This window comes from Podarcis pityusensis (assembly GCF_964106645.2).
Source record: "Podarcis pityusensis genome assembly, chromosome: 1".
Classification (NCBI taxonomy): Eukaryota; Metazoa; Chordata; class Lepidosauria; order Squamata; family Lacertidae; genus Podarcis; species Podarcis pityusensis.
Window position 1 is genome coordinate 108,487,825 of NC_138028.1, and position 54,311 is coordinate 108,542,135.

Sequence of the window (54,311 nt, forward strand, 5' to 3'; positions counted from 1 at the left end):
GCTATGTATTAGTATCAAGTTTGACAGAGTTTTAAATGTGTGGTCTTTATTATGTCTGCCAGCTAAAGCCTAGGGATGTTTATTCGCTGGCCACTGAAGATAGCATTCCCCACCCCTGCCCCCAAGCGATCATTGATTTTGTATGTCCCAATATTATGGGTCTTCTAAAACGGCTTTAAAAATGGTGTTGGAAATCACCATCACTGACTGTTATATAGGAAAGGCGAGTGTTGGTGAACAGGAGTCCCAATTCATTCTTATTTCATGCATGGCTTCCTTCTCCGTGCGAATTGTTTACAGACCAATCGAATGTCCCCCATATGCCCCCATATGTTTGCCATGGTGTTATCGTTTTATTATAAAATAGACACTTTTTTAGAAATAATGTTTTGTTTTTCCAATATGCTGCACTGTTTGACTGGCTGAAGTTTTATTTCTTCAGTTGATGAATAAATAAACTTCTCTCATCCAGTAATTTGAAAATGGTTGGCATTCTATTTGGTATAATTGGGAGATGGAAGCAAAATAATTATGTTTTTGTAATATAACTGATACATTCAACATAAGGCTTCTGATTTAATAGCCAACATGTTCTCTTTACATGGCTCCTGAAGGGAAGAATAGGCTAAAAGAAAATAATAATAATGATAATGATAATGATAATAATAATAATAATAATAATAATGAAAGGACCTATAATGGTGTTTTTATTTCCTTGGATATTCCCCAGCTATTGTGAAGACCATTTCTTTGCAATATGCATTAAATATTGTACAGCCTGCCTGGGATGAGAATAGATAATAGAGGGTGGGGGAGTGAGAAATAAGTTATTTCTGTTGACGTTTTTGTTGTTGTTCTTAAATAAATTAAGGTTAATTGAAATGGAACACAGGTATGCATTTTATTACACTTCTGGGTATACAATCCAAGGACTGTTTCATAGTCAAGGCTAATGCAAAATTCTTCTTAATTAGCAATGCTGCCCTGATTTTTATTCTCTCCCTCGCCCCCCCCCCCCAGAGAAGAATGTGATGCATCTCAGTTTTAAAATGTTCAGATATATGATGGAGGTGAAAAAGTGATCTGGTAACTGAATGACTTTCCTGGCAGGAGCGAATCTGACAGGATGGCATTTTACTAATTAAGAAGAGTGCTGGACTAACCAGATGGGCGGAATACAGATTGGAACTTTTTAAAAAAGACTCGAATGAAAGGGGGGGGGGGGACACACCACCAAAATAAAAATATTCAAACAATTATAATGTAGGCACTTGTGATATATCGGAAAGAGGTCATCAAACTGCTAGAATAATCAAAAGCTATGGAAAGAGCTCAATTACATACGACACAAAATTAGGTAAGGAGAAGCAGCAGAAGCTTGCAACCTGCCCGGAAGAGGGATATGCAGAAAGATGCAGACTTCTGGTCACAGATCCCCTTGCTGGATGGGGTTCTATTTGTGGAAAAAACTGCTGCATGAGTTAAAGCATTCTATCCAGCATGTTGAACTGCATGAAGAGCTAAGAGTTTGGTGCAGTCATCTTTGGGAAAGCCAACTTCCAGTTTGGGGAAAGATTGAATCCAGGCCTCTCCTGTTCCCAGCCCTGTCCTAGTCAGTGCTTTGTGTGTCAACCAGGTAGATTCCTCAAAAGCTGTGAATGCTGGCATGCTGGTGAGACTGAAGACAGAAGTTGTACAATCTGGTCCACCCTTCTCTCTCCTTTTGACACCCCTTTTCTCTCTTTCTGATGCCTGCTTTCTCTTGTTGTGTCTCTCTCTTCCCCCCTTCACCCCAGTGCCGGATTTACATATAAGCTAAACAAACTACAGGGGGACACGGATGGCGCTGTGGTCTAAACCACTGAGCCTAGGGCTTACCGATTGGAAGGTTGGCTGTTCAAATCCCCGCAACGGGGTGAGCTTCCGTTGCTCGGTCCCAGCTCCTGCCAACCTAGCAGTTTGAAAGCACATCAAAGTGCAAGTAGATAAATAGGTACCGCCCTGGCGGGAAGGTAAACGGCGTTTCTGTGCATTGCTCTGGTTTCGACAGAAGCGGCTTAGTCATGCTGGCCACATGACCTGGAAAAACTGTCTGCGGACAAACGTCGGTTCCCTCGGCCAGTAAAGAGAGATGAGCGCCACAACCCCAGAGTCATTCGTGACTGGACTTAACAGTCAGGGGTCCTTTACCTTTTAAAACAAGCTATAGCTTAGGGCCCCACTCTCTTGGGAGCCCCCAAAGAATTCTTAATTGTACAGTGGTACCTCGGGTTAAGTACTTAATTTGTTCCAGAGGTCCGTACTTAACCTGAAACTGTTCTTAACCTGAAGCACCACTTTAGCTAATGAGGTCTCCCGCTGCCGCCGGAACACAATTTCTGTTCTCATCCTGAAGCAAAGCTCTTAACCTGAAGCACTATTTCTGGCTTAGCGGAGTCTGTAACCTGAAGCGTATGTAACCTGAAGCGTATGTAACCCGAGGTACCACTGTGTTTCACTATTAATATACCTCTTCTTAATTGTATTTCAGTTCAACAATTACTTTGATAAAATACATATTTTGTTATGTGCAAATAGTTTTAGATACCTATTAGGTCCATAAATTACCATATAGCATATATTCAACACAAAAAACTGCGACAATTTGTTGACAAAGGACAGCTGGACATATAAAGGGCCCCACTACCTTCAGTAGCTTAGGGCCTCATCAAACCTAAATCCGGTCCTCTTCCTTCCATCCAGTGGGCTGCCAGGAGAGAGACAGATTGCTCTCGCCAAAAGTCCAATTTGACTGCTTGAAGAGGGCTTTTGAAATTAATCCACAGATTACCCATCCCTGTTCGAACCCAAGCTCAACCCTCTAAAAGAAGTACTGTGACCTCATTGGTGCTTCACTCACCACCACCACCTCTTTCCATTATTTTGCCCATTGCTATAAAAATGCTCATAAAGGGCAACAGGTCTAAATGAAGAAATATTCCCAAACATCTACACACAGATAGAAGGCTGAGTAATCAAATCCCCTGTTGTTTCATAGCAATACAGTGAAATGCGAGTGAGTATTTGGCAGTAATTGCTGCATTTCCGTTCTGAGTTTTCTGATTTTACAGGGTGAAAGATGAATTAATATTGCACTGATAGCTTTTTTTAAGAAAAATACTACAGCTACTCGTATCTACTATCTATTTTGGAACGTTGTTCGTCCGTCTGTTCACTATGCATTTGCACACCTCTAAAGATATCATAACCAAATTGGGCATGATGGTTCCTGATATGAAAGAACATGTTTTCATCTATGTTTGGATACTATTGGACACCATTTTGAATCAAGATGGCGGACCAGACCTTTCCAAACTGGCCTTAACTGACATTCCCCTATTGGAGGAAATCTTTTCAGAGGACCTGACACAAGAGGTAGATTTGGGGCTGTGGGGTGAGATCAGGGTTGGGCTTTAACTTATTGTTGTGATGTGGCTGTGTACGAACTCTGCGTGTGTTTCTGTCAAACATTTCTTCAGCACTGTGCAGCTTTCCCAGCTGCCTGCACTTCCTGATCTGAATAAAGTCCTCTGGGAGAAATTACCTCAAGTTGACTTCCCCTGAGCTTTTATTTGAGGTGGAGGAAAACCAGGCTACTGTGTGCCTGAAACTGATGTTTTCACTGGTTTTGCTTTTAAGCATGGGCAGAGCCAGGGTTTTTGTTAAGGGGAGGCAGAACCTCAGATTTGTATTAATTTGGGGGGGGGGACAACTGCCCCCTCCCCGCTACGCCAGTCAAGGGAAACCCAGTCAGATGGGCAGGGTATAAATAATAAAAGTATTGTTGTTGTTGTTGTAATTATTATTATTATTATTATTATTATTATTATTAGGAAGTGCAGACCACTGGCGCTGACAGATCACCAAAGAGATGATTTGTGGAACAAAATAAATGGCATCACGAACACATCTGAAGGCAGCCCTGTTTAGAGAAGCTTTTAATGTTTAACAGATTATTGTATTTTAATATTCTGTTGGAAGCTGCCCAGAGTGGCTGGGGAAACCCAGCCAGATGGGCGGGGTATAAATAATATATTATTATTATTATTATTATTATTACTACTACTACCCTGGACCACCTTGAAAGAAAGGTAAGCCCAACAAAAGCCCTGCACCTGTAAGAATTTTTCTGAAATTTTATCTCCTCATTCATAATTTTCAGATGCAATTTCTTTTCTCATAAATTGGTGAAGAATGCTTGAGGTGGGCAGCGGCGGGAGGGAACGCAGGGGAAATGTTTGGCACAGCAGTAATAAGGGAGCATTCATTCTTATCTGCTGTCAGTGTGTGAACCTCCAGTCTCTGAAGAATACAAGCTACAGCGGATACACCCTCCTTCCTTTCCATTCTTCTCATTTCATTTCCTAGCTCTTTTGAATAAGAAAAATAAGAAAATCAGACGATCCGTTCTGTGTGCCTCACATAAAGATGCCCTTGCATCTCTTGCATGTAGGCAGCCAACAGAAAATGAGTACTGCGTTAGAATAACAGGTGTGTTTTCACTTGGAAGAAAGCAGCAAGAGATATGAAAATGACTTTAACAGCTGGCGAGGAAAAGATATTGAACTTGTGCCAGGCAAACGTTTGTGTGTGTGTGTGTGTGTGTGTGTGTGATTTTCCTTTGCGAAGGGCTTGCCCAGATGGCATCTTCCCCTATGTCTGGTTTAAACCGGAAATGGGGACGGGGAAATAACTGCAAGAAATAGGTAGCAAGCAGCTCATTGTTTTGTGGCTCATTCCTTCTTTTGGATTCCGCAACCTGTGTGGATCCTAGCAAACCTGGTTCTATCATTGGGGGTCAGCACAGTCCCAGTTCCTTGCAGGTGACCCATGCAATGATGGAATTATTCACCACTGAAAGCCAAAGATCCCAGTTAAGACAGTCACAATTTCAAACCATTGTGAAATCCTAAAAGATCATAAAATATAAATGACCGTGCTGCAAAATTATCATGCCATAAGCAATCATGTAACAAAACAGTGACACTCTGATATTTGCTAGCTTTGTAATATCTTGGGTGCTTAAGCTAGGTTTATTAAAGTAGGTTTATTAAATATGTAGGGCCTATACCACTTCCCAGTAAAAAGTCCCAGAGTGATTTACAAGCAAGTAAAATATGCAATAATACAATGATTAAGAAAAGACAGCTGCATGTATAAAACACAGTCATCAATCGCGGGAGTTGGGGCAGGCAGGAGTATTCTCATGACACAAAATACTGTACTCCCTTCACCCCAAGGGTTGCAAGAGACACACAGGTTAGGACTTGTAGCTGTGAACATACACTTGAAAGCAATGGATCTAGATCATGACTACTTCTAGCATTTTTTTTGCAAACGTCAAGGAAGGTAAAAGTCTTTAGAGCATATCCACCACAATTGCCCTTCCCGCAATTGCGGTGACACAAATCACAGCTGATTTTACAGTATTTGCCCTAGAGAGCTGCAGCTGGTATGGTTTGCAATTTCAAAGCCGTGGCAGCTCTCTGCTGCTGAGAGCATGAAGCACACTTGCTTGTCACTTGCAAAACCTTCTGTCCAGAATCAAGTAATTATAGGAAATCTCTAATTCCACTGATTGTTGTTTTCTCCTCACTTAGTCTGGGAATGAAATATGGAAATTGCATGATGACTGCTTGAGAAATTAAGTGATTAACTTTTTATGTTGATGAAACTGATCTGACTGGAAGGCTGCTTGTGAAGAAACTCTCTATTCTCTATTCTCCGCCACAGCTCCCCCACCCCACCCCCGAACTGTGCAGCTGTGTGAAAGTCACTAAGCCTAGTGAAATTTCTGCATAGCATTTATCTAGAATATATTTTGAAGATCTATGGATGGCTAAGCAGCTGGCTGCCTAGCACCAAACAAAACACACTCAAACCCCTTAAACAAAGAAGACATTTACTCAACAAATGTGTTGAGGCATGTTCACAATTCTTCCTCTTTTGCAGACCTTTATGCAAATACTGTATGTAAAAAAACAAATTACCTTGGGCAGGGATCTCATGTTTATGAATAATCCATAGTTGAATCAGCGAGACACCTTTATTTATATAGTGAAATCTCTATTTATTATACTGCATTTGCCATTCTAACAATTTTTACAGTTCAGAATCTCAACTGGCCTGGATGGCTGCTGTTGTGCTAATGGAGATCCTTGTACAGTACAGTGGTACCTCGGGTTAAGTACTTAATTCATTCCGGAGGTCCGTTCTTAACCTGAAACTGTTCTTAACCTGAAGCACCACTTTAGCTAATGGGGCCTCCTGCTGCTGCCGCGCCTCCAGAGCACGATTTCTGTTCTCATCCTGAAGCAAAGTTCTTAACCCGAGGTACTGTTTCCGGGTTAGCAGAGTCTGTAACATGAAGCGTATGTAACCTGAAGCGTATGTAACCCAAGGTACCACTGTATGGGCTTCTGCTAGTGTGACTCATCAGCCCCATTGTTTCACATTTACCACTGGAAACGGGTACATCCTTATGGGGATTGGCACTAGCTACCCTCCAGGTAAGTAGGTCAGTCTTCAGAAGCTCATTCTGGCAAAGATGGAGATGTTCTAGATAACTTTGTCTATAGTCTGCTTAGATATACTGTAGAAGACAGCTACTAAAGAATGCTGCTCATAAGCAGCTGCACAATACTTGTCCCAGCAAAAAGCTCTTAAAGCCTTCCAGACGAACAATTTAGCATCTGTTAAAGGGCTGTTGCATTTCATCAGCACACAATAAACCTGAAATGCGTTTTTTCTTGCATCCTACCTGTGGCAGGGGACAGAGTAGTTTTGGTTGGGTTGCCATTTTTCATAAAAATATGTGAAAATCCAGACACAAAAGTTGTTGAGCTTTTGCTCTCTTTTTTTCCCCTTTCTTTTTTTGCAAAATCTCCAAACAGGAAATTCATTTCCACTGTGGGTTGCCACGTACCCAGCTATGCTATTGTAGTTCAGAAACAACAAAGTTTCCCAACAGAGCTTCCAGGTAAAGTGGCGATACTGAGGGTGCCAGTAAAGTGGCGATACTGAGGTTGCCAGTGGCGATACTGAGGGCCCCTAAAATCTTGGAGCTAGCACTGTTCATACCCATACCCATTTTATTTTTTTAATCCCCTAGCGTTCTACATGTGAGCACTCATTTAGGCCTTTAAAAAAATCAGCAAGGCTTTACACCAACACACTGCACCATGACTTCTTCACCAATCAATTATATTTTCATTTGTTTTAGATTAGCCCGTGATTTTATGATATTATTGTTTTAGACATGTTGTTAGCCACCACCAGAATCTCATACCCTCCAACATTTCTCCAATGAAAATTGGGGCATCCTATTCAATACTACTACAGTGGTACCTTGGTTTAAGAACAGCTTACGGTAGTTTAGGAACAACTTGGATTAAGAACGCTGCAAACCCGGAAGTAGGTGTTTTGGTTTGTGAACTTTGTTTTGGAAGCAGAACATGTTCCGCTTCCGCTGCTATGGGAAAGCACGCCTTGTTTTAAGTAAGCTTTGATTTAAGAACGGACTTCCAGAACGGATTAAGTTCGTAAACCAAGGTACCACTGTACTAATCATCACCATCAGCATCTCAACATTTATAACCCAGCCGTCTGCTTGGGTTGCCAATATATATATTTGGCTGACAAAACAATACAGTATATAACCATTCAAATGTTGTGTGCATTCAAATGATGTGTGTACTGCAATATCCATTGTCAGCTAAAAGTGGCCTCTTGGTGATTTCCTCCAGGACTAATTCTGAACCATGGCGACATATAAGGCATCTTCTGTGCCCTGGAAGGGGCCAAGCATTAGTACCTTCTGGAAGCAATATAGGGCTTATTCAAAGTGTGCTCCACCTTATTACTGGTTCCCCACCCCCACTTTTTTAAAAAAAAACCAAAACAAAACACAGAGGAGGTTTTAATGGCTTTTTCATTTCCCAGAACTGTAATGTAAATTTGAAGTCTATATTGGCCAGGATGCATATTAGATTTTTAAATGGCTTTCCTCCACATGGACATTTAAATGCACAAATCATGCAAGAGAGGCTTTTAATGTGCGAAAACATCTTCGGCAGAGGAGACAGGAGAGGCAAGGGGAAAATTACCATATCCTGGAGACCCACCACTGAAGAGCCAAACAGTTGCTATTTTCCAAACCCTAAATCTTCAAAAGAATTGCAATGTTGGGCTGCCTGCCAATTTAAACAATTGCCAGTAGGCCCGATGATCCGGTTGCAATCAAATAGACAGAAAAAAGCAGTAACCACTCAAAAATCTCAAAGAAACAGATTTTACATGTTTAAACAATTCCAAAGGAAGACTCCTTCTATACCCAACAATATAAAGAGCAGGAGCATTGTCTGACTTTGAAATGCCACCAAGAATGTCTAACAAATCCAAATGCACTATATATCTGAACTGACCAATTTGGGAGTTGCATCCAGGTGCTCAGATTGAAGGGTTGGTAAAAAAGAAAAAATGCAAAGTGTGGACTTTGTTTTCATTTACAGTCTCTTTCCCCCCACCCTGAGATATCATAGAGTTGTAGAGTTGGAAGGGACCCTGAGGATCATCTAGTCCAACCCCCTGCAAGGCAGGACTATGCAGCTATCCCATATGGCAGTGGTTTTCAACCAGCGTGTCATGGCACCCTGGCCTATGTCCCTCTTTCTTTCCTTATGCCCTCTCACATCTCTGCCTCCCAAAGGCTTGCACGACTGTTTGTTGCAGCAGCCCTGGCTACAAGCTCCCCAGGCGAGTGGTGCCTCTGGGGCTGGCCAGGGGGTGCTGGTTGCAGGAGCTGATGCGGCCTAAGAGTAAGCAAGCGGGCGAAAAAGCCCAGCCAGCCAGTCTACCAGCCCTTGCTGTTGGGAATGGACACATCCCATGTCCCTATGGGGCAGTGTGAGGAGGCACCTCTCTTTGGGGCGGGGGGTCGAGCTCAGAGATCAAGGGCAGCAGCAGCTGCTGCCCAGAGGACTCCCAAGGAGAAGGAAGAGGAGAGAAGGCCAAGGGAATACTCCACAAGGGAGGGTGTTCAAAAAAAGGCGAGAGGCTGCCAGCTCTGCAGGCAAAGGGTGACATAACTGGGCTCCTGAGCCCCACAGGGTGCCACAGAAAGAATGTCGTTGGTCAAGGGAGCTGTGGACTCAAAAAGCCTGAAATTTCTGCCATTCAGGGCTCAAACTTGCAGCCTTGGTGTTATCAGCACCACACACTAACCAACTGAGCTATACAGGATATCCAACTGAGCTATTCTCACTATGTTAATTTAGAACACCTTCACCGTCTTACATGTGCTAAAGGAAAGGTGCCATTTCCCACGAAATGTAATTCACACATTCATGTTCATCACTTGCTGGCAGTAACATCAAATGAAGACTTGCATGTGTGAATGAACCCTTGGCAAACGTAGCACTGCAGAAATAAAGTTTGCATCGAGGTTTTTAGTATCACATATTCCAAAATGCCGTCTACAAGTACTTGCAGGTTTTAACATGTAATATGTGAATCTGACCTTAATATATAATTATTATTTCCCTGTTGTCTGATTTGGAGAGCATTGTGATTACTTTGATAATACATATATTTAGGGGGTGGGGTAATTCCTCTGTACTACTGCACTGCTGTTATGTGTGGCCTTTCTGAAGTGCATGAGATTCTTTCCTGGTCTAGAGTTGTCTACTTACAGCTTGTTTTCACTTTAAATTCTCATTTAGAGAGAACATGTTTCATAATGATTGGCTGTCTGTGGCTACATACAAGGAAGTTCTCAAGTGGGGGATTTCCCAGTGGAAGTTCCCATCTAACGTCAGTCATAAACCAAACAGGACACTGCATGAGTTGTACTTTTCTTAAGTTACTGGGGAGAAAGCTTTCAGATTCTGTGAACATTATCTACTTTGTTATTATTAGGAACGGAGGCAAAATTAAAAGGTTCATCAAGAGATTACGTACAAGGTAATCAAAATATTTCTTTGTATATAAACAAAGACTGTTTGGTGCTGCTGAAATATACGGTGTGAAGCTGCCTTGTATCAAATCGCTATTTTGAAGAAAGGGCATGGGATCTATAATTCTAATATTAATTTTAACTGATCTGGTGCTTCTGTTTAAGTAATTAAAGTTGGGCTCGTCTTTTGATTCTTAACCTTTGTGCCCACCCATAGGCTATGAAAATGAGGTTGCAGTCTTAAACACATTTGACTCGGAAGGAAGTCCCATTGAATTTAGTGGATTTACTTTTCAGTAAACACAGCTGGGGCTGTGCATTGACAGCAGCCTCACAAATATAGCATGTTAAAATTCAATAGGTTGCCTGGGTAAATCCATTCTCTGCTTTAAACAAGTTATAATGATTTTTGTTAAGACTGCATATATCCCTTCTCCTCCTAACATGAACTTCCTGTGGGTCTCCATTGGAATCAAATTTTACTCATCCTCTAGCACTGAGACTTATATATGTGTTCTGCTCAGTCATCACAATTCTGGTACAATCATGCATAACACTGTGGACATGATTTGTGTGCTGTTTTTATGGTGGTGCCTTATGGTAGTTTAGTACTAGAGCACAGGGGTCTTGCTAGGTACTTAAAAAACTAGAGGACCAGGCCCGTGACACAAATGTACATAAAACTATCACATGATAATTTATACATAGAGATACCCCTGGAAAATTAAGGTGGTTGGTGGTTGAGGTCTCACTAACACCTGACGTGTGCACAGCTGTCCTATAAATTGCTTCTGCTCAAGAAACACTTTTTAAAAACACACACATTTTAACAGTGATGGAGAAGTACAACCCATCCCATAATAACAGCACATCCCTGGACTAGGATTAGTAACGATATTTTACAGTGATTTAGTACTAGGGGAACATCTATAATAATACTGAGCTTTTAATGCAGATGTAACGAATCCCAGCGACGGGGTGAGCTCCCATTGCTCGGTCCCTGTTCCTGCCAGGGAAAGCACGTCAAAGTGCAAGTAGATAAATAGGTACCGCTCTGGCGGGAAGGTAAACGGCGTTTCCGTGCGCTGCTCTGGTTCGCCAGAAGTGGCTTAGTCATGCTGGCCAATAAAGCGAGATGCGCGCCGCAACCCCAGAGTCGGTCACGACTGGACCTAATGGTCAGGGGTCCCCTTTACCCTTTACTAACATTATACTAGGCACAACCCATCAGGAAGCACTGTCAGATTTATTGTACTACTCCCAATTGTTACAAGGGGGCTGGCACAAGAGAACTTGCCAATGGATTATGCTCAATCGTTGGTGGGAAGAAGCAAGTTAGAGATTTGTCCTACCACTCTCCCTAAGGCAGGGATTGAGGAGCCTTTTTGGCCCAGAGCACCGGATCTTTATCTCCTATGGGCTAAGTCTGACAGCTAGGCAGAAACACCAACCTGTCAATCATCTGGCATCATAAGGGCCTAAATTATACCATTCCAACCATTTTTGTTATATAACTACCGTGGTGGACAGGTACAGATGAGTGCAAAAAATCATCACTTTACTCACATTCATCATACTAAAGTAAGACTGTACTCCTATGCATACTTCACCCGAAACTAAGCCCCCACTGTTTTGGTACTTACTTCTAAGTCAACATGTACCATATTTTTCCATGTAGAAGACTTGGGTTTTTTCCTAAAAAATAATGTCAAAAATTAGGGGGCGTCTTATACACAGAGCCATCTCCCCCCATTTTCTTAAAGCTGAGTCCCCAAAAATAGGGGGCTTCTTATACATGGGGGCATCTTATAGATGGAAAAATACTGTGACTATGGATGCCACCTAGTTAAAGCTGCACTGTATCTTGGACTCCCATTGATCTTGATAAGAGAGACAACACATGCCTAAACCTCTGTATCTGAATTATGAATGTTTATATTAGGACCTGGATTTTACTAGATAGAATGTTGGACATTATTTTATTTTTGCTTCACGTAAGATGGATGATGTTACCATTATTAGACAGAAGAGTTTTTGTGGGGTAGGAGACATTTATCCACTTGATGTGGGCCATCTAGTGTTTGAAAATGTGGATAGAGGATGGGCTATTAATGAGTTCCATCCCAAATGTATTTTTTTATATATATACAGTGGTACCTCGGGTTACAGACGCTTCAGGTTACAGATGCCGCTAACCCAGAAATAGTACCTCGGGTTAAGGACTTTACTTCAGGATGAGAACAGAAATTGTGCTCCGGCGGCGTGGTTGCAACAGGACGCCCCATTAGCTAAAGTGGTACCTCAGGTTAAGAACAGTTTCAGGTTAAGAACGGACCTCCGGAACGAATTAAGTTCTTAACCCGAGGTACCACTATACAGAAAGCACCATGTGCTACTGTCAAGACACCAAGAAGGAAATGTCTTAAAACTTTTCTCAAACAACTAGAGAAACTATGCCAATTATGGCGGATTGTGCATGCATTTGGGAACCCATTAATTAATTTTTTTAAACCATCTGTTGGTAGTGCTAATGTTCCAACCCATTTTCGATTATGATGTAACCCAGTAATGGGTCCCAACCCACCTGCTGAAGTCTAGTGCAGTAGTGTCACTGGGCCGTATGAGCTCTGATGAGCTCTCTGTTGCAATGAGGCAAATCAAGACTCATCTGGCTGGCCAAACAGTTGCAAGGATGGTGGGGGAGCAACAACTGAGCAGGAAGCAAGCAAGTAACCCCGTTTCAAATCCCACCAGGGCATAATTACATCTCTGCACTACATAGCAGGGGTGGGTATGTGTGGCCTCCAGATGTTGGTTCCCCAACCCACATCTCCCTTCTTTTTTCTTCTTCTTCTCTGTTCCCTTTTGGACGGTGCATCAGTTAGGACTGAGCCTAGCAGGCTCTCCTCTGCACAGCACTGCAGGGGAACTTCCAGACACCTGGGCCTTCCAGACGTCAATGAACTCAGACTCTCATCTGCCCCAGCCAGAAGGGCCAACAGCCAAGGACGAAGCGCCTGGGCTGCATCCAGCCCTGACTCAAGAGCAAGGGGGCAAACAAAGCACTTTCGCCTCCACGCTTTCCAGGCGGGCTTGGATCGGGTCCGACTAACTTGGCTAGAAGGAAGGAGACGCAGGGAAAGGACTGGAAAGCAGCCAGCGGTGTGCGGACTGCGGCCAGGAGCAGCCAGGCAGTCGCCCTCTTCTTTTTCTTGGGCGAAGGCAGCAGCAGCGGGGGATCTGGCCCGTGGAAAGGGGCAAGGGGTGTAGAGGAGGCGGCCCTAGATGGGCGGGGACCGGCTCTGGGACCTCACCCCGCTGACCCCGCTTGAGCAAGGCGATCTCGGAGGCGCCGCGCGCAATTTTACGCGCCCAGTCACATGGCCCGCGGAAGGCAGCAGGAAGTGGATTGTGGTTCCTGGGTTGCGCGTCAGGGCCGCCGCTTTGCGCCCGGGCGCTTGGAGAGGCGAGCAGAGCGGAGGTGGCTGCGAAATCCGTGAGTTTCCTTGCCTTTGTAAGTAGCCCGCTGTATCCCAGGCTAAGCAAACGAGGGCGATCGCCCTTCTCCTCTCTGTTACCAGCTATTGCTAGATACTTCACTTTCTTTTTGTAGTTGTCCCTTGCCCTCCTTTAACCCTCTGCGAGCATTTCCGCAGCAAAAAAAGTGTGGTGCTCAGCCGCATCTCAGAAAAGCTCGCGTGTGTTTCTCAAAACGGCGCGATCATAAACTTGTTTACTTCTCTTTCCCCTTTTCTTTTTGTAAGCCTGGATTTAGTCGGAGGGATCTGCTCCCAAACTCAGTGTGCATGGGATGCCGCCTAACTAGTGTTGATTTTTCTTCTCCGCGCGCCACCCCCCCAAATAAAAACTTCCCGGCGTCTTTCTGCTCACTAACTCGGCCTGAAGAAGTTTGAAGGGCTACTTTCAGTGCGTCTGTCGCTCATGCATTTCCTTAGAAGGGCGGAAGTGCCTAGGGAGGAAGAAAACACACGCATGCAAACAGAGGGATAGGGAGGCGTTTAGGTGGCTGTTTCTGTCCAGAGCCAGCTGCACCTGGAACAAGAAAGGACTGGGTGGGTTCTGGGTTGGCCCCTTAAGTAAGAGAAAAGGAATTGGGTGTTTTAATGTGTGTGTGCCCTTCACAGGAACAGAAGGGCAAGGGACAGGGAAAGCTTCCTGTTGGTTGTTTTCGAGGCTGTTTTGTGCAAAAGCCCTGTGAGAAAATCACGTTCATCTCTTGTGAGCTCAGATGACATCAAGTGTGCCTCCCATCCCCCTTTCTCCTTCACCTTATCGCTCACAACTGGAACTAGAATCCGGAGTGGAAGACTGTAAAAGTGGACAGGTCCACTGACAAGACGAAAGACAAACACTTAGAATGGAAGAATTCTGAATTCGTCCTGAGTATCTTTCATTTGAAGTTGGCTCCCCTGATGTCATGGTAATGATTGACAAGTGGGGGGGGTCTGCCGACTGCATTGTAGTCCCCAACTCTGTCCGGTTGGGACCTGGAAGGCCAGGTTTCCAATCATGACTCGTCCACAAAGCTCTCTAGGTGATCTTGGGCCAGTTGCTACCTTTCAACCTAACCCTACCTCACAGGGGTGTTGTGAGGATGAAATGGGGAGGAAGTGAAGCGTGTACACCACCGTGAATTCCTTGGAGGAAAGATGTGACATAAATGGAGTAAATAACCTAAAATATTAAATACAGTGGTACCTCGGGTTACATACGCTTCAGGTTATATACGCTTCAGGTTACAGACTCTGCTAACCCAGATATATTACCTCGGGTTAAGAACTTTGCTTCAGGATGAGACCAGAAATCGTGCTCCGGCGGCGCGGCAGCAGTGGGAGGCCCCATTAGCTAAAGTGGTGCTTCAGGTTAAGAACAGTTTCAGGTTAAGAACAGACCTCCAGAACTAATTAAGTTCTTAACCCGAGGTACCACTGTACATAGTTTAAGGTGTGAAAGAAGGAAACTTTTTTTTTTTTTTTTTTTTTTGCTACTATTGTGAACAACTTGAGGTCATCAGTCCTTGCTTATCACCCAGAGATTATTTAGTAGATAAGTTCTACCTTCTGCCTACCCCTGATTTAGTTTGGGGGCTAACTGGTCACTATAATTAAGATCAGATTAGAAGTGCTTTTGTTTCCCTTATATTGAGTGGGTTGGCCTGCTTCAATCATTGCTTTCTCTTTTTTGCCCTATGTCCACTTTTTGATGTATCCCACTGGCCTGGATTGCTGATGGCTACATGGCCTTGCTTTGGGAAGGGGGTGAGGTTGACTGTAGTGAGATGTAGTAGGCCTCATTTTCCACAGTGAGGTACAAAAACAGCAGCATGGGTCTCTTTAACTTTTCCATTCTTCGCACAAGCTCTGGTGTCCGGAGTCTTCCTAAGGATGCAGTCTGTGCAGAGTAGTTTGGGGTTAAGTCCTATTGAAATCAGTGGGGCTGCATGCCTTACTCTATATTGGAGGGGGTTTTTGTTTGTTTTTTCACTAGCTGAGGACAGGAAAAACATGCTATGGAAACATTTACAGTGATGTTGATGGAAAGCTGTAAGTAGAAGATCAAGCTTGAACTTCTGTGTTCAGCTGACAGGTTTGCAATCCTAAATGCACATTCCAGGGAGCAAGACAGTGGGATTGACTTAGAGGAGACAGGCACAGGTTTGCTCTCTCGGGCTGCAACCCTGTGCACATTTACGGAGCAGTCCTAACATGGGACTGAGGAGGAGTGATGTAGCAGGATCCATCGTTGCTGGCTAGGGCAGAAGGTGGTTGTGGTGGTGGGTGAGGCAGTTCTTCCACTTCTCTAAACTTTCTCCAGGTTGGCATAGCTAAGTGGCCTGAGGATTGTGCCTCTCAGGGGGTGGGATGGGGGGTATTAAAGTTGTTCTATGGCGTCCCACTTGGTGCCATTGGCGGAGAGACCTGTTGACAGTGGCTTTCCTCCTGACAGGGGCCTCCAGCCAGAGTGGAGAGAGAAACAGGCCCATTGTCCCAGTGGTACTCCTCTGTTCTGGAAGAGACCGGCATCCTCATCCAAACCCCATTCCTGACTCCATGTAAGGCAGCTTCCTATGGAGAATCTGAACCTGTGGCACTTCTTTCTTGCAGGACCAAAAGCTTAATTCCAGGGGAACTATGAAAAAACTTCACTGAGAGAAGATGACATGGTTCAAGATCACTTTTGCTATTCCTGCCAGAGCATTTGCAAATGGTCTCTATCAATTTGATGCTTTAAGAAATGCAGACTTGTCTGCCTAAAGCTTTGTTTGTATATCCTTGTGTTGCAAGAAATCTAATTTCTTGCAACACAGTCCATCTCAGAAACATCTCTAACCCTAACAGAGTTTTAGAAAATGTTTTTAAAAGAACGTTAAGGATCGTCCTGAGGTTGACTATCCCACTGAATGCTGTCCTTGGAATAAGTAAACAAAAAAATATTGTTTTTCAATCCAGACATTAGATGCATGCATTTGGGCCACCCACTGGTTTCTCTGTTTTTCCTTGTAAGTGAGGTTGGAAAAGCAGGTTCTAAACTTCACTGTAGCCAATCATGACACTTGGTTTTATTTTAAAAAAAATTCTGCAAGACATAACTTGCAACAGTTTGCTAAACAGTGCGTAGGCATCTTCAGTGTAATTGCAGAAAAGGTGAAAAAGTAAGCTTCAAAGTATATTATGTAAGTATGCAAACAACACAGCACACTTATCAAGATACTTGAGATTGTGAAATTATGCTTTTTACATGTATAGAGCTGACCCAAACTGTTCACTTCCAGAAAGAAAGAAAGAACCTCGGGTTAAGAACTTAATTCGTTCCGGAGGTCCGTTCTTAACCTGAAACTGTTCTTAACCTGAGGTATCACTTTAGCTAATGGGGCCTCCCGCTGCTGCTGCCACGCCACCAGATCACGATTTCTGTTCTCATCCTGAAGCAAAGTTCTTAACCCGAGGTAATATTTCTGGGTTAGCAAAGTCTGTAACCTGAAGTGTATGTAACCTGAGGTACCACTGTAAAGGAAAGCTCCAGTTGGGCGTTCTAATGTGTCGACTAAATGCACGAGGTGGGTGGGGAGTGTAGGAATGAGAACTCTAGCTCCGCCCACTCCTGTCTTTGTTTTCATCACCTTCCTCCCTAGGGTCCCTGTGCACTTAAGAACTGTGGAAAATCATGGTTCCAAAACATGAAGAAAATATAGTTAGAGTATATGAAGATGAGTTAGCTGGGTTGTCCTCACAGCGCCCCCCGCCCATGTGCTTCGTCAAAACTTTATTAGAACACCTGAGATAGGGCTAAACTTCTAAGCCCACCTGTAGTTTTTAAAACCATATCCTCCGTTGCTGCTCCTGGATTGAGGATTCTCTCCCCCCCCCCCCCCCACTCCCAAATGATTTCCTAAAATTTAACTTTCTAATAATACCGAAAGAATGCTAGGAATGAGCAAGGCTGGTCCTACCTGATATGGTGATGTTCTCACCACCAAGGGGGCCCTGTTTATATTTTTGAACTCCAGACATCAAAACGTCTTGGGACATCGCCACTGTTTTGTGTGCAGAAGCTTTCAGGGAGAAACAATATGTAGTGACTTGAGTGATGAGTAAAGAACGGTGTTTTCTCTTTCTTCTGAAATTTTTAAATCTTTCGTTGGAAGAGCGTGCTTTCAGGGCATGCATTAACGTCAAAACTCTTGGTGTTCAGTGATGGTACAGTGATTACAGTGGTACCTCGGGTTACAGACGCTTCAGGTTACAGACTCTGCTAACCCAGAAATAGTACCTCAGGTTAAGAACTTTGCTTCAGGATGAGAACAGAAATCGTGCTCCGGCAATGGGAGGCCCCATTAGCTAAAGTGGTGCTTCAGGTTAAGAACAGTTTCAGGTTAAGAACGGACCTCCAGAATGAATTAAGTTCTTAACCCGAGGTACCACTGTAATTCTGTCTCAAGCCTAGGCGGTTTTGTAACCTTCCTTACCTGAGTAACCTGTATGCCATGCCTTGGTCTGCATTTGTGTTAGGAGAGGATGAGCTCTCACCCCTGTGTTAAAGGCAACAAACATGGACACAGTAGCCTAAGCATTCGGATTCTGCCTTACTTGAATGCTCAGAGTTTGCAGGAAAAAAGCACCATGACAACAATGGCCACATATGTGAAACAAATAGCTGCCCTCAAACATTGCCTGGTCAGGTTCCTGCATTGCAGGGGGTTGAACTGGATGACCCTTGGGGTGCCTTCTATCTCTACAGTTCTATGATTCGAAGCTGCGAAATCTGACCAGAGTGTGGAAACTGGCTGCTAGAGCATCAGGAGAGAATGGTAGCAAGATAAAATGAAGCATGCCTTCCTCAATCCAGGGGTAGTGGTGCTGTAAGATTAACATGGTCTGCCCTGGGTGTGGTACCCAGAGTAGTGTGGTACAATTGGGGTGAAGTAATTCAGCAGGTCTCCGTGCAAATTGCTAGTTGACTTTTGACAAGTCACTGGGGATGTGTTTGGACAATCGCACCAGCAACTGGATCCTAGGATCATGCCAAGGCTGCATATTTGGCATTGATAGGAAGAAGAGCTTCTGACCATCATCTCCCTTCATGCTAAATCCACAAACACATGGCAGAGGAGGGAGGGGTTAACATTCTTGCCAACATCGGGTTCTATCTCATTCCCCCTCTTGATTTACTAATGTGGCTGAGTTGCCCCGAGTTCCTTGGTAGGAAAGGTAGGATGCTATAATAATGTTTGCTAACCACAGCCTTTGCCCCCATCCCAGACTGTGGAATGGCCTCACCAGGAAGTCTTGCCTGGCACAGACTTTGTTTCTGTCTGGTGCCAGGCAAATGTGTTTTTATTCTGCCAGGCATTTGGACAGTAAAAATGGCCTGACTTTGGGGTGTTTTACTTTTGTTGTTCAGATGTACATGTGGGCATGTGGTTTATTTTATCATGTCGGGTAGGCAGTTACAGTATACCTGTCTCATTATAATGGATATTTTTTTTGCTGTACAGTGGTACCTCAGGTAACATACACTTCAGGTTACATACGCTTCAGGTTACAGGCTCCGCTAACCCAGAAATAGTACCTCAGGTTAAGAACTTTGCTTCAGGATGAGAACAGAAATCGTGCTCTGGTGGCGCGGCGGCAGCTGGAGGCCCCATTAGCTAAAGTGGTGCTTCAGGTTAAGAACAGTTTCAGGTTAAAAATGGACCTCCGGAACGAATTAAGTACTTAACCCGAGGTACCACTGTAGATGTTTTGTTTAATATATGAATAGCTTCACACAAGAGGAGACCCAACATAATTTACAGAGATAATATCCAATCCAACCTAACCCCCATCTTCACCTTCTAGGGCAGGCAGCTTTAGAGTTGAGGAAATATCACTCTGCCTGTGTGGGTGTTTGTTTGTTTGGCTGGTTCCTTGCATTTAACTGGCACGTGCTCCTCAGGAAGAGCGAAACTGACTTGTCCTCTGTCTCCCTTCAGCAACAGAAGCTCACTTCGCCAAGAACAGCTTAAGGGAGGTTTTATCCCTGGCCAATTTCCTAAGCTAGGCTTTTAGTTATGAGATACACATATCAACTCCAGCCAGGCAAGGAAGTCTGCAAGATTTACAGGTCCACAAGATTTGAGTAGCCATTTGCCATCTTGTACATAAGAAAAATTACTTTGGTTTAAATGGCAGGGGGTGTTTCTGGGTTTGGTTATTTTTTTGTAAAATAATTCATTGCCTGGAGGCAGGTCTTATATGGCCCAGGAACCCTGATTGCAAGCCATTTCTAAACCTTTTAAAGTACTAATAGGTTAATTACACGTGAAATAATCTGCTTGCTACGCAGAGCATTTACAGGGCAATCCTATAGATGCCTACTCAAAAATAAGTCACACGGAGTTCAGCGGAATATACTCCCAGTTAATAGTGTAGCCTTGACATCATTCTGAACTTGTCTTTCTTTGGCTCCATCTGCACAGTACATTTTAAGCAGCGTCATACCGCTTTTAACAGTCATGGCTTCCCCCAAAGAATCCTGGGAATGGTAGTTTGTTAGGTTTTCAGAGTTCCCTAGGGAGATTGTTAAACCCCTCTGGGTATTGTAGCTCTGTGAAAGGAATAGGGGTCTCCTAACAACTCTCAGTTGCCTGGACAAAATTCATTTCCCAGGATTCTTTGGGGGAAAGCCATGACTGTTTAAAGTGGTATAGCACTGCTTTAAATGTACAGTGGTACCTTGGGTTAAGTACTTAATTCGTTCCAGAGGTCCGTTCTTAACCTGAAACTGTTCTTAACCTGAAGCACCACTTTAGCTAATGGGGCCTCCTGCTGCCGCCGCGCCTCCAGAGCACGATTTCTGTTCTCATCTTGAAGCAAAGTTCTTCACCTGAAGCACTATTTGTGGGTTAGTGGCGTCTGTAACCTGAAGCGCATGTAACCTGAAGCGTATGTAACCTGAGGTACCAGTGTATAGTGCAGCTGGGGATTTATTTATTTATTTTAAGAAAAGAAAAGGTAGTTAAAAGATGGCAAGATGGCGGAGCAGACATCCAGTTCCAAGCATGTCTCCCACTAACAGCTTGCCCACCTAGCACTGGAATCATTGCAGCTTATCAGGACCAGGCTGGGTAGGGGCATTGGTGAGGTTGGGGTGGGTAGGTGCCCCAGACTGACTTTGCAAGTGTGCCCACACAGCCCCTGACCTCACTGCCAACTCTGCCCCTCCACAGAGATGCCAGTGTTGGAAAGGCAACTCTGCCCTCTCACACCAGCCACTACTGAGGCCTACTCAGAAATAAGTCTCACTGAACTCAGTAGGGCTTACTTCCAGGTAAACGTGCCTGGAATCGCAGCCTAAATCTCTTCGACTAGCAGAAATCCTTATTTTTAGTAACCCGTTTTTAATTGGAAAAAAAAATGCAGTCTCAGCAGAAGGGAATGTGTCTGCCTCCGAAGGATCCGAGCTTCTGTAGCTTGTAGAAATTGGTAAAGGTTCCTTAAATAATCATAATGGTTTGCCTTAGATGATAAATAGAAAAGTGGGGGGGGGGGGGAGCAGAAGCCTGCTAGTGCCAAAGTTGACTCTGTTTAAATTAGAAATTTGTCACATTTAATTAATTATGTTCTGGAAGCTGTTCTTGTTTGTTTGGTATTAGATCTGAGGAAAGATAATTGGATTTGGTTTCGCAGCTAGCAATAGTCTGTGGCTACGGCAAACTGCAAAGTTTTGGTCAATAACTGGTGCAACCTAGTAGTAGCTTTTACCGATGACTGTTGTGTTGGCGTCTCTCTATATTTGTGGAGAAAGTATTGTGGACACTGGAGGACTTAATGCTGCGTTTCGGGTGTACATTGGGTCACAGCTGAGTGTTGGGTTGGAGTAGTTTGAGGGAAAGTCCTCCTTGCCCTGGGCCAAACTGCTGTGTAGGCAACCAATGCTTCCCTTTCCTTTTTCAGTAACGCAGCCAGGTCTGTTGCATTTGTAACTTCTTCAGTGATGAGACACTGCTGGAAGGAAGCATGGATAAGAATATTGCGGAGCAGCTCAATAAGGCGTACGAAGCCTTCAGACAGGCGTGCATGGATAGAGACTCTGCTGTGAAAGAGCTAAAGCAAAAGGTACGTGGCTGTTTTATGTCCAGCGCTACAGGCTAAGATTACGTTTCTGATGGCTCCCAAAGAAAAGTCGACTCCCGATTTCACACACAAAGAGGAATGGTCAACACAGTTGGATAATGCCAGGGAAATTCTGTTAATTATCTGGGGTGATCTGTTCCTTGCAGGTGTGAAATTGTGCCATGCGGCTTGTTTACTCTTGTCCATAACATTGAGGTTTTTGCAGCTGTCTGGGGTGCAGGTTGTTACAAGCTTTTAACTGTGGAGAGGGCTTGAAATGCATATTATAGATACTGCTTCTCTGGATGCCCTCCCCAAAGCAGGCAGTGCCTGTCCGGAAGCAAAGCAAAGCAGGGTCCCTCCTTTTTGCAAGAGGAAGTGCGAAAAGAAGCAGTCGTTTGGAACTTCCCCACTTTCGTGTTAAATATAGCTGGTGCGTTATTTCAAAAAAGAAAAATTGCTTGGATGCCATGCACCCTGTGAACTAACCCCATTTGTTTCCATGGGGGACAGTTAAGCATGGGCTTAATTTCTCCAGTAATAAGATTTACTCTGGCTGGATTGTTCTGTTGGGTAGTTAACCAGCCGGCAACCCCAAATTCCAAGCAGCTTGAAAAATTCTTACTTAAAACAAAAACCAGACCAGCTCTTCCTAACTATCAGAAACAGCGTTTTCTGATAAAATTCAGAATTTAAAAGGCTTTTAAAAAGCACCAGCATTTATTGTTAAAAAGAGCCAGATTTATTTTTTCCCCAGACTGTCTTCATGTAAGGCACTTTGGGCTAGGAAGCCATTTGTGGCTTCCGGATGCTTGGAACTGACTGCACTTTTAGACCCTGTCTGAATAATTAAGGCGACAAGAGGAGGAATGTGCTGGCGAGCCTTTTGTAACAACCCCAGCAAGCATTTTCAAGACGCACGGCACTAATGCTCTGCGTCCCTTCCAGGAATCCTCAGAGATGAATCGGCCCGGCACTTAGATTGAAAAACCTAAGGACTTGAAACGGCTGAGAGCTACGGCAGTGGACCGTGTGACTGCTTGCTGCACCAGAAGCAGAGAGTGTCATGGCTGAGGAGATGGCAACTCTTGCCGCTTCTGGGATTGGCTGAGCTCCGATTGGCTGAGCCTGCTAAGGCAGGGATGCGGGGGCACATTCCCTTCTGGGCAACCTTCCCCTCACTGAGAGCCAGTGTGGTGTAGTGGTTAAGAGTGGTAGATTCGTAATCCGGGGAACTGGGTTCTTGTCTCCACTCCTCCACATGCAGCTGCTGGGTGACCTTGGGCTAGTCACACTTCTCTGAAGTCTCTCAGCCTCACTCACCCCACAGAGTGTTTGTTGTGGGGGAGGAAGGGAAAGGAGAAGGTTAGCCGCTTTGAGACTCCCTAGGGTAGTGATAAAGCGGGATATCAAATCCAAACTCTTCTTCCTCTTCTTCTTCAATGTGTGCCAGTGGTGGGTGGGGCCAGAGGCTAAAGTGGGCAGAGCAGCAAATGCAACAATTTACCTTTGTCCAATAGGCTATCTTCTATGTATGGCCCTCTCCATCCTCTCCCGGCAATCAAGAGGCATCATCCCAAGACACATCCCAGCCAGACAAAGGCACTTGAAACAGGGCCAGAGAGGGCTGTGGCCCCGGGGAGAGTTCTGAGAGCCAAATTGAGAGGCTGCATTTAGTCTCTGGACCTGAGGTTCCCCACCCTTGTACTAAGGGAAATCAGATCTGCACTCTGTCCTCTACACATATTTGTTCCCTTAAAACAAGGTTGGGGACCTGTGGCCCTCCAGATGTTGCTGAACTCCAATTCTCATCTCCCTAACCATTGGCCATGCTGACTGGAACTGGTGGGAGTCGAGACCATTTGGAGTGTGGCCACAGACTTCCCCTTGAAATGTGGCTGTCGTCGTTTTGCTTTGCAACTTTTAACCTTTATAGCACATTTAACAGCTTTCATTTACACCCTCCTTCCCATCACTAGGCTGGTGAATGGCCTAAGGACGGGCAGGAGGATAGTGTAATTCACTCTTAGGTGCTGTCTCTCTCTCCCTATTGGACCCCTAAAACAACCTTCAAGGTAGTGACTGGCCCAAGGTCACCCAGCATGGACTTGAACCCAGGTCTCCTTTGCCTTGAAGGCTAAGTGCTTGCAGTAGTTAAAGCACATTTGCGATCTTCATCACTTGATGGCTTAAATGGAGAAGAGTGCTGACACTTTCCTCCCAATTGCAAGCTTCCCTGTTGGGTTTTGTACAAACTCTGCTTACTCACAGTGTTGGAGTCTTGGAGGTGAGGCCCTGCCAGGATAGTTCACACTCCCCCCTAAATTTTCAGTTTTCATTTTTCAAAAAATGGGATAGGGCCACCTCTGTGGTTGCATTCCTTTTTATTTTAAAAAAAAACACCTTAAAATTGATCTCTTCTCCTCATGGAGATAAAAGGGATAAAAGTTTGCCTCAGTATCCCACTTTTTTCACCTATACAAGTGAATAACCTTAAATTTATTTGGCCACCTTTTTTTTAATGCTCTGGTTATTCTATAATGATTCACAGCTCCACCATAAAAAATCCTGTCAAATCCTACTCAACACAGTCTTACCAGGTTTATTCTCAAGGCAGGGAGCCTGCTTCTTTGGCAATTGGCCTCCGGAATTGGGTACAGAACCATAAACACTATGGAACAAACCATAGAAAACTTGGAATTCAGATGACCCATGCAAGTTGACTTTGCTCTGATTCTTATTCTCTCCCCCAACAAACACACACACACACACACCTTTACTCCATGTTCTCGATTCTGTGTTGGCATACCCTCCAGCTTGTGGCCAATAGCTGATTCCGCAAGTAGCTGATTGGCTGCTTGTTTTGCTACTCTTTTGACGATTGGAACTGTGTCATGCATAGAAGCCGGAGTCATCTCAGCCAGATGGCGCTTGGTGTAGAGGGATGTTTGGTTGTCAAGTATATCTTCTAGTCGGTAACTTGTTGCTGCCATCTGACTCTAAAAGAATTATTTGTGCACGCTGGCTGTCAAAAGCATCTTCTCTTCTGTCTGTTTTAGCTGTCATGCCTGTGCTCTGTACAGAAGTGTTGACAAGACATTGCTGTTGTACATTTTCAATTTGGGTCTTGGTGACTTTTTCTTCTTCTTCTGTTTCCTGAGGTCTCCTTGGCTGCTGGAAAATGCTGACCTCTTTGGCTTTTTAATGGGTTGGTGAAGCAACAGCTGTTTGGTGCTTTATTTTGAATCAGGCTGTAGGGAGACTCTTGGGTGTATTGGGGGTTTGAAAGGGTATTTTTCTCCCCCTCTGAAGAATGAAAGTGGCTAAATAAATCATGGGGTTTCCATTATCCAGCTTTTGGAGAAGGGCTAGGGCTGGGGCATTTAATTCAAAGTAGAGCTGGGAGATAACTCAGTCAGGAATCCTGGAGAGCCACTACCAATCAGTGTAGTTAAATACTGAGCTATATGGACCAATGGTCTATTTCAGTGTAAGACAAACTTCCTATGTCCCAAGCAAATATTTTTGATCATGCAAGAGGGCAGACTTTTTACTTGGCAATAACTTGGCATGACAGTATACCCCTGTGATGGCACAGGGCTTAACTTCTAAACGAGAGCTGGATAATTGTGAAGACAGGCCTCCATTCAGCCAACGAGCCTCTCTGGGTGAACCTTGGCCAGTCTATATCTGTTGGCCTACGTCGCTGTGTTGTGGTGAGGAGAATATGTTGGTGGAATGAAATCCTTGATCCTGTCCTTGAAGAAAGGGCGGGATAAAAATGCAGTAAATAAATAAAGAGGCAGAGGGAGGGAAATAGGAATTTCTACAGAGGGAGAGCCAGAGCAATGCCACAGGTGATAACTTTTTTTATAGGCATAGCTGCTCTGACAAAGCCAGGTGTTGTACTTCCCTGTGTTAGCCTGTTGTCGTCACAAAATGACTACTTCAAATTAAATTATCTTTACAGACAGACAGCTATGAAAAGCAGATATGTGAACAACAAAACCAAATTGTATTTCTTACAAGCACTGTCACAAAACTCAACTCACAGTTGGCTTCTTTGAGCTGCAACAAAGGTAGGTAATTTTCAAATCTATATCTATCTATCTATCTATCTATCTATCTATCTATCTATCTATCTACACCACCACAATCCACTGGGTTTCCCCAACACAAACTGCTTTTTTTATCATGTATCTGGACTAAGGGGCCAGTGAATGGTTGCTGATTGTGATTACTCAGTAGTGAAGGGCTGAGGAGAACAATGTCTAGGTCACTTCATACCTTCAAGCACCTGCTTCTGCAACCATGCCTTAGGGTGTCCTGGCAAAGTCCTGCTTCTGGAGAAGGAAGCTATAAGGGAGAGAGGAGTGGGCAGTTGTATGAAAAGAGAAAATGGGAGTATAAAAAGCTAAATAATAAAGAGGGAGAGAAAAAAGAAAGAAAAAGCATTCCATAGGAAAAAAGGAATGGGGGATGAAGGGTTTGAATAGTTTTAAGAGGAGCAGGTTGAAAATAAACATGGCATTCTTCAGTTCCTAGAAGGCATCATTTTAAGAAGATTGCAGTGCTATACTGTGTTAAGCATGCTCAAGTCTCAAAACTGCTGCCTTGTCTATCTAAGGAGGAAACTGCACTGTACTTCAAATGTTAGTGTGCACTTATTTTCCTATATAGAGATTATCTGCGTGTACCGAAAACAATCCCAACCTGATTTTGTGGAAGTTGCATTATTTGATTCCCTGTTGTATGCCATGTGTGAAACGCCATGTATGATATACCATTATGTTTGGGGTTTTTTCATGTGTGCATGACCACCTACCAGAAGACAGCGAAACCAGAAGAAATGGTACGTTACTGAACTTGAATGCTGATCAGCTGTATGAAAAGCTGCAGTTGGCAATGCAAAGAGAGAAGCTTTTAAAGGTAGGATGCTTTTCACAAGATAATTCTAAAATAAAAATAATAATGGCATGATAAGCATCACATTTGAACTAGACAAACTGTGATGAATCATAATTATGGTTTGTTAGAAATAAGCCAACTTCAAACCATGAGCTTGCTTCGACAGATCGCACAGCTTAGGGTATGGATGGCACACAAACTATGGTTAATTAAAAAGGAAGTGAAAACTTCCAACCTCCTTGCAGTCATGTCAGGATGGGGGACTTATTGCAACATCCACATTTGTGCCTGTTATTGTTCCTTTATCATCGATTAAGCCTGGTAAATTTCTGCACTTACGGTGAAGTTGCCCAAGTTATGCCAACGTGGAAGAGTTGATGATCTGGTTCTGTGACTCTTTCCAGTGTTCTTTTTACATATCTGAATGGCATTGAAGTCTCCAGCTTGTTCAGCAGATGAGAAATCTTGTTGCTACAGATAATGCAGAATTGGCAATGGAGGGAACTGGAACGAGGTTTTCTTCTGCAGAAAAGGCTTCCAGTTCTCTTTGCCTTCTCTGGGCACTTGAAAATTTCTTTGGAATTTGAGGTGGTGCACTGTTTTCAGCTGAGCTTGTCATTTTGAGCTGGCCAAGGGGTGGTGTGCGTGCATTGTTCTTTCCCGTAAACATTTCTCCAATGTGCTGCAGCCTCCCTGGCTGCCTGCAACTTCCACGTTTGAAAAAGTCCCACGGGAACATTTCTTGGGCTTTAATTGACACTTGGGAAGCTGGGGAGACTTCAGAATACAGGCTGTTAGTGAGATGATGTAGAATGAAAGAGAAGATGCTCACAAACGCCCCTCTGTCACCCCAAAGATAAGGTAAGCACCCCACCCACGAGATTTTTCACCAACGTTTTTATCTCCTTTGATAATTTTCAAATGCAACTTTTCTTCTCATTGATTGATAAAGAGTGAAAAATCAGGAGAGACGCTTGGCACAGCACTCATACAGATATGGATAGCGTGTTGTTTTATAAGTGTATTTTTCTTACCCTTGTTTTGCTGAAGACACTTGTCATTTGACTCACTCTGCTATGAAGTCTAGTTATCAGTTTGCCCTCCTAAAAACCTTTGAATAGCCAGCAATATGAGTTGAGAACAGAGTAGTTACGTGGGTAACAGCGGGGAGCAACATAGTTCTTTAATAGTTGCCTACATAGTTGCACTATTTCAAATGGCAAGCTGCCAACTGGTTTTGGACGTGCATAGAATGCTCTGTGAAAATGCAAAGTCTATTCATGAACGCATATACAGTGGTACCTCGGTTTGCGAACTAAATCCGTTCCTGAAGTCCGTTCTTAAACCAAATCCGTTCTTAAACCAAGGTGTGCTTTCCCTAATGAGGCCTCCTGCCACTGGTGCCCTTCCACCGTTCAGCTTCCGTTCGTAGACCAAGGTAAAGTTCGCAAACTGGAACACTACTTCCGGTTTTGCAGAGTTTGTAAACAGAATTGTTCGTAAACAGGACTGTTCGTAAACCGAGGTACCAGTGATATTTACAGTTCCTCACACTCTCTCTCTGTGGCAGTGTGTCCTATAGCCAGCATTCTGTCTTTTTTTATTCTCACTGGGTACTCATTTCTTGCTTTTTAGTGCTACCTGCTAAATTTTTATTGACTTGACTTACTATAGCTAGTTCATTTTTTTCCCCTTTTCCCCCTACACACACAATTCTCTTATGACACCAGATCAGGAAGTGAAGTTCTTCTTTCCAATGTGTTTTTTTTTTTAAAATTAAGACCTGTTGTGCTAAGATTGGGTTGCAAGGCATAATGTTTGAACACTCCAGTGCCAAAATCTTCCTTTCACTTCTGATTCTGTTTTTGTTTGCTTATCTTTGGACTGTTCTTCAGTCTTTTACACAGTTACAAATCAGCGATACTATAAATATGTTGGAAGGGTCACGTGTTCACCCCCTGGTCACACACATGGTGTGACATCTGTACAGGCTTAAATATGGATATCTGTGCACCCAGTTTAGAAAAGGTAGAAAGGATGGAAGACAAGGATGGAAGATATGTGCATCCACCTTACTTTGTATGCACATGGGCCCACACAATCCAATATTCGGAAAATGGTGCTTAGTTGCTAGATCCATGTCTGAATCCAGTCTTGGTGTCCATTTTCAATTTCACAAAAGCTTTCAAAGACTAATAGTAGGAGACAAGGATTAAGTTCTACCTTTGATAGCAGACTTTGCATTTTCTCTTTCTTTTTTTTGGTTTTGGTTTTATTTAGATTTTTGGGGTTTTTATATGTATAATGAAAACAATTCAATGAAGTTTAATGGGGGTGAGAAAGGCTAACGTGGTCACAGCTTTCTTGCTAAATATGATTGATAAAACTGGAGTTACAATGACTTGAATCCAGAAGGAGTTGCTGCCCACCTCCATCACGTGGTAGCCCATAAAACCTGAACTGAGATAGGAAGAGTTGCCGCAAAAGGCATGTCTTAGAGCAGGCACATCTACCTATCTGGAGACTGTGATCTACTCCCGGTATAATAAAACTGGCAGTGATCTACCCATTGTCATTGCCCAGCTTTTTTTAGGAGAGAACAGAGTTGTTAAGCTGGGGGGGGGGGGGGCTGGTGATCGCTAAGGATCCCAAGATCAACCAGGATTGACCAGGAACATCCTACAATCGACCAGTAGGTCGCAATTGACCGGTTGGACATGCCTGCCTTAGAGCAATCCGTTTAAGTCTGCCTGGTCGGACTACAATTTGCCACGATGGCCAAAGGCTCTTTGAAGAGAAGAAGAGGAGTTTGGATTTGATATCCTGCTTTATCACTGCCCGAAGGAGTCTCAAAGCGGCTAACATTCTCCTTTCCCTTCCTCCCCCACAACAAACGCTCTGTGAGGTGAGTGAGGCTGCGAGACTTCAGAGAAGTGTGACTGGCCCAAGGTCACCCAGCAGCTGCATGTGGAGGAGCGAAGACACGAACCCGGTTCACCAGATTACGAGACTACTGCTCTTAACCACTACACCACATTTTGGAGATGGAAGTGTGATCTTGTAACATCTCAATACAGTCATACCTTGGTTGTTCAACAGATGCAAACCAAGGTGCGGCTTATGATTGGCTGATTTGTCCCCGAAACAATGACAACAAGCGAAACGGATGTTCGGCTTCCAAAAAACGTTCGTAAACTGGAACACTTACTTCCGGGTTTGCGGCGTTTGGGAGGCAAAACATCCAAGTGCCAAGGCGTTCAACAACCAAGGTCCGACTGTGCTCACATTAATGGAACACGGGTGGTGCTTTGATGCCACACTTCTAGACCTCCAGCTGAAAATTGCTTGGGTGATCAAACCTCTGGGAGGAAGAGGGCAGCCACAGGGGACTGTAGAGAAAAGCCCCTTTCATCTATTGCATCAAACCAAGTCTGTCCCGAGTAACCTTACTGAGTTTCTTTTCGTCTGACACTGAGTCATTGAAGGTAATTGCCTTAGGATTACTTCGCACATTGCGTTTTTAAAGAGCGCACCTAAAATATAAATTGTGAATGCAGCCAACAGGTGTTTAGAAACAGCTACACTTGTCAGAGAGATGGCACCGAGAGAGAGAGATGAGATTGCCGAGGCTTCCTGTTGAGAGTACGCTTTTGTTTTGTTTTGTCGCTGTTAGAATTGGCTGAGCACCAGACCCGTTCTGACTGCCAGGGCTGTGCATGGAGCAACAGGCCTGAGAAGCAATGGCTTGGGGCAGTGGGGCTCTGGGTGCATGGGCAGGGCTTAGCTACCGTATTTTCCCGTGTATAAGACTCCCCCTATTTTTGGAGACTCAGAATTAAGAAACTGAGGGGAGATTGCCCAGAGTTGTTGAGCTTTTGGGGGGGAGAATTGCCCAGAGTTCTTGACCCGCCTGACCAACACTTCCGATAGCATGCGACACAGAAGACACCAATCGTCTGACCGCTCGCTGTCAGCCACCGCCAATCACCCACACAATTGCCTCAGCAGCAGCCACTGCCGCAGCCACCAATCACCCGCACTATCACCGCTTACAATCTCCTGGTCGCGGTAGCAAACAATCCCTTGTCCCCCCTCTTCTGCACTACCCATATATATGACAACCCCAATTTTTTCACATTATTTTAACATGAAAAAACCTCGTCTTATACACGGAAATGTACAGTATTTCTCTGCAATGTCCTTTTCTCCTGGAGTGGGGTGTGGGATGCGCCAAGCTCGGCTGGCTCCGTGGAGTCGCTTTTCCTGCCTCAGGTGCCATCCTAACACTGGGTAGACACGCTGGCGGCCTTCATTTCTGTGAAGTGTTTGAATTGGCCCCTTAGCCCAGTAGAAGTCACAAAAGGAAAAGGAGTTCGTGAGGCAGAAGGTGGCGCTAGCCTTCTTTTTCTCTTGCTTGCAAGAACCTTTACGTTTGGTCCTGCTTTACACTTAAAGAGCAAATCTCTCATGAGGCTTCTGTTATTTTTGCCATTGGCATGGAGTGCAGCAATAACGAAAGGACGGTATTTAGCGTGGTGTGACTGAGAGCCAAAACTCCTGCAAGGAATCTTTCCCTCAGCTCTCAGTGGAGGGACTTACCAGCATTGTGGGATGAACTGTAAGCGGTGTTGGCCAAATAACACACTCTGGATCAAGGGCCATTATGGTCAGATGAACCTTTTTATTTTAACCAAATATAAATGTCTGGTGAAGGACGTTGCTTACTTTGATAATATTGTTTTATTTTTCAGAGTTTGAGCAGTAGCAAATTTATTTCAGATATTTTAGTCGTCGTCGTATAAACAGACAAAATCCTATGGGAGCACAAGGCCTCTCAAGTTTCCTTTGCAGCATCAGCTCCCTGATTTTGTGTCATTTTTAAAAATCTAGGGCGCTCTTTATTTCCTCGTTTCTGACTATGCCTTGCATGTGCCTTTCTTTCCCACTTACCCTGCAAAAAAAAAAAAAATTGAGTTTACACACACATGCTGAGTGAATTATGGTTCTGTTTCCCTTTTGTAAAAAACAAAAAAACAACAACTGACAAATGTCATACACCCTTGAGAGCTGGAAAATTCAGCCTTTTAAAAAAAGACAATTTTGCTGCTGCTATAACTTCATGGTTTTTCTCTTCCCAACTCCTTGCTGAGTCCCCCCCCCCCGGCTTTTTGTATAGAATGTCATCCTATATCGAAAATTAATGGTTTAACATTGCAGGAGCCGACTTTTTAAAAGCCCTAATTTCTCCCCTTTTGAAGTTTTATAGCTTGAGTCTTGCAAAAATCCTAAGTCATTAAGTGCTAAATAGCTACATTCCAACTGTTCCAGAAATTACAACCCTTGAAGACTATTGTCACCTTCTTTAAATGTACTTTATCTTGATTCCAGCACATCCTAAAACTAATTAAATATTAGTGAGCAGAGTGTATAAATGGAATGAGACAACATTTCCCACATTTATAGGCACTAATATGGTGACTATTTTCAGTATTCAAAATAACGCACAATTGTTTTGAATAATTGTCCACAATGAGATGTAACTTCATGCTGCCATAAATGGTTATTAATTATTTCAGCCTAACCTGATGGGGTAGTGCGTACAGGGCTGAATTCATTTTAAAGATATATAAAGGAAGGACCAGCTTGATCAGACTAAAGACCATGCTGGTCCAGCATCTCATTTGCTACGGTAGCCAACCAGGTGTCTGTAGGAAGCCCCCAAATGCATTCACTCCTCTCCCATTGTGGCTCCACAGGAACTAGTATTCAGAGGCATGCTGAACCCCAAAGAGAGTCTTATCATACACAAATTTGTCTAATCCTGTTTTAAAGGCATCTTAAATAGGTGGCCATCATGATAGCAAATTCCATAGCTCAATTGTGTGTTTCACACAAAGGCATCTGCAACAAAACAGTTATTTAAACAAAAGGATTCTATGAGGAAGCACATTTTGTCTGTCCTAAATCTCCCAGCGTTCACCTCTGTTGGATGGCCTCCTCGTTCTTGTATTATGAAAGAGACAGAAAGACTTCTCTTTGTCTTACTTTCTCCATAGTATTTATTTTTTAGCAAACTATTAGACTTCTTCGATTCAGAAATCCCGTCCCCCTGCTCCAGTGAATATTTAAGATTTTTTGCTTTTGGAGGGTATCTATCGGGAAAGAGCATTTTCCTCCACCACACGAGATGGAAATTTGCTAAAATGCCAAGGGGATCCGAATGTGTGGATCAGGCTGTATTTTGAGTATGACAACTAATTATATGTCTGAGGTGGGTGCTGTTTTCACCCATGTGTAACATCTACAGACCACACTGGTTGGAAATTTCCCATAGAAACGATATGCTTTTGTAAACCACTTTGAGGTTCTTCATAAGCAAGCAGCATGTAAGTCAAACGAAATAAATAAATTTATACACCTCACTTGCCTTTCCCCCCCCTGCCCCCCATACTTTGAATTCCCAAATATTGTAACCTTTCCTCATAAGGGAGCTGCTTTAGCTACCTGATCATTTTGCTTGCCCCTTTCTGAACCTTTCCCAGATCTGCAATATCCTTTTGGAAGTGCACTAGCCAGAACTGTATGCCAGATTCCAAGTAATGTACTGGGTGGGACCAGTGGCGTAGCGTGGGGGGTGCAGGGGGGGCCGGCCGCACCGGGCGCAACATGGGGGGGGGGCGCTCGCACTCGCAGCTCTCTGCCCCTACCTGGCTCACTCACTCTCTCTCACTGCAGTGCTGGCTGTGCGAATCCGATCCGAGCCGCTGGGTCGCCGCCCACTGTGGAGGGGGTGGGTGCCAGGCGTGCGGTGCGGAGAGAGAGCGAGGGACTATCTGGGGGAGGGACAGTGCAGCGGCCGCCCAGCACAGCGCTGAGCGCGGGAGAGAACCACACCAGACCAGACCAGGCAGCAGCAAGAAGAAGCTGGCAGCGGCGGCAGGTTAGGGGTTAGGGGGTGCAAATTACTTGCCTTGCCCCGGCTTAGGGGGCGCAAATTACTTGCCTTGCCCCGGGTGCTGACAACCCACGCTACGCCGCTGGGTGGGGCCATACATCTGCACAAAGGTGTTAGCGATTTTGGCAGCTTTTGTTTTCGATCCTTTCCCTAATGATCCCTGACATGGAATTTGCCTTTTTCACAAATTGCTAAGACTTAATTTAGCCTGTAGTAGTCTATTCTGCCGCGGCATTCCTCAAAAGACTGAGAAATTAGCCAACTGTGCTGTATGTGCTTCTTTCTGTTTCAGGAACAATTGGACGGTGAGAGTGTAAAGTTAAAAGAAACCGAAGAGGAAAGCAATTTAAAAGAAAAGAAATTTGAATCTATTATCGCCATCAAAGAAGATGAAATACGGCTTCTGAAGAAACAGCTGAAAGAAATAAGTGAGGCACAAAATTCCATGCCAGGACCAAGAAACGAGAAAGAGGTAAGATTATCAAGGGGAGGGAGGCCCAAATCTCTGCCTATAAATAACACTGTATGCATATGGAAATTGTTCATGCAGATGATCCTTGTAGAATGAGGATTAGGCCATGTATTTGGGCTCTTTGGCGCATGTGTATTATGCACATGCTCTATTCCCTCCCCCTTTTTGCATATAATTTGGAAGCAGTCGTTTTTCAAATGCTTTTCTACCTGTTGCGGAGTATGGTTTTGGAAAGCCAGTGCACATTCAGCCTTGCCTTTTGTGTTTGTGCTTCAGAGACAAATACGTTAGCTTCATTTTGCCAGACAACCTTTCAAAGTTTCTGAAAGCCATATAAAAGACGGATTATCGTAATAACTTGAGTTTCAGGCTTTTGAATAAAACGCCCATGTAATACTGTGCTAACCCACAAGGTGGTAGTCAAATATAATAACTTCTCTTCATGCATGATAAAACACACGGTCTCAGCCCTGGCCCAGCTTATTGAAGGTATGTAGTAGAGTCTCTGCTGATAGTTTTCTGGCTATATATATATATATATATATAGCTATGATCTGATGTGTAGAATATGTGGCTCTCTGTCCCAGTTTTATCATTTGTTTGAAGAGGATTGGATCAAATACGAGAAAACATTGAAGCAAAAATATTCCATAAAAGGGGGGGGGGGTGAATAATGACAAAATCTTCTAATGAAAAGGAAATGAAGCTCAGAGAATTAACTATTGGAGCTGCAGATTAACTATGTCCTCTGTGTAAGCTCTGTATCAGTGTATATAGCCTCTCCCACTCATCTCAACATCCACCCAAATACTTTGGGAATCTTCTGGTGCCTTCATGTAAATGAGGATGTGGACATGTTCAATTTCCATCTAAGACATTTTCCAAGCCATTATTTAGAACGATTGCATTTTACTTTTTTATATTAAAAGGGGAGGGGAAGGCTAGTGCCATTGTTAAGCTGCTACTGTACGCGCCTGTTTAATGTGTTGATTCATTTTGTTAGGCTGTTATAAATGCAAGCTTCTTCCTTTGTTTATACTTACGATCTTTTTTAAAAGGCAAGGAATGGAAAACATGCTTCATCTAGGCAGGAATTATCTCCGGGGGCCTTCGGTACAGCTGCCTGTGAAAGGTACATCACACTTATCCCTCCCCCCTTATTTTTTTATTTATTTAAGGAACCTGTTTTCTTTTTAGTAATCATCTCATGTTTACCCTCGTTCTCTGATTTTTAAAAAGTCAGGAGTGCTCCTGTTCTCCCTTGCCACCACTAAATATTGAAAAAAGGTAACTAGAGCCACTTTTGAGCATCGGCAGGTTTGGTCAAAGGAGTGGTTGCAACCTGTGCCCTCGCTTGCCCCCTTTAGTGTTCATGAACCTGTTTTCACCTGGGCATTCTAGCCCTGAAACAAGGAGGGACTCGGGAGCTGAGCTGGAGCTCCCCATTTCAGAGCTTCTATCACTCTGGAGGGGGAACGGGCAAATTCTGCCACTACCTTCCCTACTAGGGCCTCTTGTGCTATGTACCACAGCAGCCCTGCTCAGGGTTTGCCTGTTTCCATCCATGGCAGAGACTGCTTTGTGAAAGGTGCACACAGCCGTTCTTGGAGCACTCTGTGGTGGTGGTGGTGTTGTTGTTAATCAGAGCAACGGTGCTTGCGATTTTAGTACACATCTATCTGCACCGTTTCCCTAGTATAAACTGGCTCCCAGTCACTGGTATTAAGGCCTACTGGAGAAAGAGAAAGAGAGAAAAAGACGAGTGCAGTACCTATGCCATGCCTATATGTTTGTTTTCCCCAGAGGGGGTCATAGCAGCCATTTAGATCGAGGAGACTGTGCAGGGGGAAATGGTTAAATGCAGTCAAAATGGGAGACGACAACACACACGCCAGCTGCTTTACAGATTATTGTTTTTCTAAAAAAAAAAAAACAACGCTGCAATATCAGGTCGCAGATCTCGTACATCACGTCTCTTTCCATTCCCTGAGTCTGGCTTTCAGGTATAGCGGGTGCCAAAATTTCCCATGGTTAGGCTTGATAAAGACAAAAGAGTGGAACAGAACGTGGTGCTTTATATCTGAAATAATGTATTTTTATTTATTTTATTTTTGGAAGGGACGAACTTGAGGCTGTTTTCTGGGGCATGAAGGAAGAATTTCATCACATACGCGCACTAGCTAAAGCACAGACGGACCAGCTGAGTAAATTTAAACTACGGAGAGAACCTGTAACTGGTATCGCTTTACTGCAGCTCTTACTGTGATTCAGCTGTTTCAGTTGGGGGGGGGGGAAACATGCTTCGTTTTTGGAATATGATGTATATGATGCATGCGCTTTCCAACGCTACCCGGGACTTGCCCTGACTTTTGTGTGGCACTCTATAATTGATGAAATGGTCCTACATTGCAATAACCCTGGTGACCGAAATATAAAAAGAAATGTGTGTGTGTTTGATAGAAAAAGAGAGAGAGTGCACACACAGACACACACACACACACACACACACACACACACATGTCACTTGTGCAGTGTGATGTGGCTGTTCATTTTGCTGCAAGTGCATGTCTTGAGAAGCTGCCTGTTGCCTTGTTTTTCTTGACCTATCTGCTTGCAACACAGTGAACGCTCTTTCTTCCCTTTGCCAGTGAAGGCTGCCCCTGTTTTCTCTCTCCCACACACCTATCTGCCGTACAGAGATCATCTCCGTTCGATAACAACATGATCAGTGACGCTGCCTTTAGTTATCTGGCTGGGAGCAAAAATATAGATAGGAATTTATACGGCAGGTTTTTGGCCTGTTGTGTGGAAAGGCGAGGATGCAGATACCTACCGGAGTGCATTTTAATATCTGCTTTGTGTATGCCTCGCTGTGGTTTGCCGCACAACCTTAGATGCTCAATTTCTGTTGAAGCAGGAGAGCAGAGCACCTGTCTGTAACGTAAACTGATTTCGGCAGGGCTTGTGCAGCAATGCTCTGAGCTTATTGCTTGCACTTTGAATTAATGCATTTTGTTTTGGAGATTAAGGCATGCAGTGCTAGGCATGTCTGCTTAGAATGAATCCCCACTGAGTTCAGTGAGGCTTGCTCCCAGGTAACTGGGTATTGGATTGCAGCCTAATTCTGTTTACTGTCTTTATTTTATAAACATTTTTCAATCCTTCTCATAAGAAACCAATAGCAGCACTCCCAACAATGACTGGTTAGATGCTTCTGGGGAGCATCTTTGATCTAAACCACTGGTTTTGTTGCTGCTCAAAACCTTGTATACCACACTTTTGTCATCTAACAGTAACTGCACCTAATTTCTAGTACTGGCATTTACAGCTAACTTCATTGCACAGCATCCATAGGAGAAGGCCAGCATGTGCTGAGCTGGTGATAGCCATGTACCGCTCAGTTCAGTTCAGGTTTGCCTTTTTGGTGCGCCACAGTTAACCTGCATTTAAGTTGCTTTTTTTGTAGCTTGCCAAAAGTGGACTGAAGGCAGCCTGTGGCAAATGGATGTGAATGGCTAGGCACTAGGCGTGTGTTGAAACGGTTGCATAAGCCACAGTTTGTTAAGAAACACACACACACACCAATCCAGTCACCTGTCATTCCTCAGCTAGAGACAAATTATCTGTGACACAACCCAATTCTTGCCAAAATGAAATCGCAATAATAGGTAGAGTTATTCATAGTATCTAGAAAATGCTTTCTGTATAACATGGAATATAAATATCATCATTATATTCTATCTTAAGTAGTGAGAGAGACCCAGCCACCCCCCTGAAAAACAAGCCTGGCGAATGGATTTTATTTTGAGAAGTTTTAGCCTAACTTGTTTTTAAACATCTAATATTATCGAATAGTTTATGGAAATTAAATATAGTATATCTAATATTTAAATCACAACATTTTAGGGAAACTGCTTAGAAGTTTTGTTGGTTAAGCGGTATATAAATCTTGTTAGTGGAGAGCATTGGGCATGGCAAGGCACAAGGGCAATTGCAGGGCCTGAAATTTTGGCCCCAAACAAGAGTTCTGGCAAATTTTATTCTTGTATAGGGGAGTCAATGGGTTGGCATGGAGGAGTCACAGTATCAGTCTGTGGTGTGTCAAGCTGATAAATTGACCATGCTGGTCTTTGGGGAAATTAAATTTGTCAGGCAGTTGAAGTTACGTGCTTTAAACCTGAGACTTAGGTACTGTTTAATCATTTCCTTTTCACCTGTCTTTACAGAAATTCCATTCTCCACACCTATCCAGTGCACCGATGAACAAGCAGATGACCTCTGTAATCCTTGGGTTAAAAAGGATCTAAACAGAGGTGCCCCACACTTCCCATCCACCACTCCAAACGGGATGGGGCAGGACGAGGAAGAAAACTCTGTGGAGTCCCTTTCTCAGTTTAATGTCAAGTTCCCGCCCATAGACAACGATGCTGCTTTCTTGGAGAGCACCCCAGATGCTCCAGGAATCCCCTGTCTTGTGATGACTGAGAACATGCTTCCAGATCAGCCGTTTCATAGGGACCTTGGAGACCAGGACAGCTACAGCGAGGTGAAGCGCAACATGTTTGAGGGCCATGGCATTGACTCAAGCACTTCAGCCGCACATAACCTGCCAGCCAAATCGTCAGCCGCCCACACAAACGCACTCGTACAGAGTCCTTTGGACAACCCTCTGTGTTTTCAAGTGCCTTATGCATACAACTTTGGAGCCACTGTCTTTCCAGATGAAGATATCCGTGAAATAAAACTTCCGTCTTTAGAAGATAACAAGAGCCCTGTTGGAGTCCCTCAGCAGGTATCTGCTGTTTTCTATTTCCTTTTGTGTTTACATATGATGGTGATGATTCTGTAAAGCTGTAAAACTGAGCAGGTAGCTGAACTTGCTCAACCTAATGCGTACCCGGTGCAACATTTATTATCCCATCTGCCCACTGCTCTGATTCAAAACGTTTGCATTAGCACAACGGCCTGATATCATTGTGCCACCACTGTAATGTCATAATTTGTGATATTGTGTTTAGACCAGCAGCCGGTATTCCCTATTCTAAGCCTTCCATCTGCTGATGCAGCATGCTTTGAAACTAGGCTGCAAGTTAATCTTTTTGGGCCTTCTAGCTAGGGATATTTGAATGACTGAAGAGTATATTTAAGCTCGTTTCTTGTATGTAGACCCCAGGCCAAATGCCCACACAGGCAGTCTGTTGTACACACCTCTCTTCCAGTCAGTGCAGGTTTTCTTCCAGGCATTTCTGTGTGCACATTGTAGGTGCGTGTGCATAGTCATCTCTGGAATTGTAGAAAACAGGGAAGCTCTTTTTGTTTGTTTTTTATTACATTTTTATTCTGCCTTTTCTCTATTTGTGCCTATATGTTTTTCTCCCACCCCTTTTATCATCTCATAGCTCAGTGCATGCAGGAGTTTGCAGATTTAGTCCCTGGCACCTCCCATTAAAAGAAAGTGATGGGAAAGACACATCTCTGCCTGGCAAACTGCTGCTGCCAGTCTGAGTGGACAGTACAGGGCTATTTGGACAAATAGTCTGATCTAGTAGGAGCCTGATTCCTATGTTCCTAACCCATTGTGGTAGCTTAGGCTGAGAAAGTGACCGAGAGTCAAGGCTGAATGGAGGCTTGAACTCAATGTCTTCTCAGGCTATAACCTGTCGCTCTAACCATTGCACACTGCTTCTTCTCATCCATGCTTTGGGAGTCTGCTCTGGATTATGTGCACAGAGGATTATTTTTTTTCAAAAGCCCCTGCACATATCGCACAACCGCTTTTTTAATATGGAGCGAGAAGCTGATGAAAGACACGTGCATGCACTTTTCCGTGTTCCAGGGTCAGTTCTAAGTTGATAACTGTTCCTGCTTCATATGTACAAAACCAATGTTCATTTATTTTAGCTTCCTGCTGAATTTTTGTGTGCATGTAATCCTTCCACATTAGGCAGTTTTGTGAGCAGGCAACATGTATGGCTTCAATTCGGAAGTGACTCCAGTTTGGCTTCCTCAAACCTCACCCAAAAAAGTTATTTGGCTACTTGCCATTCTCCCATCCTTTTGTCTGCTCCTTTCTTTCCACCCCTCACTGCAGGCTGCTTCTCCCCCTACCCCCAGTTTTCTTATTTTCTTTCTCTCCTCTCTCATGGCGCTGCCTCTCCAATGTTTAAGAAAAAGGGAGGTGGCCTCTCAAGATGTGTTGCTAGTGGCAGATTGGACCTCCTTTGGTTTATTTTAGGCTGAAATCCTATACACACTTATAGGGAGTTAACCTCTTGGAACTTGGCAGGTTTAAACCCATGTGCTACATCTGGTTTAAACCCATGTGATGATGATCTGCCATTTTCGGCAGTCACAGAATGAGAGGATATAGTTTGATCTGAAATGATCCATATTAAAACTGATAAGCATGCCCGTCATTTTTTGCAAATACCTCTTAAAAACTCTGCTGTGATCTGTTTAACATACTTACCGTGGCGTTACTGTCATCTAAATCGACTAACCCTGTTGAAAGCAGATGAATTAAAGTGCAAGCGTGCGCAGGTTTTAAGAGGCATATTGATCACACTGCGTAGTGTTAATGTAGTCATGAATTACAGTCACCACTTTTATGAGTAATGGATCCTCGCTACAAATTATTGAAGATTTAATGAGCTACACCTCTTACTTTTTCCCAAGTTCATTGTAGCACTCTTAATTTTAGACACATATGCCCAAATTCCTGAGTGTGCCTTCAATCTATTACATCCTAAAATAATAATAATAATTAGCAGTTTGCTAATGCACTATTTATTATATATTCATACTAGTTTCCTTTTTCATCCTATATTAGGGGTTTAGATTTTGCATTTGAATTATTTGATGCCTGGATAGTTTTTGCTTTTGTCTTTACCGCACCAAATTCTGAGTTGGGCTGAATCAAAGCAAATGAAACTATTTCTTCTGTTACCACTGAGATTCCTGTGGTTTGTAAATCATCTGTTCGTTCTTCTTCCTCTTTTTCTCCATCATGTCTCCTGCTTGTTTTTTTAACTATTCATTTCTCAGTAGATGGCACTCTGCATTGTATATTAAAGCATGTGAAACAGCTGGTATGTGATTGCAAGTTGATAGAGAAGCATGCAGCTTTAAAAGTGCATAAGAATTGGTGTTGAACTGTCAGAATGTGCAGGGCGTGAGACTATAAAAATTCATATACTTGAAAAATAAGGAAAAGCTTACATTTTAAAATATAAGTGGCCTGTGCTGTAATTTAGTAGTAGCCAGGAAGCCTTGATATTTTATGTGTCTACATTTGGAGAGACAACTGGTGACAGAAAATACTTCCGATATTTGTTTGTTGAATACAGGAAGGTCTTTGATTAAAGTTGTGCATTTTCTCTAATCACCTAGGCAAATAAAAGCCACCGTTCCTTTAAAATCTTCTAAATTGACAGCTGCATAGATTTGCTAAACATTTTGTTACCTTTCTTGTTGCTTCCTCAATGTTTTCGTATCTTTTTAGTTTAAGGGTGATTTTTTTTTAACAGATGCAAAATCTCATCACTTTGAGTCCAGTTAACAATAGGTTGCATAAAGTTTCCATCATTTTAAAATGTGTGCTTAGCCCCCCCCCCTTTCTTTTTAGCGGCAGTAGGGAAAATGTGAAAAATGGAGTCACAAAATACTTGCTGAAAATAAGGGTCCCAATTTACAAGGCATGTTAAAAGGGCTCTGTCCCTGTTACTGAGAGAGCTGCGATGATAGCCTCATGCTTGCCCATACGAACTATAGAGCTGGCCTGGAAACCTTTGCAGGGTCTGATTTGAAATGTACTTTGTAAGACAGTGACAGCAATTCCTGGTGGAGAACATGGCTTCACTTTCACACAAAGACGGCTTGGGTCAGCCCACCATCCTGTTTGCATGGTAAAAAATGGCCAGGTTGAATACACATTGAAAGCACATAAGTCCTTGTTCTATACTATTCACCATTGCTGACATCCTGATAGTGCCATCTTACTTGCCTGATATTCTCTCCCACCCCTCCTGTAGACAAGAGCTTTCTGTCATGCATTTAGTACATGTGTTAACAAATAACAACGAGGAGAGGAAACTTAAATGCAGTGTAATTGGCAACCGTAAGTCATTAGAGCTGTGGCTCTCAGCTGATGTAATAAATTTAGCTCTTCCTTGCAGACACTAAATATAAAAACTTGAGCCTGCTTCCTTAGTATATAGCAGTTTCTTAAACACCTGGATTGAAAACTGTAATACTGAAAACAGGAGTAGAGACTGAATTGAAGGATTAGGAATTTGATTCATCCCTTCATTCTGTGTCGTCTGGGGAGCTAGTCTAGCAAGCAGGGCTCCTGATTTTGAGACAAACAAACATTAAGAGCATTTTCATCCATGTAAATGTGTGCATGTAGCTCCAGTTCAACACAACACTTCAACATTTGTATGAGTGTTATTTGGCAGGGGGAAGGTTGCATAGTTTAATTTATTTTGAGCTATAATTCATCTTTAGGACTGCAAGCGCTCACAAACTGAAAGCCATGTTTTTAAGTGCATGCTTTCTTCAGTATCTTAAAAATAAGCACCAGCATTGATTAATCCAATCAGTTCTCATGTTACCACAACTTCAGTCAGTTAAAAGGCAGATAATTAATTGGTTCACACTTCTAACAATAACATTCTTGCAAATATTCGTAGCCATACTTTTATTGGGTGGGGTTACCAGCAGAGATCCAAAATAAAAATTACAGTAGCAGCTGAATGTCATCTACAATAAAATAATAAAAATCCTGAATAAATGTGTGTTAGGCAAGAACCCTGAAGTAGAGCCTGCCTGAATCAAGCTCAAAACTCAATGAGTAAAATACTTGCAAGCTAAGGCCCTCCAGCTGGTGTGAATTTGATCAAATATTTCAAATACAGCATGCATATTGTGGCCATCTAGTCATGACTCCTATTACAGTTATTAAAACTGCCAGTTTAAATCAAGGTGGAGTTGCAAATAAGTAATTAAAAGCACACTTCCGCAGTGATATTTAAAACACGCGTCAGTGCCTAGACAGGTTTCCGAAGCAATTTACACCAACAGAAAAGTAGACTGTTTGTTAGAACTTGATGTAATTACACCTAATTAGCCTGTGTTCTTCGTGGATTGATGACTGACCAGAGTAAAAAGAAAAAAGGCCACAACAGAAATCTGCTAAGGCATTGTGGCCAGTATTAAATATTGTTTAGACAAAAAAATTACTCAGAGAAATTGTGAGTGTTCCCCCCCCTTTTTTTTTAAATAAACCACTTTGCTTCAGAATTTTTGAGATACTGGTACATATGAATGACATAGAGGCTTGCTATGCTCACACTCACATGTACATAGGCACACTTTCACACATTAGATACATAAATTATATACATTTTATTTTTAAAAGCCTTCTGAGCCCGAGTTGCTTGTTCCAGCTCCAAATCCAAGTTGCTTGTATGCCCTTATAAGTTACATGATCGAAGTGATTGGTAAGATATATTTTCTTGGTGTTTATTTTTAAAATGGGGGTACCACTTCAGTCGTAATTCTCATGTAATTTGAATATCAGTGCCCTGATATAAACATGCATTGAAATAGGAAAGTATAGTATATACATTTATCAATCCAGAATTATCAAGAATATATGTTTTAGCTGATGAAAATATTGGCAAGATTTCATTCTAGGAGTATTCATTTGAGGCCGCATATTTAGATCTACCTAGCAGCAACATCCCTAGCTGGTGAAATATTTGCGTTCATAACTCTTCTTTTTCTACCCTCTGCTTCTTACAGCCGCTCTGGAAGCCATATCACACTCAAGACAATGATGTATTGGCACTTCCTTCTGCAGACTCAGAACTTGATCAGACTGGAATATGTGAATTCTGTCAGAAAGTTTTTCCGCCATCTAGTACATCAGAGGACTTTCTGAGGCATCTGAATTCACACTTCAACTTGAAGTCCTAGTGTCACCGGAGTACAGATTTTTGTTGTTGTTGCTACTGTTGTTGTTGTTGAAACCAGGTGTTGCTGTACTTTGATTCCAGCCCAACTGCTCATCATAATTCCAGAGCTTTGCGCAACATCTATACCAGAACCAACCCGGAGCTATGTTAATACGATTTAAGCCAATTTCAAATGCGTAAAAGGAAAATAACTGCAATTCCACCAACAAAGGCATATCTTCCTGAGAACAGGGGTTGGGAAGAACTGAAGATTGCGACTATCTGGTCGAGGGGGGGAAGAAGGACTTGACTTGGTAACTATAACACCATTGTGCCTTTGCTTTCACTTTTATTCACTGGGATCTTTTTGATCATCAAAACAAATATTTACTTTTGCCATCGTGAATGATACAGTACTGAACTCCAGCTAGAAACAGATGTGATGCAGTGCTTTCAGAGCAATTCAGCTCTCCCACCCTGTGCACCAGGTTTGTAAGGGGGAGGGGGGCTTTGGGAAGATGAATTAGTCAGAGTGGAGCTTCACTTTCCACCTGGTTTAGAATTGCACCCTTAATTGTGTTCTTACTCTGTGCTGATCCTATCACGTAGAAATGCATTTGCCATATGGGCTGGCTCATTTGCAGTTAGTGTTAGTGGCCCAGTGGCCCATCCTTCTTGGCTACTGGTCCTAAGTGTGCCAGTGCTACACATAAATGGATCAGTGCCTTTAGTAAAGACATTAACCGTGACTAGTGGCCATCAAGCAATCTCCTAGGAGGCTGTTTGGAACAGAATAAAAAGTTAGCTAGAGCAGGGCTTTGCTTCTTTCGCTTTGTCCTTTTTCAGGATTGGTGAGTGGTCTCACTAGGTGATCTCACTTAAATTATATCACTGCTATAGTAACAAACCTGCCTCTGGGAATGAGGATTCCTGTTCCTGAAACATAAATTCCATTTAAGGCTAGCATAGAATATTCAAACTGACCTATGGTGTCGTGTTTACTGCATAAATATTGGACTCGCACAATCAGTGTTTGTGTGTCTTCTCTCCCAATCTCAAAAAAACAAAAAGTCCCTGTTGCAAAGGGAAGAAGCTGGTGCCTAAACTGAAATGAATTCACCCTGTGATTTGTAAACTGCATAAGCCAGGTCACTGACTTTGCGACGATGTGTAAGCAAGCTCTTTAATTTTGGGTGTGGAGAAGGCAGTTTCACACAGGGAAACTGTTTCTGTGTGGATTTCCCCGTTCCCCTATCCGATATAGTTGATAAGCATCAGTAGAGGATAAAAGCATTTGCTTGCAATAAATGTTAATTTTGTGGAGAAAAGTGGTAGCGCGATAGTAGAGCATATTATTGGCATGCAGAAGACCCCACTGTCAATCCCTGGCATTTCCTGATAGGGCTGAAAAACGTGGCAAATAACTACTAGTCAGTACAAACAGTACTGAGTGTGGTATGGCTTGATATAACGCAGCTTCCTGTGTTCCTATACTTACCTTCCCAAGCATCTTGAGGGAAGATAGGGATCCTAGGTCCATCCTTCACAATTTCCCAGGCAGCTCTTTTGCACTTTCCTCACCATTACCTTTCCTCCTTCCTCATCCCCCTCTCCGAGCTTTAGGAAGCTGGAAGCATGCCTTAATTCCTGCCAATTGAGCAGGCAGAAATGGCTGCCAGTCTTGGTGTTGGTGGGCAGTGGGGAGGACCTGAGGCCTCGAGAGTTGTCAGTAGATGAAGGGCCCAGGAGTTGCAGGGAGGAGCCGTAAGCCAGCAATAGAGCAGAGAACATCTTCTGCCAGACAGAAGAGGCAATATTGGACTAGGTTTGTCAATGATCTGGCAATAGTTAATGTCAGAACAATAGATGGCCCTGGATGAAGACAATCTGTTTGCGTCAAAAAACATGTCTCACCAGCTAAATGGGGCTGAGATGAACATTGTAAAAGGCGTTAATAATATATAATGAGTACACAAACATTTAGCTTTATTGGTGTATTGCATGCGGAGGTTTGTGGTGAGTTTTTTTGAAAAACAAAACATTCCCATTTTAGAGGTGAAATAAGTTGTTAATTCTGAGCGTTTTATAGCCATCAGGCTTCACCTGAGACACTTCAAGCCCCACCACCACCACCACCAGTATAATATTTTTCAACAAGCTGATCATGTTTGCAACGTGATAATCTTGGACTGGTTTGTTGTTGTTTTTTGTCCAGATGTAATAATTTTATATAGTTAGGAGTTTAAAAACTGTCTGTATATGCTGTTAATATCTAAACTTCTTCACTTTTCCCAAATGTCTAGTATTTACATAAAAGTCCCAATTTTGCAAATCGAAAGGATGGAGAAAACCCGGATGTCTTGCATAATTTAAGCGCATTTGGATATATAGACATTTTTGTACAACTTTGGTTACAGCCTCTCATCTGTTTCTGAAAAACTGTTAACTGCCTTTGTGCTAAAATAAACTGCATTGTGCAGGGTTTTGGCTCTGGTGTGACCCAGAATGTGTGTTCGGTCCGATAAAACTACCAGGCCAAGCCTTTTACAAATCCATGTATGACATAACACGTTCTGAGACTTTTCTTTAGGTTTGCTTATGAATTGTGCTCTTCAGGGTATACTCTGGAAAGAGAACAAACCGCATTTCTTGAAAAAGGGCCTTCATCTTGAAGTTAAAAGTAGTAAGATGTGATGGCAGTATAATAAAGGGCTAACTGGGATTTTTTTTTTTTTTAAGTCATGTATTTTGCATTGCCTAGGTTTCTCTCTACACATATTTCCTGTGAGCTGGCACATATTACTCTCTCTACATGAATGAACAGTGCTGGCTTAAACAAGTGGGGCAGCAGAATCCCCAGAAATACAAAAAAAATGTTTTTCAAAAACACAGCATTAAAAGGGGGGGGGGGGATTCCCCTTCCAAAACAAGAAAACAAATAGAAACAGGCCAGTAAGGTACTACAAACACTGAGAGTTAGGTAGAAAAAAATGAAAATGGGCTGGAATGAGCTTGCTTGCTTGGCCCCCTTACATCTTAAGTGTAGGGATGGGGAATCTGTGGCCTTCCTGTTGGGACTCCTATTCCATCTGCTTGCCTAGTTCCCTTAGCTGGTGGAAATTGTATTTTAACAATTGGAGGGAGGGTCACAGGTTCTCTACCAGCGGTTCTCAACCTGTGGGTCCCCAGATGTTGTTGGACTACAACTCCCATCATCCCTGAGCTCTGGCCTTGCTAGCTAGGGGTAATGGGAGTTGTAGTTCAACAACATCTGGGGACCCACAGGTTGAGAAAGGCTGGCTTAGATAGTGTCCTGCAAGGCTGACTAGCTGAAGCTCTGTACTGGAGCTTTTCTGTTAGGGGTGAAACACTTGGTTGCATATCAGTTTCTAGAAGCTTTCACATTCCTTTTTCATCTTCCAACTCTTAAGATACACCAGCAGTCCAGTGTATGAAAGATCAAGGAAGGACTGCAAAGCAGTTGACTTAATTTATATTTGAGAAGAAGTCAACATTGTGCTCTTCTGATCTTTCTGTCAGCATATTTCTCCATGCTGCAAAGAATGGTTCCTTCCCCCCCCCCCCACACACACACATGTGTTCTGGAGGGTTCTCCCCACTGCAGCAGATTTGGAGGGGGGAAGACCCATTGCACTTCTAGCAGGAACCCTTTTGCAGACTTCCACCAGCACACTGCATTAGTTGAATCTGGGCCTCACAGTATGCTCTGCCGTCTCCCTTTCAGCCACTCAACTTAGTAGTGGATCTAACAAGCAAGCAAAGAATAAGTAAGCTTAGGCATCTTAAAATCAGATGCTATGAGGGTACAGCAGCTACTTCATCTTAAGGAGTTTAGCTTATACAAAATTCCATACAATGCAAATTTCACATCTTTGTAGAATGCTGCATATTTAAATTTATGAATCGCTTCTCACGATAAAAAGTCGCTTAGAAATTTATAGCGGAAAGTAAAGTACAGTAATAAAAATATGTAAGCATAATTAAGAACATAAGTAGATGGGGGCGGGGATTCAATCGTTGGCATTACCCAAATGCCTGGGGAAACTTGATACATTGCTCCAATTAGGTGCTGGTAGGCAAGTAAATTTGCACCCTGAGCACCCTCCAGTCTAACGCAACTTTTTGAGGGCGAATGACTATTTCTGCTACTGCTGCCAGCGGGGACATCTGCTTTATTATGCTCACCAGGGGACGCGCAGGCAGTAGGAAACACTAATACTCCTAAAAAGAGGATTGAGCCCAACAGGGATACAAATTATTTCTTCAAGTAGTGGACGAAAGTAGAGTGGGGGCGGCAGAGCCAAAAAAGACATTTTGTCCCTGCTTTCTTCCACCTTCTCAAAGGTGCTGGTCTTCCTTCTCTTTGCTCCCCACACCTTACAAGAGACAGGTGCATCTTTTTAACCATAGTTGGACCCACAAAGCACACTTAGGTGCCAGTGGATTTGAGCCTCCCAGAGCTGACTTAGGCATGAGTGGGAGAGGAAAGACTGGTGCTGAGGTGAGGTTCCCACAACCGTGGCTGCTCCGTGCACAGGTTTTTCCTTTAGCATATATGTATTTATTGCATGTGTGAGCTCGCTCTCACACACACACCTTTTCTCTCCCTCTCTCTGGCTACCTCGCCAGCTGCTTGTAGCTCCAGTAATTAGACTGTCACCGCTCGTTAGAGGAGCGAGGGAAACACACTTGTGACAGATTCCACTAGTTCATCGAGGGGGTGCGATCTTCGAAGGGAAATTTAGTACATTAATTTGAGGTCTCAGCTCTGTCCTTTTCTGGAGGTTCCCTCTGCAGTCTGTTTATTGCCACACTCAGCTTGGGCTTCTTTTTCCCCCTTCGCCTTCGGAGCCCGCCAATAAACTTTAGATTAGATTAAATCAGCCATTTGACATTTGTCAGGGGTTTGGTGCAGGGGCGCGCGGAGGCGCGGGCGCGCGCCTTTCTCTCCCCGCTTGTAGCGCCGCTCTGTCGACTGAAGGGGGCGCGCTGCGGAAAGGTCTCTCTCCTTTGGCGCGCACAGGCCCAAGCCTTTCTCTTTCGACCCCCAGAACATGGAGAGGGAAGCTGAGCAGGGGGCGTAGGGTGGGGGTCGTCACAATCACCACCACCACGACACCACAAAAACCTGTTCCGCTACCCAAGTCGCCGAGGCTACCAGGCACAAGCAGCCGAGCGACACAGCTGCCCGCGCCACCTCAAAATACGCGCGCGCCCCGGAGGAGAAGCGCTTTTGTCGCCCTCCGACATCCTCTTCCCCTCCTCTTTCCTTACGATTCATGCAAGGTTAACTCAGCAGAGGAGGCTCAATCCAAATGGCAACTGGCGTTGCATTTATTTTACTTTTTTATTTATTTTTTTATTATTTAAAAAAAGAAGAAAAGGGGAGGGGGGAACCTGAAGGAAAACGGGGGTGGGGTGGGGGGGACGGAATCAGAAATAGGGAAAGAAAAGAGGAAAAAGCAGCAGGCTGATTACGAGGTGTCAAAACTGCCAGGAGCAAGAAGGTGATAGCAATCAGGGGTGAGAAGAGTGCGCCATTCGTGCGGGGCAGCTAATTATCCGTCTCATTTGAGGCAGCCGCGTTCGAGGCAGCCGCGTTCGCCTGCTGAACGGTGACAGATTGGCGCGGAGGAGAGGGGAGGTGTTAAAACAATGGAGCCGGGCTTGCGAGCGCTGCTGCATGCTAATCAGGACGGCCTCCTTCCTGCTTGCTTGCCTGCCTGCCTTTCCCTCCCTCGGCTCGCCGTGATCCCGCCTTCCCCTTCTTCTTCTTCCCCGGCGCCACAGAGGGAAAAGCTCCTCGCAAATGCTGCCTTCATTCCCCCCCCCCCCAGCAAACCCTCTCCGGCTTTGCACACCCCAGCGCACAGGCGCGCGCGCTCGTTTCCACGAATCGGGGGTGCAATCCTGACTCCCCTCCATAAAGCCATGCGGTGGGGGGGGAGGGAATCTCCCGCTGTCTTTAATAATCCCACCCCCTAATTACACGGGCGGGAGCGGGGCGCCGAGCGAGGGCGGCCGTGGCTGATCTTGCGCGGGCCAATTAGGCCGGCGTGCCACCGGCTGGCGCTCCGGGTTTCCCCTGTTCTTTCTTTGCTGCGGGGAGAAGGAAGGCTCCTTGGCATTGGGGGGGGGGGGGAGGCGTTCCCTTCACTAGATCGGCCTTGATCCGACCGGCTTTCATTGTGGAACTTGGACCTACAGGCACACACGCATACCCACAAGCAAGGGTTCCAACTTGAATAAAATATGGGAGAAGGGGCAGGTGACAGGTCATCCCCAGCCCGCATAATAGATCATAAGACGTGGCGCGCACACATTATTTGAATGACAATGCTCATCAACTTTGTGGAGGCCCAAATATTTTAGGGGGGGGGGGCCGAAGGGATCTCGGTCCCTAGGAGTTGGCTGCTATGCACATAGGCCATTGTAGAACCTGTGGTTTCGAAACTTGGAGTGCTGTCCATCAACTCTGCATAGGAATTGCGGAGGCCTTCTAAAGATAGCCTGCTCCTTTATATGGCCTTTGGCCTTGTTTGGGACTTGTGCTGAGATCCTGTGCAGACTTACCTGGGGGACTTGTGTCTGAGTCGACCTACATGCATTGCTCTGCACGTCTAAACCTATGGGTGTTTATTTGGAAGTCCTATTTGGAAGTTCAAACAAGCACGTTTAGGGCTACTGTTATTGTTATTAATAATAATTTCTGTCCTGCTTTTCTGCTGGTGGACCATCCTTCCATCCTGCTTTTCAGCCAGCAGACACTCCTTCAAAGTGGGTTAAATAAATATCTCAGTTTAAAATACATACAAATATAATTAGCAGCACTATTTCATACGCATTTCAGCCTAGGGCAATTTAAAAAGCCAACAGCTTAGAAGTTCAAGCTATATGTGTGTGTGTGACGCTTTTATCCTTCTTAAAAGTTAAATTCTGTGGATACTTGGGAATAATGCCCATTGAACTTATTAGGACTTACTTCTGAGTAAAGATATATAGGGTTGCACTGTAAAAGTCCATTTTTGCTCCAAGTTAGGTTTCAGCAGAATTGGGCTACATCACTTTATTGAAGTAGAATGAGTAAAAAAATAGGGTATTTCTAAAGGAGTCTCCAAAGAAACAACAGCCTTGTCCCAATGGGTTACTAATTCCTTGTAGATGTTGCTGCTCAGACTACTTATTAAACCACTTAGTGACCCACTTTTAACCAAGGAGTGGCAATACTTGGACTTGCAACCCGTCATCGAGAGTTTCTAGTCATTTGACTTTTGTTAGTATTGACTCCCGTTTCTGGGGGAAAGGCAGGATATAAATAAATATTATAATTAATAATAACGCATGCTTGTTGTTATTTCTCCATTTCTTTTGACCTAGGAACCTCTATTCCCTACCTAATAATAATGTGCCTTTCTCTTATCCTCAAAGTTTGCAAATGATTTCATGCCTTCAACGTAAGCGGATGCAATGTTTCTTTAGCCTCCCTTCAGAAATTACAAACTGGTTTCCAGTATAAAATTTAAAAGCCCCAAATCTAGTGTAAGTAGTTGAAAGGTGCAGCCCTTAGTGACACTTAGGAAACCACAATTCCCTCTTATTTCTCATACACAAAGGTGAGTGTTGTTGTTTAAGTTGCCCAAAAGGCACCATCCATGCATGCCAAAGAGGGAGGTATTGGTAGACTGGCATCCCCAAGCTTTGCACAAGAAGAAAAATATTTGGTAATGAAGCCCAAGTGTGTCCCCACCACACACACAAATGGTGTCCTGATGATGACACGAGTATGTTCAGTGACCATGGAACGCTGACGGTTGGGATGGGGATAAAAAGTTGGGAGAGAGCAGGAATGGAAAGCTGTATGATGGAGAAGAGTATGCCTGAAAGACCAGAGTTCTGAATAGGAACATTTCACACTGCAACATTTTGCACATGTTCCATTCTCTTTTACAATGCAATATGCATGGTTTGCTTCATTGGTTACATCACAGCCATAATGAAGTGTGGTCAATGGTTGCTTTCAATGCACCAGAAGAGTAAGCCATGTAGGATGCCAACCTGCAAGTAACTAGTAGCTTTCCAGAAGCGAATCAGACGTCCTGCAGACCTGGTGCAAGGTTTCTGGAAGTCAACAGGAGAAAGAGTGTGTCACATGTGGGTGGGGTAGAGGAACTTGTGAGATTGTCTGCCTCAGGTATCCAAATAACTTGACCAGATTTGGTTACCATGTAACTTGACTTGAAGGTGGCAAGGTACAATTTGCTATTTCTCCTCAGGCAGCAAAATATATTGGGCTGCCTTGTCAGGATTCCACAGGCACACACAGCAGATGACCAGGAAGAGAACAATAAATGCCACGCTTGTCTGCAGATCCTACTTTGGGCTCCACTAAGACAGCAGCTACACCTTACCTGTTCCAGCTTTGACCACCTGGCCTCGCTACCCGACCTGCTTCTCCTCCGGGATTTCGTTGCTGCTGCTTTTGTTGTCAAACCACTTCCTAAAAAATGTAGCGTCGTGAAGCACCCGGAGTCTCTTATTAGTCGTATGAGGCAGAGGAATGAGCGCTGGATTGTTTACTGTCAAAGCCTTCTCAGTTTCCATTCCATCCTGCCCCTAAAGATTTTGATTACTATACACTTCCCTTTAACATTAAAATATTATTTATTACAGATTTACACAAACTGCGCGTGTGAGTTTCATGTGAAGGGAACAACATATTGATGCTGGATAAGAAACAGTATGAGCTAAATGATTATATATCCACGCATTAACAAGGCAGAGAAGGAAGGATCTCCCCCTCCCCCAAGCCCACACCCTGAGAGGTTAAAGGGCGCGTGTGGACCAGATCACCAGGAATGCCACAAAATGAGCCACGTTCCTCTCCCCAACCTCGCAAAAAAACAAAAAACCCACCTCCAAACCAGCGTCATAATACGTAGGGTTTGCAGGATCCTTTATTTTCTCCCTTCGCTAATAAATCTCATCCATTCCTCGCTGCAAATCCCCTCTCCTGCTGCTAACTCCATCGCCTTTCCTGTTCTTTCCAAAGCTGATCTTCCCTGTCGGATTTTCCATGGTTATCCTCGGCCTCTTTAGGCGCAATAATGTTTAGGAGAGATTCACGAGAGTTCTGTAGATGGTGAGGACTTTCCGGAGTCTGTAGCTTTGCGACAGGAAGGTTACAGGAAGAAAATGAGGAGAGCGGGGGAGAAAAGATTGTACATATGTTTATATGCTCTGCGTCCAGTCCCCTTTGCCCTAGTAATGTGATGTGGAAATATCTCAACCTTTGCTTTCCCTAGTACTGAATCCGAGCACGAGGCAGCGCAGCTGCGTCGCTGTCTATCCTTGACCAGGAGAGGCGGAGAGAGCGGCGAATGAATCCGGGCCTCCTCCTAGTCGATCGATCACCGCAATTATTTGCACATACGGACTGAAAGGTGACTTGACGCTTGCTCCCCGGGGAAGATCCCTGGCCATATGGCTGAGGAGGCGGTGGCGCTGCTTCTTCCCATATGAGCTCTCCAAGGTGACTTGATCTGTATGTGCGTGTATGTGTATGCATATATATAAATGCTTGGTTGTCACCTTTTCTCTCTCCCCTCATGGGCATTACTCTACTGAAGGAGAAAGGAAGCAGCCTTTTCATCCCACCGTGCAATAAAATTAAGGGCACGTTTTGCTTGCTTGGTGGCTTGAGATGCCTCCGGGTGTTGCCTTTGGAAAATCAGTTGCTGTTGCTGCTGCTGCTGTTTAACTGGCTTGTCCTCATGAATCGGAAACCGATTTAAATCCGCCTCTCTTTCGAAGAAAAGTCATTTAGGAAAAGAAATCCTAAGCAGTTTTTGGTTTTTATTTAAAGTAGCGTTTTCTCAGTTGTCAGATGTGCCATTTATTGGCGAAGAGAAAGGAACGTGTGTGTGTGTGTGTGTGTGTGTGTGTGTGTGTGTTTCTACCGACAACGACTTCTTTTGCCACTCTAGACAAGTTTGGATCTTCTCAATCGTCTCTGTGGGTCCTTTCCGGTTTTGCTACAGGTCCCGGGTGCAAGACGGAAGGAGGGTTAGGAGTTAAGGCTGTAATCCAATGTTAGTCCTTCTCAAAGTAGACCAACTGAAGTCAGTAAACTTGAGTAACTCCAGTGCATTGATTTCATGGGTCTGCTTGGAGTATGACTGGCGTTGGCTGCTACTCTAAGTCTTTAAAAAACAGCAGCACCTTCAGAGTGACCTGAAACTCAGAGGGAGAGATGAGACCAAGAGCCAAAATAACAACCGAACATTAGAAGGCCGCTTCTGACAACCATAAATAAATTGCTTTTTTTTCAAGAAGTTGATTGCAAGGTTTTGAAAAACACAGAAATCTATTGGAGGCCACAAATATCAAGGGCATT

General features: G+C 43.8%; 1 protein-coding gene across 6 annotated transcripts; it reads left to right on the forward strand.

The window, feature by feature from the left end:
• The first annotated feature begins 9,847 nt into the window (after window positions 1-9,847).
• On the forward strand, window positions 9,848-46,403 carry TANK (TRAF family member associated NFKB activator). 6 transcript variants are annotated; one of them, XM_081008326.1, is made up of 10 exons: window positions 9,848-9,999; window positions 16,117-16,219; window positions 21,448-21,609; window positions 25,577-25,685; window positions 26,435-26,535; window positions 33,762-33,941; window positions 35,000-35,073; window positions 36,060-36,178; window positions 38,168-38,733; window positions 43,746-46,403. In XM_081008326.1, the coding sequence occupies exons 3-10, from the start codon at window positions 21,511-21,513 to the stop codon at window positions 43,917-43,919; spliced, it is 1,422 nt and encodes a 473-aa protein (XP_080864452.1). In that variant the 5' UTR covers window positions 9,848-9,999; window positions 16,117-16,219; window positions 21,448-21,510; the 3' UTR covers window positions 43,920-46,403. The 6 variants fall into 6 exon arrangements, with proteins under 6 accessions (XP_080864452.1, XP_080864455.1, XP_080864453.1 ...); XM_081008329.1 differs by lacking the exon at window positions 9,848-9,999 and adding an exon at window positions 13,348-13,505 and having other exon boundaries at window positions 36,060-36,145; XM_081008324.1 differs by lacking the exon at window positions 9,848-9,999 and adding an exon at window positions 13,355-13,505.
• Window positions 46,404-54,311: the final 7,908 nt, after the last annotated feature.

Excerpts from the sequence above, each read along its gene's own strand:
- TANK (XM_081008326.1), top strand. The coding sequence starts at position 21,511 with ATGGATAAGAATATTGCGGAGCAGCTCAATAAGGCGTACGAAGCCTTC. Across the intron at positions 26,536-33,761 it reads AAAGAGAGAAGCTTTTAAAG|GAACAATTGGACGGTGAGAG; the intron begins GTAGGATGCTTT and ends TTTCTGTTTCAG. Across the intron at positions 33,942-34,999 it reads GACCAAGAAACGAGAAAGAG|GCAAGGAATGGAAAACATGC; the intron begins GTAAGATTATCA and ends CTTTTTTAAAAG.